The sequence below is a fragment of the Bufo bufo genome, chromosome 8, assembly GCF_905171765.1.
Source record: "Bufo bufo chromosome 8, aBufBuf1.1, whole genome shotgun sequence".
Taxonomy (NCBI): Eukaryota; Metazoa; Chordata; class Amphibia; order Anura; family Bufonidae; genus Bufo; species Bufo bufo.
In genome coordinates, this window is record NC_053396.1 from 197,929,040 (window position 1) to 198,001,128 (window position 72,089).

At 49.8% G+C, this 72,089-nt stretch overlaps 1 protein-coding gene across 1 annotated transcript; it reads right to left on the reverse strand.

The window, feature by feature from the left end:
• Window positions 1-18,962: 18,962 nt before the first annotated feature.
• Window positions 18,963-42,964, reverse strand: ABHD16A (abhydrolase domain containing 16A, phospholipase). Its single transcript, XM_040405046.1, has 20 exons — window positions 42,659-42,964; window positions 41,299-41,355; window positions 40,901-40,967; window positions 39,858-39,944; window positions 37,363-37,448; window positions 35,635-35,705; window positions 35,410-35,532; window positions 33,981-34,095; window positions 33,791-33,892; window positions 28,699-28,762; window positions 26,645-26,694; window positions 26,364-26,487; window positions 25,828-25,932; window positions 25,160-25,223; window positions 24,615-24,671; window positions 24,480-24,542; window positions 24,180-24,256; window positions 23,977-24,075; window positions 22,471-22,517; window positions 18,963-19,624 (listed from the first exon to the last, which is right to left on the reverse strand). Exons 1-20 carry the CDS (start codon window positions 42,821-42,823, stop codon window positions 19,541-19,543), a joined length of 1,707 nt encoding a protein of 568 aa, XP_040260980.1. The 5' UTR covers window positions 42,824-42,964; the 3' UTR covers window positions 18,963-19,540.
• Between the last annotated feature and the right edge of the window lie 29,125 nt (window positions 42,965-72,089).

Consider the following 72,089-nt stretch of genomic DNA (forward strand, 5'->3'; position numbering starts at 1 on the left):
CCTCTCTCAAAAGCTCAGACCTCAATGATGCAGGAGCCAGGTAAGGGGAGTGCCCTAAATAGGCTGGAGGCGGACCTCAGCCCCTCCCACAAATCCAGGCAATCTGCCTTAATACATATCATGTTTTAGTGTCTCCATAGTCTGAGAGCCATAGTTTTTTCAGTTTTTAGGCCATTGTCTCAGGTTGGGTATGATTTTTGCGGGATGAGATTATAGTAAGATCGGCACTATTTTGGGGGGCATATGACTTTTTGATCGCTTGCTATTACACTTTTTGTGATGTAAGGTAACAAAAAAATTGCTTTTTTGACACCGTTTTATTGAATTAACCTGCGGTTTGCAGCGATCGCCGATACCGGGGGGCAAGGGGGGTGTCACAGGACCCCCCTCGGCATTGACCCAGGGTGCCTGCTGATTGGAACTGGGTGCCTGCTGAAATCAATCACCACCCACTGCGCGGCGGTGATCGGAACTACACAGGACGTACCTGTACGCCGTGTGTCATTAGATACCAGGACATCAGGGCGTACAGGGACGCCCTGTGTCCCCAACAGGTTAAAATAAAGTGATTATTACGGGCTACAGCTAATGAAACCCCAAAAAGTCTGTATCTCCGAAAATTTGATTAATATGAAAAAGTTCAATCTCATAGACTCATGGAGGGAGATTTATCTATACTGGTGTAAAGTAGAAATGGCTTAGTTGCCCATAGCAACCAATCAGATTGCTCCTTTCATTTTTCAGCCGTGAACGGCTCCAGTGGAAAATGAAAGGAGGAATCTGATTGGTTGTTATGGGCAACTGAGCCAGTTTTCTTTTACATAGGTTTTGATAAATATTAGAGATGAGCGAATTTCATGTTATGAAATTCGTTCACGCTTCGTTTGGTGGTAAAAGCATAATTGCGTTATGGATTTCGTTACCACGGATCATAACTCAATTCTATGACGGAATGCCTTTAGAGGCATTCCGTTATTCATTCCGTCATAATAGAAGTCTATGAGCTGCATAACGGATCTGTCCTGTTTCCGTTATGCAGGAGAGGACTCCCCTGCATAATGGAAACGGGACGGATCCGTTATGCATGCCATAGACTTCTATTATGACGGAATGAATAACGGAAAGCCTCTAAAGGCATTCCGTCATAGAATTGAGTTATGATCCGTGGTAACAAAATCCATAACGCAATTATGCTTTTACCACCAAACGAAGCGTGAACGAATTTCAAAATATGAAATCCGCTCATCTCTAATAAATATCCTTCACAGTGTCGCACTGTAATTAGCTTCAAGCGGTGGCAGCCCGCACAGTGCTCCAAGAAAGGACACGCCCAACCGCTGCCCCGCATACTGCAGCGCTGCCTCCCATTGAACAAAAATAGGCAGAATTTTGGTGTGGTGCCTGTACCAAAATTACACTGGCAAATTCTGCCTCTTGACTGGGCCCTGAGGGGCCATCACACTTTTTTTTGACAGCTGAAGTTGGAGTGGACTCCCATAAAAAACAATGGACGGCGGTTTCAGCATTGCTGCCCATGGGCATAAAATGTAGCGTGAACGGCTTCTAAATGTGGAAAAGCTTTTATACATTTGTGGGGTCATTTATCAAACTGGTGTAAAGTGGAACTGGCTAAGTTGCCCATAGCAACCAATCAGATTCCACATTTCATTTTCCAAAGGAGCAGTCCAAAATGAAAGGTGGAATATGATTGGCTGCTATGGGCAACTAAGCCAGTTCCACTTTACACCAGTTTGATAAATGACCCCATTAGTGCATACATCAAACATGAAATAAAACTTATACAAACGTATGCAATTTTAGGCTAACGTTGCCACTAGAGTTGAGCGAACACCTGGATGTTCGGGTTCGAGAAGTTCGGCCGAACTTCCCGGAAATGTTCGGGTTCGGGATCCGAACCCGACCCGAACTTCGTCCCGAACCCGAACCCCATTGAAGTCAATGGGGACGCGAACTTTTGGGCACTAAAAAGGCTGTAAAACAGCCCAGGAAAGAGCTAGAGGGCTGCAAAAGGCAGCAACATGTAGGTAAATCCCCTGCAAACAAATGTGGATAGGGAAATGAATTAAAATAAAAATTAAAAAAATAAAAATGACCCAATATCAATTGGACAGAGGTCCCATAGCAGAGAATCTGGCTTCACATCAGCAGAGAATCAGTCTCTTCATGCCATAGCAAAGAATCTGGCTTCATGTCAGCAGAGAATCAGTCTCTTCATGCCATAGCAGAGAATCTGGCTTCATGTCACCCACCACTGGAAGAGGCCACTGTCACATATTTAGGCCCAGGCACCCAGACAGAGGAGAGCGGTCCCGTAACAGAGAATCTGGCCTTATGTCAGCGCAGAATCTGTCTTCATGCCATAGCAGAGAATCAGGCTTCACGTCACCCACCACTGGAACAGGCCACTGTCACACATTTAGGCCCAGGCACCCAGGCAGAGGAGAGAGGTCCCGTAACAGAGAATCTGGCTTTATGTCAGCACAGAATCTGTCTTCATGTCATAGCAGAGAATCAGGCTTCACGTCACCCACCACTGGAACAGGCCACTGTCACACATTTAGGCCCAGGCACCCAGGCAGAGGAGAGAGGTCCCGTAACAGAGAATCTGGCTTTATGTCCGCGCAGAATCTGTCTTCATGTCATAGCAGAGAATCAGGCTTCACGTCACCCACCACTGGAACAGGCCACTGTCACACATTTAGGCCCAGGCACCCAGGCAGAGGAGAGAGGTCCCGTAACAGAGAATCTGGCCTTTTGTCAGCGCAGAATCTGTCTTCATGTCATAGCTGTCGGTGGGTAATAATTCAATTAAGAATTATTAATTATGGTCATAAAAATTATTAATCATAAAAAAATTGAATTTATAAAATTTGTCATAAATTCTTAAAATCATGACCTGGTGAATTGTAGACAACCTAATTGATACAATTCACATCTGAGTCCGACTATTTCCTCAGATAAATAAGTTCTTTTTGACGTGAGATGACGTTAATGATAAAATGTAGTTCTACATTATACAATAATACATAGGTATTATAAAAATATGCAGATTTATTGGTGACAAGATTTAAACATATATAAGTAAATAAACACAAAGATACATGCAAATGAAAATATATAGCGTTAATATAAAGCATTACAAGCTTAACAATACATGTGAGTGGAAATAACTTGTCACATTATAACCAAGCTATTGTTAGGTTAGGATATCAAAATATGAACATAAGTTATATATATTACTTCTGTTCAGAGAAAACCTCATGATATCAAGATGGGCATGTCTAATCCTAGACATCAATATAGAATGCTAAATACATTCTGCCCCCCCTAACCAACTACACATCACATGGCTTCAAGATGGGCAAATCCATTCAAGGATATAACTTAGAAGAGATAACTTTATCCTTCCGCCCCATCCTGGACTATTTTCACATACGTAACTTTGGTAAGACTATTAAGACAAATAACTGGGATCTAGGATCTTAAATGGGAAGGATTTGACGTCTTTCCCGTGGGAATCCATCACTTAGCTTGGCGAAGAATGTTCTATCAATATATATATATATATATATATATATATATATATATAAAAGCAATCATTTAATGCTTTGCTAGATTATGAGTCTAGATTCTTCTGCAGGTAGAATGAAGCCTCACAATATCCTAAGACTACATCTCAATATGGAGATGATCAATTTATTTAATCATTTATTTATTCGCCAATCTAGATGGTATAATTTCACCCACACTATCAAATTAGTCTTAATAAAATGAAATATCATTTTCTGTGTCTCTTACCAAGTCCTAGTAGGAATCTCACTTCTGTTCCTAGGAAAGCTGGGTGGTCCATCATAGTGCATCTCACCATGACTTTCATCTTGATAGACCTCAACTTCTCTCCTTTCCTCTCTCCTTTCTTTCTCTTCTCACTTCACCTCCTGTGTATGGCTTATGATAACAAACTTATCAGTTAGACACACCTTCCTGGTTTAGAACTTTCCAATCATTGTCGGATGGGTGTGACCATTGATAAAATGTGACATCATAACCCTACCCAGAATGCATTTTTGCTACTGTTGTAATGTCACCTACTGATACCTAGGTGGCACTGCTGTATAAGCTATCTGCATCATAATATAAAGGGTTAACTTATGTAGGTCTAAATATACTTTTTGACCTTAGAAGCTTTAATTCAAAGCTATAGGGATTAATTCTGACACTTGTAGCAATTAGAGACAGACCTCTAGGCGTCTCTCTGAAGGTTTCTCACATTTAATTTATGGATCGTAAATGGCTTGTTTTCTCACAGAGATATCAGTACCTCCTCTGTCATACCAAAGATGTGATTAATTGTTACAAAACACACATCTTCACAGACATTTTTTTTTTAGAGACAGATACTCCTAATGAGAAATATACACAATATACTGGATACATGTTGTCTTCGTAACATATAACAATATAATATAAACAAATATATATATATGTCCTACTGATTGTCTTATGCTAAGGACTAAGGCTCATTAAATGAATACATGAATATTATATATTTTGCTTCATTAATAAATGCCTAATTGTATAGGTAATTATCACCAGCTGCAAAGAGCTCATCTTTATCTCCCGTCATAAATTTAAGTAAGAAAACAAGGCGGATTCTTCTCAGACTGGTACATTCATGGGAAGGATAACACTGAAGAGTATAAACCTTTGTGTGACCTTAATTTGGCCTACTCAAGACATACAAAATTGCAACTATAGTCGAGCATGGCTCTTAAAGGCAATGAACATCCATTTTGACAATAATGAATTGGATATGAATGCATTTACCTATGAAAAGGCCCAACATAGCAGAGAATCAGGCATCACGTCACCCACCACTGGAAAAGGCCACTGTCACACATTTAGGCCCAAGCACCCAGGCAGAGGAGAGAGGTCCCGTAACAGAGAATCTGGCCTTATGTCAGCACAGAATCTGTCTTCATGTCATAGCAGAGAATCAGGCTTCACGTCACCCACCACTGGAACAGGCCACTGTCACACATTTAGGCCCAGGCACCCAGGCAGAGGAGAGAAGTCCCGTAACAGAGAATCTGGCCTTTTGTCAGCGCAGAATCTGTCTTCATGTCATAGCAGAGAATCAGGCTTCACGTCACCCACCACTGGAACAGGCCACTGTCACACATTTAGGCCCAGGCACCCAGGCAGAGGAGAGAGGTCCCGTAACAGAGAATCTGGCCTTATGTCAGCACAGAATCTGTCTTCATGTCATAGCAGAGAATCAGGCTTCACGTCACCCACCACTGGAACAGGCCACTGTCACACATTTAGGCCCAGGCACCCAGGCAGAGGAGAGAGGTCCCGTAACAGAGAATCTGGCCTTATGTCAGCACAGAATCTGTCTTCATGTCATAGCAGAGAATCAGGCTTCACGTCACCCACCACTGGAACAGGCCACTGTCCCACATTTAGGCCCAGGCACACTGGCAGAGGAGAGAGGTCCCGTAACAGAGAATCTGTCTTCATGTCATAGCAGAGAATCAGGCTTCACGTCACCCACCACTGGAACAGGCCACTGTCACACATTTAGGCCCAGGCACCCAGGCAGAGGAGAGAGGTCCCGTAACAGAGAATCTGGCCTTATGTCAGCGCAGAATCTGTCTTAATGTCATAGCAGAGAATCAGGCTTCACGTCACCCACCACTGGAACAGGCCACTGTCACACATTTAGGACCAGGCACCCAGGCAGAGGAGAGAGGTCCCGTAACAGAGAATCTGGCCTTATGTCAGCACAGAATCTGTCTTCATGTCATAGCAGAGAATCAGGCATCACGTCACCCACCACTGGAACAGGCCACTGTCACACATTTAGGCCCAGGCACCCAGGCAGAGGAGAGAGGTCCCGTAACAGAGAATCTGGCCTTATGTCAGCACAGAATCTGTCTTAATGTCATAGCAGAGAATCAGGCTTCACGTCACCCACCACTGGAACAGGCCACTGTCACACATTTAGGCCCAGGCACCCAGGCAGAGGAGAGAGGTCCCGTAACAGAGAATCTGGCCTTATGTCAGCACAGAATCTGTCTTCATGTCATAGCAGAGAATCAGGCTTCACGTCACCCACCACTGGAACAGGCCACTGTCACACATTTAGGCCCAGGCACCCAGGCAGAGGAGAGAGGTCCCGTAACAGAGAATCTGGCCTTATGTCAGCACAGAATCTGTCTTCATGTCATAGCAGAGAATCAGGCTTTACGTCACCCACCACTGGAACAGGCCACTGTCACACATTTAGGCCCAGGCACCCAGGCAGAGGAGAGAGGTCCCGTAACAGAGAATCTGGCCTTATGTCAGCGCAGAATCTGTCTTCATGTCATAGCAGAGAATCAGGCTTCACGTCACCCACCACTGGAACAGGCCACTGTCACATATTTAGGCCCAGGCACCCAGGCAGAGGAGAGAGGTCCCGTAACAGAGAATCTGGCCTTATGTCAGCGCAGAATCAGTCTTCATGTCATAGCAGAGAATCAGGCTTCACGTCACCCACCACTGGAACAGGCCACTGTCACACATTTAGGCCCCGGCACCCAGACAGAGGAGAGGTTCATTCAACTTTGGGTTGCCCCGCAATATAATGGTAAAATTAAATTAAAAATAGTATTGAATGAGGAAGTGCCCTGGAGTAGAATAATATATTGTTAAGGGGAGGTAGTTAATATCTAATCTGCACAAGGGATGGACAGGTCCTGTGGGATCCATGCCTGGTTCATTTTTATGAACGTCAGCTTGTCCACATTGGCTGTAGACAGGCGGCTGCGTTTGTCTGTAATGACGCCCCCTGCCGTGCTGAATACACGTTCAGACAAAACGCTGGCCGCCGGGCAGGCCAGCACCTCCAAGGCATAAAAGGCTCTGGCCACGTGGACAATTTGGAGACCCAGAAGTTGAATGGGGCCGAACCATCAGTCAGTACATGGAGGGGTGTGCACAGGTACTGTTCCACCATGTTAGTGAAATGTTGCCTCCTGCTAACACGTTCCGTATCAGGTGGTGGTGCAGTTAGCTGTGGCGTGTTGACAAAACTTTTCCACATCTCTGCCATGCTAACCCTGCCCTCAGAGGAGCTGGGCGTGACACAGCTGCGTTGGCGACCTCTTGCTCCTCCTCTGCCTTCGCCTTGGGCTTCCACTGGTTCCCCTGTGACATTTGGGAATGCTCTCAGTAGCGCGTCTACCAACGTGCGCTTGTACTCGCGCATCTTCCTATCACGGTCCAGTGTAGGAAGTAAGGTGGGCACATGGTCTTTGTACCGGGGATCCAGCAGGGTGGCAACCCAGTAGTCCGCACACGTTAAAATGTGGGCAACTCTGCTGTTGTTGCGCAGGCACTGCAGCATGTAGTCGCTCATGTGTGCCAGGCTGCCCAGAGGTAAGGACAAGCTGTCCTCTGTGGGAGGCGTATCGTCATTGTCCTGTGTTTCCCCCCCAGCCACGCACCAGTGATGGGCCCAAGCTGCTTTGGGTGCCACCCCGCTGTGAACATGCTTCATCCTCATCCTCCTCCACCTCCTCCTCATCCTCGTCCTCCTCGTCCTCCAGTAGTGGGCCCTGTCTGGCCACATTTGTACCTGGCCTCTGGTGTTGCAAAAAACTTCCCTCTGAGTCACTTCGAAGAGACTGGCCTGAAAGTGCTAAAAATGACCCCTCTTCCTCCTCTTCCTCCTGGGCCACCTCCTCTTCCATCATCGCCCTAAGTGTTTTCTCAAGGAGACATAGAAGTGGTATTGTAACGCTGATAACGGCGTCATCGCCACTGGCCATGTTGGTGGAGTACTCGAAACAACGCAACAGGGCACACAGGTCTCGCATGGAGGCCCAGTCATTGGTGGTGAAGTGTGTCTGATCCACAGTGCGACTGACCCGTGCGTGCTGCAGCTGAAACTCCACTATGGCCTGCTGCTGCTCGCACAGTCTGTCCAGCATATGCAAGGTGGAGTTCCACCTGGTGGGTACGTCGCATATGAGGCGGTGAGCGGGAAGGCCGAAGTTACGCTGTAGCGCAGACAGGCGAGCAGCGGCAGGGTGTGAACGCCGGAAGCGCGAACAGACGGCCCGCACTTTATGCAGCAGCTCTGACATGTCGGGGTAGTTGCGAATGAACTTCTGCACCACCAAATTCAGCACATGCGCCAGGCAAGGGATGTGCGTCAAACCGGCTAGTCCCAGAGCTGCAACGAGATTTCGCCCATTATCGCACACCACCAGGCCGGGCTTGAGGCTCACCGGCAGCAACCACTCGTCGGTCTGTTGTTCTATACCCCCCCACAACTCCTGTGCGGTGTGGGGCCTGTCCCCCAAACATATGAGTTTCAGAATGGCCTGCTGACATTTACCCCGGGCTGTGCTGAAGTTGGTGGTGAAGGTGTGTGGCTGACTGGATGAGCAGGTGGAAGAAGAGGAGGAGGAAGCTGAGTAGGAGGAGGAGGAGACAGGAGGCAAAGAATGTTGCCCTGCGATCCTTGGCGGCGGAAGGACGTGCGCCAAACAGCTCTCCGCCTGGGGCCCAGCCGCCACTACATTTACCCAGTGTGCAGTTGGGGAGATATAGCGTCCCTGGCCGTGCTTACTGGTCCACGTATCTGTGGTTAGGTGGACCTTGCCACAGATGGCGTTGCGCAGTGCACACTTGATTTTATCGGACACTTGTTTGTGCAGGGAAGGCACGGCTCTCTTGGAGAAGTAGTGGCGGCTGGGAACAACATACTGTGGGACAGCAAGTGACATGAGCTGTTTGAAGCTGTGTGTGTCCACCAGCCTAAATTACAGCATTTTATAGGCCAGTAGTTTAGAAATGCTGGCATTCAGGGCCAGGGATCGAGGGTGGCTAGGTGGGAATTTACGCTTTCTCTCAAATGTTTGTGAGATGGAGAGCTGAACGCTGCCTTGTGACATGGTTGAGATGCTTGGTGACGCAGGTGGTGGTGTTGGTGGTACATCCCATGTTTGCTGGGCGGCAGGTGCCAACGTTCCTCCAGAGGCAGAGGAAGAGGCCGAGGCGGCGGCAGCAGCAGCAGAAGAGGCCGAGGCGGCGGCAGCAGCAGAAGAGGCCGAGGCGGCAGCAGCAGAAGAGGTAGCAGGGGGAGCCTGAGTGACTTCCTTGTTTTTAAGGTGTTTACTCCACTGCAGTTCATGCTTTGCATGCAGGTGCCTGGTCATGCAGGTTGTGCTAAGGTTCAGAACGTTAATGCCTCACTTCAGGCTCTGATGGCACAGCGTGCAAACCACTCGGGTCTTGTCGTCAGCACATTGTTTGAAGAAGTGCCATGCCAGGGAACTCCTTGAAGCTGCCTTTGGGGTGGTCGGTCCCAGATGGCGGCGGTCAGTAGCAGGCGGAGTCTCTTGGCGGCGGGTGTTCTGATTTTTCCCACTGCTCCCTCTTTTGCTACGCTGTTGGCTCGGTCTCACCACTGCCTCTTCCTCCGAACTGTGAAAGTCAGTGGCACGACCTTCATTCCATGTGGGGTCTAGGACCTCATCGTCCCCTGCATCGTCTTCCACTCAGTCTTGATCCCTGACCTCCTGTTCAGTCTGCACACTGCAGAAAGACGCAGCAGTTGGCACCTGTGTTTCGTCATCATCAGAGACGTGCTGAGGTGGTATTCCCATGTCCTCATCATCAGGAAAAATAAGTGGTTGTGCGTTATTTCATTCTAGCTCTTCCACCCCTGGGGAAGGGCTAGGTGGATGCCCTTGGGAAACCCTGGCAGCAGAGTCTTCAAACAGCATAAGAGACTGCTGCATAACTTGAGGCTCAGACAGTTTCCCTGATATGCATGGGGGTGATGTGACAGACCGATGGGCTTGGTTTTCATGCGCCATCTGTGCGCTTTCTGCAGAAGACTGGGTGGGAGATAATGTGAACGTGCTGGATGCACTGTACCTAATGCCTGTACCTGCTCAGGCCTTACCATCCTTAGAACGGCATTGGGCCCCACCAAATATCGATGTAAATTCTGCTGGCTACTGGGACCTGAGGTAGTTGGTTCACTAGGACGTGTGGCTGTGGCAGAACGGCCACGTCCTCTCCCAGCACCAGAGGGTCCACTAACACCACCACGACCATGTCCACGTCCGCGTCCCTTATTAGATGTTTTCCTCATTGTTCCCGTTCACCACAATTTTGAGAATGGCAAATTTGGGAATAGTTTTTCAACCCAAAACAAAAAATGTGCTTTTACGGTCACTACAAATAACTTGACCAGCTAAAACAGTACAGATTTGGTTGAATAGAAATGTGAGGCCTGTTTTTTTTTTGCGCTGTGTGACAGGTATAGGTTTAATCACAGAATCAGACTTCTATCAGCACGCTAGCGTGTGTCTTAGGTTTTTCTGAATGACACTATCAGCACCTTCAATGTAAGATATCCTTTTTGGGATAGATTTCAAGTAGGCCTCAAATACCAGAAACTAGTTATTTTGAGAATGTCAAATTTGGGAATGGTTTTTCAACCCAGAAAAAAAAATGTGCTTTTACGGTCACTACAAATAACTTGACCAGCTAAAACAGTACAGATTTGGTTGAATAGAAATGTCAGGTCTATTTTTTAGGCGCTGGGTGACAGGCTCAACTTGCCCCTGATGTAGTATATGGCCAAAAAATAACCAGACTGTTGCTGGTTAAATGCACTTGTGTGACACAGGCTCAGCCTGCAGCTGATGTAGTATATGGCCAAAAAATAATCAGACTGTTGATGGTTAAATGCACTTCGGTGACACAGGCTCAGCCTGCAGCTGATGTAGTATATGGCCAAAAAATAACCACACTATCGATGGTTAAATACACTTGGTGACAGCTTGTGCTGGCGCACCACAAGTCACAAAATGGCCGCCGATCACCCCAGAAAAAAAGTGATCTAAAAACGCTCTGGGCAGCCTCAAAAAAGTGAGCAAGTCAATATTAGCACTTCAATGATCCACAGCTGCAGATCGATCACAGAATGAAGTCTTTTGGAGGAGTTAATCTGCCTAATCTCCCCCTAACGTCGCAGCTGCAACCTCTCCCTATGCTTGAATCAGCAGAGTGACATGCGGCGCTACGTGACCCAAGCTTAGGGTCCATTCACACGTCCGTTTTTTCTTTCCTGATCTGTTCCGTTTTTTGCTGAACAGATCTGGACCCATTCATTTTCAATGGGTCCTGGAAAAAAACGGACAGCTCAATGTCTGATTTTTTTCAGGACCCATTGAAAATGAATGGGTCCAGATCTGGTCCAGATCTGTTCAGCAAAAAACGGAACAGATCAGGAAAGAAAAAACGGACGTGTGAATGGACCCTAATATAGAGGCTGGGTCACATGCTGCACTAGCCAATCACAGCCATGCCAATAGTAGGCAAGGCTGTGATGGCCTCTTGGGGCAAGTAGTATGACGCTTGTTGATTGGCTGCTTTGCAGCCTTTCAAAAAGCGCCAAGAAAGCGCCGAACACCGAACCCGGACTTTTACGAAAATGTTCGGGTCCGTGTCATGGACACCCCAAAATTCGGTACGAACCCGAACTATACAGTTCGGGTTCGCTCATCCCTAGTTGCCACATTTTTAGTGCATACATTTTCCAGATGGGCACACGTTTAGATTAACATTTACATTAGTGTTTTGTTTTTTTAATTAAAAATGTATCTGCTTTCCAGGTCCTGATCTAAAGGCGGTCAGAGGAGTTTCAGAGGGAACACCCACTAAAAGTAAAAAAATAAAAAATAAAAATAAATAAAAATAAAGATATATATATATATTTTTTACACATTGTCATAGATAAAAAACAGTCACCAATAAGATCTTCCAGATGTATAACGTCTGAAGACATTTTTATGTTTTTCCCCTTTATGGTTGAGTTTTACTTCTTGTGTGCTCCATCACCCCCTTGTGGTATGCTGTGGAAATGCACTTCATACTGACTATACCTCAAAAAGCCCAAGCATTGTCAGACAAAGGTAGGGTGCACTGAGGGCCGCCTGTCATATTTGCAGATGGCAGTCCAGCTTAGGATGGGTTCACATACAGTGCTTTTTTTTTGGTGCGTTTTTGTGCTTTTTATTTTTGTTAGGCAAAAAATCCAGCTCCAGATGTTGCAGGGAAGCCTATGGGAAATATTAAACGCAGGACAAAGAGGCTTTTTTTTGTAGTGGCATTTTTTTTTCACCCTTCTGGGTCAACAAATCCAATTCCCAGCACGCTCTGGATCTGGCACTTTTCTCCCCTAGACCTCCATCGTATTTTCTGCAGCCTTCATAAATCGCATTTGCGTTTTTTGCATGTTATTTTTTACTGTTTTTTCCCCATACAGGCTTCCAACAGGCTTTAGCATGAAACTGGCCGGGAAACTCCACTCTGCTATATCTGTTTCTCTCTGACTCTGCTGGCTGTATAACTCAGCTTCTTCTGTAAGCTGCACTTCGCTTTGTAGTCTGACTCTAGGTTATGCCAGGGAACTTTCCTCCTGGCTCCTGTGGCTTCAAGCTTTGGCCTCCATGGCCAGCAGAGCTTAGGGTGCTCTGGCTGGCGTGGGCACGTCCAGCAGAGACATACCCCTGCACAAACTTCCCCTAGCTGGGGGTAAGCTATTCTGGAACTAACTGATCCCCACCTTTCCTGCAGGAAGTAGGACTCTCCCACCTCTGTCCAGAGGGCACGGGGGTTAGAATGGAATGAAAGGTTCCATTCTATCTAATTATAGAACTGCTGTGTTTGCTGCCAGCTGCTGGCGAACCAGGCTCATTACATGAACAGTTACATAACATTAGAAATGCACAGTGTGGAGGACCTGGAATAAATGCATAAGATGACATGAGGTTAGACCAATAAAGACAATAGCAAGGTGCAGAAGCGGTAACACTACTCTGGGGTGTTATACAGGTGCGTTTGAATACTTTTAGGCTGGACTGAAACCGTTTTAATTTTGTGGCGTTTTCTGCTCTTTTGCATTTTTTTGTGTGATTTTTGTGCATTTTGTTGTTGCAGATGTGAGCTGACAATCAATGGGAAATAGGAAATGCAGAACCCAAGAGCCCCTTTTTCTTTCAAAACGCAGCATGTTGAAGCCACAACTTTTTATTCCCAGACCTTTTCCATCCCCTTCTTTATAGGGAAATAAACTCCAGGAGAAGAAAAAAAAAAAAAAGCCATCCACATTTGTTTTGAAAAAGAAAAATGAAAAAAAAAAAAAGACATCTTTCAGACCAACATGCATGGGGTTCACAAACTTTTGCCACTGGGGGGCCGCCGACTGAGGATTAAAAAAAATAAAAATAAATAAATTCATGTGGCGAGTGGGCCGTGGCGCTGCGATAGGGGGCGGTCGGAGCCGGAGGCAGAGAGGGAGTGGTCCCGCAGTCTGGGCGGCAGTTCTTCTGACTAGTCCTGGCCGGAAGTGGAGGAGGCCGACTCGGAGCCTGCCGTACAGCGAAGCTGCTGGAGTGTGGGCAGCTGGCTTGGCACGCAGACGTACGGCACGGTTCGGTTCAAGTGGCTGAGCTGAGGTGAGGGCTGGCTCTGGTCTGGCTGGGGAGTGGGGACTGTCACTGTAGCGGTGTGTGTGTCCGACCGAAGCGTCAGTGGAGAACTGGAGTTATATCATCTGTGAGGTACAGCCGGGTCTCAGCAGCATCTTCCCTATTCACACACATATACCTGCTCAAGCCTGGCAGCTGCATTATTTAATAGTGTGGTGTGGTGTGGTAAGGGTTAATGGCATTGGCAAAGACACAGCCACCTAGTCCGGTATTTGATACCCATTCCTCTGGAGATCTGTGCTTGATGTCCCTCTCCCTTAGAAATCGTGCTGATACAGAGGACATTTAGATTCATACATTTCCTACACTGGCACAAATGCGTTGCCGGTGACCAACCGTCTGTGCTCAGTCCTACGCGTAACCGTCGCAAGTGCGTGAGGAGCTGCGGATGTGGCGGCGAGGTCCGAGAGGTATGTGGGGGTGGGAGATCCGGGAGCATAATTTTTTTTTGCTATGGGGCCCAGTCATTTCTAGTTACGCCCCTGAGAGGAGCTATTGGGCCTCCCCAGTCACCAGCTGGTATGGCTACCTCTACACCCCCCTGTCTAGCTAGTGGTACCAATGGGCAACTGCTTCCTATTTACCCATGAAACTGGGTTTAGGAGTAGAAAGTCTGAGAAACTGTGGCATAAACCCATACTTACCAACTCTCCTGAAACATCAAAGCCTACCAGGAATCAGCCCCAACCTTGTGTAGATGGTGCAATGTCACATCGCCCCAGTGAGGGGGCGCCACCATGTCAAGTAAAGGGGGATGACCTGCCTTCAATGGGGTGGGACTTTGTAAATTGGGCGTATCTAGACGAATACAAAAAGCTGCACAATACAACCTGGAGGAACCTGTAGACCAGAAGGGACCAGATGTGATCAGGGACTCCTTTATTCTTGATATTCACATTTCTATGACCTCATCTTATCACAGCCTTCTTCTCGCCATCACCAGTAGGCGTTCTCTTGGTCTGTAGGTTGCTCCAAGCTTCTGGGGCATCATGGGGCACCATTTAATCGGAGGCTGCTGGGGAAGCATCTTCTTCATGCACCAGGGCAGCAGGGTCACAGGGCACAGGGTCATATTCTAGGGTGTCATCAATATTTTCAGGGCCCAGGCGATAATGGCGGCTCTTATCTACGGAGACCTAGACCAATGATAAATAACATTAAGGTTACACGCCATGTCACCCCTAATGCAAAATCTGCAACAGCCCCCTCCCCCCTATCACGTGTCATGTATGATACCGGCGTCCTATGTGGCAGAGGGACCAGGGTCTGGATTCGACTGCGACCTCTGCACCCCCAATAGCTACGCCCTGTGACCAGTACAGAACGGACTCTAGAGGAGACCCTCACCTCATTGTCAGAGTTCTCTGCCTCCTCGATTTCACAGTCTGGAATTTCCATCTGGGGGAAAAAAAAAAAAACAAATCAAGAGAAGAACTGAAGAAAATCTACAAGCAGCGATCTCCAACCTGAAGCTCTGTCGTGTACTACAACTCCCAGCACGCTCAGGCTCACTAGACGAAGGTTGGAGATCATTGCAATAAAGATCTAAACTGCCCCAATTGCAATACATTGGATTTAAGGGGTTGTCCAATCCCCAAAATAATTTTACTGATGGCCCCAGAAGTGGTCATCCTAAAGATAAAAAGTCACCCTCTGCAGCCGTTCACGTGCCGCTAGGGGACTCGCCACTGCTGAGGCCAGTGAATGGCTGTGGCAAAGCACATGATGACTGATAGGATGTCGCATGCAATCCCCTGCAGACGGGGGGGGACTTTTGGCTCTGAAAGGGAATAATGCAAACGGTGGAGAAGGTTCATCAGAGGTTTTCATCAGCGAGGGTCCTGGTGAAGAGAAGGTGGCGCTATTGCATTAGTGTCTGTGGCAAATACCCATTCAGAGCACAGTGGTCAAAAGTGGTACTGCAAGAGGCATGCCAATTTATAAATATTTATGCCCTGAAACAGACAAAAAATGAATAAATACTGCAGCAGTTTTTAGACCAGGTGCACACCATTAATTGGCCAAATCTTACAGCACCATTGGGGGGTGGGTGGGATCTAAGACCAGCATAAAAAGCCCATCTTAGTAAATGACCCCCATTGTGTGTTATTGCAGCTCATCCCTACAATGGAGATGAGCTGTAATACAACACATAACCTGCGAACAGATGTGGCGCTGCTTCTGAAGCAAACTGCCATATTTTTGTTAATTATGTACAACCCCTTTAAGCAAGTTTTACATTGGAGGAAGCCTTTCTCAGAACAGACAACCCTTTTTTACTTGAATGGCAAAGAGTTCCCCTTTAAATCATTCATAACCTATGGAGCAGCTGACCAGCGCTTGCACAGAAACAAGTCCAACTTCACCGCGGTCAGGTGCCTCCATAACCCTGTCTTCCTGCCCAGGAGCTCACACTGGAGATGATTGGTGCAGTAGTACTTCACCACGGTCAGGAGCTCACACTGGAGATGATTGGTGCAGTAGTACTTCACCACGGTCAGGAGCTCACACTGGAGATGATTGGTGCAGTAGTACTTCACCACGGTCAGGAGCTCACACTGGAGATGATTGGTGCAGTAGTACTTCACCAGCTCTGCGGGACTCACCTTCCAGGTTAGCGGTCTCACTGTTGCATCCTGCAGGTGGAAGGACGGGATTTCTAGCCTGGGGATCGTTCACCTAATGAGCTCAGTAAATGAGTAGATTTAGAGATCACGCCCAGTTTGTATGTTCCCAGCAGGATCGCCACATGGGAACGCCGTGTGTAAGATTCACGTGCGGCTACTTCCGGGCACGTTTTGTGGCTTTTTAAAATGTTTTTGTAGAAACTTTCATAAAAAATATCAGAATCAATGGAAGACCTCGTGCACCGATCCACATTCCAGAACCTGGTCCTCATTGTACCTCGAAAGGACCGGCGGGTCTTGTTCTCAAGGGTCCTGAGAGGGACATAACATGGCGTTCTCCAACGCACTCTGTAATATAGTACTAAACACTAGTTCATGGCGTCTTCGAGACCGAAATCGGAGCGTGCTTTTCTTGTGCAGTTTTTCTTCACTGAGGATTTGACTTCGGGGGGTCATTTATCAAAGACTGGCTTAGGCCTCATGCACACGACCGTTGTTTTGGTCCGCATCCGAGGCGCGGTTTTTGTGGCTTGGACGCGGACCATTCACTTCATTGTGTGCTGTCCGCATCCATTGCTCTGTTCTGTGGTCCGCAAAAAATATATAACCTGTCCTATTCTTGTCCGTTTTGCGGAAGAGAATAGGCAGTTATATCAATGGCTGTCCGTGCCGTTCCGCAAATTGCAGAACACACACGGATGCCATCCGTGTTTTGCTGATCCGCAATTTGCGGACCGCAAAACACACAACGGTCGTGTGCATGAGGTCTTGCAATGCAAGGATGATATAAAAATATATAAAATATTGTCATATGGGCATAAAAAAAAGTCTCCAAAAGGGGTTTGTACCTTATTTTTTTTACACCAAACTTTGTGTGTTTTCCGTTTAGATTTGCGCGTAGTAAATCCGCAGTGTATTGCCTCATTCACACAGTCAGTGTTTTCCATCAGTGATTGTGAGCCAAAACCAGAAGTGGAGCCTCCACAGAGATCAGGTATAAGGGCTCACGCACACGACCGAAGCCCTCTTTGCAGTCCGCAAATTGCGAATCCGAAAAACACAGATACCGGCCATGTTACGCATTTTGTGGATCGGTACATCCTGCCCTCTATAGAACTGCCCTATGCTTGTCCACAAAACAGACAAGAATAGGACATGTTCTATTTTTCTTTGCAGGGCGACGGAACAGACATACAGATGCAGACAGCGGTCGGCCATCCGCATCTTTTGTGGTCCACAAAAATTGCTGATCGGATGAGGCCCAAAAATAAGTTTCTGTGCATGAGCCCTAAGGGAAAGATCTGCACCTGTTCTGTGTTTAGAGCCGCACCTGGTTTTGGCTCCAAATCACTGAACGAACACGGACCGTGTGAATGAGACATAATATAGCACCAGCTGTTCACATGTGGCGGAGCGGACCTGCACACTCGGTGGATTACACGCGGAGACACCGCAGCGTAGTACAATACCAGCAAAGGTTACGGGATAGATTTATCAAACTGGTATAAAGGAAAACTCAGGATAGGTCATAGAGATCAGACTGGTGGTGGTCTGACTCCCGGCACCCCAGCCAATCAGCTGTTTGAAGAGAACGCAGAGCTTATGTGAGCGCTGCGTTCTCTTCACCGTTTGCCCACTCGCTGTAGACATTGCAGAGGAGAACAGCGCAATTAAAGCTCCACTGTCCCATTCACTTTAAAGGGACGGAGAGTAACTACAACTGCTCCTTCCCATTCAAGTGAACAGGACGGAGGAGCTGTGACTTCACCGTTCTCCGCTGCAATGTCTACCGCGAGCAGGTCAACAGGAGCGCTGCAGTCTCATCAAACGGTAAATCGGCGTGGGTGACAGTTGTCAGTCTCCCTCTGATCCAATATTGATGACCTACCCTGCGGATAGGTCATCAACATTGAAAACCGGACAACCCCTTTAAAATTTCCCCATAGACATCCATTAACACCTTGAGCTGGCTAAAAAGATGCTATAAAACCTGCCCAAAAACAATGCGGCACATCAGCCTCAAAGGGTATCTATTGTTTCTTAAACCCTTTGACATATCATAGTGGCATCTTAGAAGTTTTGATTGGCTTGGATCCAGTTGCCTCCTCCATGGATCTCCAAAATAAAGGGGAGGCGGCGCCCCATCAGCATCGATTGACTTTCCTCCGAACATCTGGGGCAGGGACCAGCAACCTCCGTCACTCCAGCCGTTCTGAAACTGCAATTCCCAGAATGCTTCATTCACTTCTATAGGAATTTCAAGAGCAGCTGAGCAAGTGTGCATGCTGGGAGCTGTAGTTTCACCGCAGATGGAGTGACAAAGGTTGCTGACCTCCGATCTGGTGTTTGGATACTTGCTAGGGATCTATACGCTGCATGCTTGGCTCTTCGAGCAGACCAGAGCCAAAAGGTCAAAGTCATCAGCTGAGTGGTTCTGGCCATCGGTGGGATCTCATCACCAGGAGACTCACTGATTAAAACCTCTGTTTGATGAAACGGTTACCACTTAGAAAAGGCCAACACTGGTTTTCAGTGGTAGACATAGACTACGAGACAGGCACATGTTCAACAAAAGTAATGAGATCTCTTTGGTTCCTAGGATCTTATGTCCTCCTGGCTAAACCTAAAGAAACAAACTTCATCCAACCAAAGGACTTTGACCAATTTTGGCATCCAGAGGAAGACTTGACCAGAGGTCCACCATCCCCAGCTACATGAACGAGTGTCTAAAAACAGAGAGTAACACCACGTTATGGAGACATGCGCATGAAATTTATTGAGGTTGTAAGCCTAAATGGACGACGTCCAATGAGTAACGGTCCTCTACGGACAGTAATGGAATGTATGAGGTTCTAGAGGACACAACAGATCCAACAAGGATGATGCTAGAACATTCCTGATCATTTATCTACAGCCGTCAGCCATCGTGGTTACAGTACTGAGAGTCTCCAGGGCTGTTGCCAGTAATTCCACCTATACTCATCTCTGGCAACAAAGTGGCTCAGTGGTTAAATGCACAGAAATATTACAGGCCTATGCAGCACACAGGATCTAAAAGTGGCCACCGGTAGGACAACCAACCCCAGGAAGGTAGAGAAACAGTAGTGCAGGTCAGGGACAGACATTTTGTACAAGAACTGTTCACATTTTAATCATTCAATCTCATTCTCAATCCATTTATTTAAATTAAAAAAATAGTCCAGAGAGGTATGAGAGATGGTGGAAAGGCGGCGTCTCTCTCATCTGTGTTAGCTGCCGTCACAGGTAACGGGGATGGAGGAAAGTTACAGCAGGTGCATCTAACCAAAGGCAGCGGTGTCACGTCCAGGGTTATATACTCCAGGGCATCTGGAAGGCGCTGGCCGGGAGGGGGGTACAGTGCGTGGCTTCAAAGCTGCTTAGATACTTCTGTGCCTGTGGAGAGCGGAGGTGGTCACATAGAGCAGACAAGAATGAATGGATACAAGTTTTCAGGGTGGAGGGGGAAGGCAGGGGCGAGCTAAAAATCTAATACAACTACATTCCTTTGATCCAACACCTGATAATCCAGAAAGTTTTGATATTATGTGATGTTTGCAAATGCCAGAACCTCCTATGAGGATGATGATCCTACAATGCAGAAGATCTGATAATCCGGTACCTCCAACTGACTGATCAGTTTTCAGTAAATGGGTATTAACAGACATTTATGGCATATCCACAGGAATGTCTAATAGAGCCTGAGAGGTGGAACCTGCATCGAAGTGGACAATAGGGGCCCTGAACCTGCACGGTGAGGCGGCATCGAAGTGGACAATAGGGCCCCTGAACCTGCACGGTGAGGCAGCTGCCACACCCAGATGGAGCACTGATAGAAATATGGCAGCAGACAAGCATGTTCTCCTGCTTCAGTGACTTCCACAGAAATGAATAAAAGAAACCACAGCCACCTTTTCCCTCAGTCTCCACCTGGATGCAGCAGCCGCCATCTCACATGGTGGCCGAGTAAAGCCTTATTCTGGAGTCGGGTGTGGGCTTCTTATCCATCAGACATTTACAGTACATGCCTTAAAGAGGTGTTCCCGGACTTAGATATTCATGACTTAGCCTCAAGATAGGTCACCTATATCAGATCAGTGGGGGTCCAGCACCACCGTGATCATCCGTTTTGAGTAGCCTCCAGAAACCATACAGTGTATGGAGCTGGAAGCTGAGGGCTCTGTCCTCTGTGCAGTTACTGGCACCAACAACTAAGCCTCCATTTACTTAAATTGGAGCGGAGCTCCAGCACCCCGTCATAGAAGCTACACATGTACAGAGCCAGGGGCGGATTGGCCATAGACCTTACAGGGAAATTTCCCGGTGGGCTGATGCCCAGGGGGCCGCCTAAACCCTCCTAATGGCCGGCCAATGGAAGTTTTTGGGGATGCATTTTGTTCTACTGGCAGTATTTTGTGATGGACTGTGGTATTTGGATCGGTTGGGGTGGTATAATGTGCCACAATAGGGTATTGTTGGCCCTGCTTTCCATCAGTTTGAACCTGACTACAAAACTTTCAGTACTTTTTCCAGGGCCACTTTAAGTTTCCAATCCACCCCTGTACAAAGCCTTAGGCTTCTAGCTCTGCACACTAATATAGTTTCTGGTGCCTGCAGCCTCCCAAAACGTGGAATTGATGGGGGTGCTGGGCCCTCGCTGATCTGATACTGATGACCTTATCCTGAGGAGAAGTCCTCATTTTCGCTTCTAAATTGGGAATACCCCTTTAAGTACAGATGCTGAAACAAGTCAAAAGAACTTTAAGGATTTGTCCAGCTGTGTAACATTTCTTCATACTACACTGATGCATCTAAAAATAAAAAAATCAAGCAACTTTGCAAATAGTTTTCATTAAAAATAGCCTAACCTTTTCGGTACACAGCTCCTAAGCAAATTTACCCAAAAAAAAAAAAGGGAAGGATAGCATGATCGTCCACATGTATAACCCCACAACCTCTGCCAATCCTCCTATTTTATTACTTCTCAGTGCTGATCTATTCCACACTGCTGTACAGAGAATGTTAGATTCCCAGGACCCCTCTCTTCTTGCAAACCTACAGCCAACTGAAAGGGGTTTTCCAATATCTTTTTACTGATTACCTATCCTCTCTCTCCCAGGACCCCCGCCGATCGGCTGTTTTGAGAAGGCACCAGGCTCTCAGTAGCACTGTGTGACCTTCTTCAGTTTTGCCTAGTCCGTCTGACGTCACTTGGCCTAGACGCAGCTCGTCCCCATTGAAGTGAATGAGGCTGAGCTACAATACCAAGCACCGCCGCTGTGCTTGGTAAGCACGGAGAAGGACGCAGAGCTACTGTGTGCGCCGGTGACTTCTCAAACAGCTGATCAGCAGGGGTCCAGGGTGTCGGACCCCCACCGATCAGATACTGATGAAGGATAGTTCATGATTATAAAAGTCTCGGCAAACCCCTTTAAGAGGGGGGAAATAAATAAGAGTTAGGCCTCATTCATGTCTGAAGACATCCATGATAAGATGGTCAGTGGCTCATTCACGAAGATGGCATCCGTGCCAAATACAAATGGCATGTGTGTTGAGTGTCTGCATGGTTTTCACGGACCCATAGACTATAGTGTGAGTGAGGAATACATAATCATAAAAAAATAAAATAATAGGGCATGTTCCCGGGGTATCAGCACAGTCTCTGGAAAACCGCTGATGTCTTAGTGCAGACATTACAATCAATGAATATGTGTGCGATTAATGGAGACCACAGACAGCACATGTCTGTGATTGACCGACGTGTAAACGAGGCCTAACAAATACCTACAGGATAGGACTACACATAATTTGTTTGTAGTCTGTTACCATAGAGACATAGGTCAGCATGGTAGTTGTAAAGACAAAACATGTTATTTTCCATCATAATTGGACAAATTGGTGGCTGGCTCCAAAAGGTGGCACTGCGGGTATGACCGGCTGCAGGTCGGTGGTCATCTTAGGTGTAGACAAAGGTAAAAGTACAGCAAGCCTGGACTGCTCTACAAAACAAGTGACATAGTTCATCCGAGAAGTGTATTTTTCAGGGTGGGAATGTAACCATAGGGCCCACAAAGGAACTAAGCTCCAGGGCATGATGCAAGTGTTGAGTAATTCACGTAGTAATTCCCACAGGAATGTGGAGGAACAGAACTGTGTAAGGGACATGGAGGGAACGGCTTGTGCAAGAGCAAAGGAGCAGAACATGAGAACATGAAGGATACAACCCCCCCCTTCATACGTACAAGGTATAGCGCCAGCTGCTGCCGTCCTTCTATACTCATTTCCTCCCCTACAGGACACAAGGAGAGAAGCATTAATCTGTTGTACATGGTAAGGCTCGTAATGTGGCTGAAATACCTGGAGCTCCCGCTCTTCTACAGATTCAAGTTTGGTTTAGGAGAACCAGGTGTTGTAGGCCATCTACATGATGCTCTTCATCCCCTGCTCTGTACTACAGCTAATAGACACGACCTCCTCATCTTCCCACCCCTTATATAAACAAGATTGGACTGTATGGACTAAAAAACATAACTATGTGGTCATCAGGAGGAGATCTGACACTAGTTACGACAAGGCATTATCATGGGATAAATGCTGAACAGCTAGGTTTTACAGCTTCTCTTCTCCTCGATAACATATGGCACTCAACTTACAGATCTAGCTGTGGGAACAGCCCGGCAACTAACTAAAATATGACTGTAGGTTCACCGAGCATGAACAGAGCATCCCCAGCAAGGGTTAGGCCCCTTTCACACGGGCAAGTTTTCAGAGCGGGTGCAATGCGGGAGGTGAACGCATTGCACCCGCACTGAATCCGGACCTATTCACTTCTATGGGGCTGTGCACATGAGCGGTGGTTTTCACGCATCACTTGTGCGTTGCGTGAAAATCGCGGCATGCTCTATATTGTGCGTTTTTCACACAAAGCATGCCCCAAAGAAGTTAATGGGGCTGCGTGAAAATCGCAAACAAGTGCGGATGCGGTGCGATTTTCATGCATGGTTGCCAAGATGACAGTCTATTCACTGTATTATTTTCCCTTATAACAACACGGTTATAAGGGAAAATCATAGCATTCTTTAATACAGAATGCGTAGTAGATGGTCAATTGAGGGTTAAAAAAATAAATAAATTAACTCACCTCCTCCACTTGAACGCGTAGTTGCCGATCTCTTCTTACTTCTTTAATTATGAGCTGCCGGCTAAAGGACCTGTGGTGACGTCATATCACATGGTCAATCACATGGTCCATCACCGTGGTGATGGCCCATGTGATTAGCTCTGATGTCACCACAGGTCCTTTGACAGGTCCTGAAGAAAGAACATGAGACTGGCAGCTACGCAATCAATTAGAGGAGGGGAGTATTTTTAACCCTCAATTGACCTTGTACTAAGCATTCTGTATTCAGAATGCTATTATTTTCCCTTATAACCATGTTATAAGTGAAAATAATTACATCTATACAACACCGAACCCAAACCTGAACTTCAGTGGAGTAGTCCGGGTCTGGATACCACATTCAGTTTTTTATCACGCGCGTGCAAAACGCATTGCACCCGCGCGTGATAAAAACGGAACGCAATCGCAGTCAAAACTGACTGCAATTGCGTACCTACTCGCGCGGGTTTGCCGCAATGCACCTGGGACGCATCCAGACCTAATCTGGACACGCTCGTCTGCAAGGGGCCTCAGTCAATCTCTTGGGAATTCTCCCTCATTAGGCTTTCAGATGGAACCCGGTACTTACCTACACTCCACGGATACTGTCCCAAATTCTCTGCTTTATACGACGCTAGGACAGACAGACACCAGTCCTCCTCTACTCCGTAGTGACTTAGTACAGAAGCTGCACGAAGACAAGACAAATATCAAGTATAGAACGTAGAAGAACGCCATGTAGATGATCACACCGCCACACAGTGTAAAGGTGTGCAGGACGAAGCAGCTCACCTTCTTCTTCTGGAGTGGCGGCCGAGAGCCACATTCTCACTGCCCTCCTGCCCTCTTCTGTCATCACATTGGGGTAACTGCAGATACAAGCAGAGCAGTTCTTGAAGGATATAAAAGTTAAGAGAAACCTGAGTCGTCCACAAGGTGATATTTCTGCTGGACCATTAAAGGGGTTGTTCAGGACTGACTGATGACCCATCTTCAGGATAGATCATCAGTATCAGATCCGTCACCCTCCAGACGGTACGGTTCCTGTATTATAGAGGATTCCTCCAGATACATCTGCTAAGAAACACTCACCGATGCTGCAGTAGACTGAGGAGAAGATCATTTCCTCTGTTTGAGGCAATGTCTTCTGGGTTTCTGGAAACGAGAAATAACCAGTGAGCGTGGCCATGTTTCTGTGTGCTGACTGACGATGTCCTGTATACTTACGTGGTTGTAATGATTTCATCCTTTGATCTTCTGATCAGTAGTATAGGTCCCTGATACCTAGAAAGAACCAGAGAGAGAACAGAGAGGGTCATTTTCTGCCAGGTGGTGTGCAGAAACCTAGTACCCATGGAGGTTCCATGACGCCTTACTGGCAATCTAAAGTAGCTGATGGCAAGAAAAAAAAATTATTCTATTGTGTACGGGTGTGGGGTTGGGTGTCGCGCTCTTTGACAAAAACAAAAAACAACTAGATTGGTCATGAAGGGTTTAAAAAGGGGGGGCACAGGAATAGATAGACAGCCGCTTTCTTTCAAAAACAGCACAACTGCCCATGGGTTATATGTGGCATTGCAACTCCACCTCAATAAAGTGAGCCGGGAGAGCTGCAATACCACTGAGGTTTCCTTAAGAATCACTGGCTCCTTGGATTCTGAAGTCACAAAGAACACCTGGGTTGGTTGCCCATAAATCAATTATGTAAAGTGCATAGAGAACATTACCCTTAGACACCCAGAGAAGAGGTTAAGAAGATTCAGCCTGGTTACCTGCAGAGCTGCTCCGCGTTGTTAAGGTTTAGATACTTCCGAACAGTTCTGGTTACAAGTCCTCCTATGGAGAGAGAAAAAGAAGAAGAGGTCCAAATGTAAACAAAACTTCTTATACTTCTCTTTCTCAATACAGCTGCAATACTCAGGGACCAAACCTGGCCACGGACAATAAAGGACTACTGACGAAACCAACCAGTCAGGTCTATGAACTCATTTACACTCTAGGACAGAGGTGCACAACCTGTAGCTTGGGACCCCATGTGGCCCTGTGATGCCATATCAAATCAACCATGCGTGACTGCTGCAGTCAATCAGTGGTCTCTTTGGTGCACTGCCGAGATCAGCGATTGGCTGCAGGGGCCACATGCTGACGTCACGGCTGCAGCACAACAAACAGATCATGGTCGGGAGTAGAGAAGCAGCGGTTCTGGATCTGCCAGGTAAGTAATGATCACTTCTTTATTGCTGATAGATCACCTTTGTTGTTCGGTTTCCTTCTAAAACCAGACAACCCCTCTATCCCCCCCCCCCCCCAAAACAAGTGACAAAAATTTGGGCAAAATGGGCAGAGACTGGTAATGGATGAGAAGACGTTAACATAGTGTGAACATGAAGGAGGCAGAAAACACAGAAAAGAGAATCAGACATAATATATATTTCCTTACTCCAACTTTCTGGCATCACTTTCAGGGCCAGAGGAACAAGGTCATCGAAGGAGGCGTCAAGGATGACGGCGCTGAGGTCTGGATAGGACATGGCGGCCCATGTGGCTGCAAAGCAGAGAAAATCCATGAGTCCTCATTCCCCATTTACCCCGTGCTGCTCCTCTTCCTTACACCGCTGATTTCTCTCTGTTAGGGCTCATTCACACGGCCGCATGAACGGATCCGCACCCGTTCCACAATTTTGCGGAAGGTCTGCGGATCCATTCATTTCTATGGACCCCCTGTCCGCATCCCTTATTCTGTACCGTGGCTCCGCAGAAAAGATAGAACATGAATAGGCATTTTCTATTATGGTTGCGGCCATGTGCGGTCCGCAAATTACGGAACGCACATGGCTGGTATCAGTGTTTTGCGGACCCGCAAAGCACTACAGCAGTCTGAATGGGCCCTTATGACATCTCCTAACATTCTCTTTCGAAATATCCCAACCCGATGTATCCTGTCTGTCCTATGTGCTGGCGGCTCCTGTCTCACACCTGTGAAGCCCCCGATAGACCAGGCGTACACAATGATGTCTTGCAGCTTGAAGCCGAGGCGGTACACCGCGTACTGCACCACTGCATCCATGGCGTTGGCTTCGTTCTGAGGAAAAGGTACACCCTGCGAAGAGAAGCAGATCTAGAAGTTCGGCAGAGAGAACCTCTCCAAGGTAAAATGTTGGGGGGCTCATCCGGGACAGGAAAGAGGTTGGGTTATTAAGCTGAAGTACCCAGGTGACATTCAGCGACTACTCCTCTACCCCTGATCAGCCACTTACCGTACTGCCTGCAAATCCAGGGTGATTCCAGCCAAGGACAGAGTAACCAGCTTAAAAAAACAAAAACACATTAGTGCTTTAAAAACAACTAATTTGGTAAAAAATTATAAGCAGTGAACAGTACACACAACAAAAGATCTTTATGTAAAATAAGAAGATTTTTTTGTCTTATACAGCGACTGGTGGAGTCCAACTTCTGGGACCCCCAACCGATGCTGAGAATGAACAGGATGCAGTCATTTGTCCGGCACATCCGATATCTCTGCAGCCGGCCCTATTCACTGTGCAGCAGGAAAACAGAGGAGTCGCAGGGCTACACCAGAGCACTGGCCCCTTCATTCTCCAAATCCAATGATCAGACCCCCACTGATCATAAAGTGATAGCACAGCCTAGCGGTTCCCCTGTCCTATCTGGGACACTGATGGCATAGGATAGGATAGTCCATTAACGTCAGATAGGCGAGTGTTCCACCTTCAGAACTGGGCCCCTGAAGTGAAGGAGAGAACGCTGTGCATGCGTGGCTTGCGTTCCAATCGCCGCTATGGGACTTCTGAAAATAGCCAAGCGAGCGCGCTCTGGTGTTTTCTAAAGTCCCACGGAGAGCCAGCTGCACAAGCGGAGTCACCCCTACAGTCACTGCTATGGGAAAGCCACCACTCGTCAATCTGCAGAATTCCCATAATAGTACCGCCACCTAGGGAGGACTGTGATGAGGTCTGAAGAAGTAGGGCCGAGATGCTCTGCAGCAATGCGTGTTAAGTATCAAATGCTCTGTGTCGATAAATTAGTAATGTACGGTCGGACCCTGCAGTCGTGTTAGTGTTCTTCACATACAGCAGGATAACTCCCAGAGGGGGCGGCTCGCAGCTGGTGGCGCCATGATTGTGGAGAGGACAGGGAAAGACAAGTGCACAGGCTAGAGCAGGCCTGCGGCCCTCCAGCTAGTGCAAAACTACAACTCCCATCATTCCCAGACAGCCTACAGAAGGGCATGGTGGGAGTTGTAGTTTTATAACAGCTGGGAGGGCCGCAGGTTGAACATCTCTGGGCTAGAGAGAGTGCTGAGAGCAAGAAGAGGTCTCGGCTAAAAACAGCAAGACCCCCCCATTCAGCCTCTGCCTGGTCCATTCTTCTGATAACAGGGGGTCCTAGGTGTGGACCCTCACCTATCAGACATTTCTGACAGATTGGTGCAAGAAATGTCTAATTCTCATCTTTAAAAGGACCCAGAAACCTTTTTTTTTCTTTCGGGGAAATCCGCTGACAATTTAAAGGCCCGGGTCCACCTCAAAGATTAAATTGTCACCAGTCTATAACAAGCTTGAAGCCTCATGCACACGACCGGATCCATTTTTCAGTCTGCAAATACCGCATTTTACCGTATCGCACTATGCCCATTCTTGTCCGCAAAACATACAAGAGTAGTTTATGTTCTATCATTTTTGCAGAATGGACCTGTGGATGCGGAGAGCACGCGGTTTGCCGTCAGCATTTCTTTGCGGTCCGATTAAAGTGAATGGGTTCGCATCTAATTTGCAAAAAATAAGGATCGGATGCAGACCAAATATACGTGTGCATAATGTGCATGAAGCCTGAAGGTCACAGCGCAGTTATGTCTTACAGTTAGATACTTTCTGCCAGGCTCCAACTACATTCAATTCATGAGGTTTATTCTGCCAAGACATACTTAAAGGGGTTGTCTCCGGAACACCCAGTGTCACCTACCCACAGGACAGGGGATGTGTGTCTGATCACTGGGGGTCCAATCACAAGAATTGTGATTGGACAACGGTCGGGCATGTGCACCACTGCTCCATTCATAGTCTATAGGACTGCTGAAGATAGTGGAGTGCTGTACTTTGCCATCTCCGCCAGTCCCATAGAATTTGAATGAAACCGTAAGGCACATGCCTCAACCGCCTCTCTGTTCCAATGGACGACCGGCGTGCCCCATTCCCATGACTGGACCCCCAATCAGGCTCTTGTCACCTATCCTGGGCGCAAGTTGTCATTCCAGGACAACTATTTTAATAAGAACTCAGACGGCTCTAACCTTCAAGTGGCGTAGCAACGCAGCCGACCTCATAGAACCCAGCGTTCCCCTCACAGCAGATAACCTGTCCGGAAAAAGAGGGAGGTATGACAGCTTGCAGGAATGAGACAACGAGATTTTTGTATAACTTACCAGTAAAATCTCTTTCTCGCTCTTTCCTTGGGGGACACAGAAGACCTTGGGTATTGCTCATCTCATAGGAGGCGTGACACTAAGTGAAAGCTGTTAAGCCCCTCCTCCACAGCTATACCCTCAGCCTGGAGAGAGAGACTGCCAGTTGCGTGTCCAAGTAGTGAGAAAAGGCAAAGTCCAACAAGGAACCAACAAGCCAACTACCCAACGGGTAACACAAACTCGGAAACCGTGTAGAGAAAAACAATGAATGGGTGGGTGCTGTGTCCCCCAAGGAAAGAGCGAGAAAGAGATTTTACTGGTAAGTTATACAAAAATCTCGTTTTCTCGCCCAGTTTCCTTGGGGGACACAGAAGACCTTGGGACGTTCAAAAGCAGTCCAAAAGGGGAGGGACCACAGCTCCAAGGCGAAGGAATCAAGGAACCGCCGCCTGCAGACCCAGGCGGACCAAGGCAGCATACGCCGAAGCCAGAGTATGCACCCTGTAGAACTCTGTAAGGCGTGCAAGGAAGACCTGTGGCCGCCTTGCTCAAATGCATGGCCGAAGCCCAATGCCTCCGGCCCAGGAGGCACCGACCGCTCTGGTGAAATGAACGGTGACAGCAAAGGCAGAATCCTGCCCTCGGTGCGGTAACCTCAGCAATCCAATCTGATAAAGCGGAGGAAAACCACCCTGGAGTCCGTCAACTCCAAGCGCGGACCTCCAGGAAACCCAAGAGACCGAACGTCGACAAGAGTCGGAGATCTCCAAGTAAAACCGGCAAGGCCCAAACAACGTCCAAATCGGTAAAGTGTTGAAGCGAAAGGCAACACCACCTTAGGAAGGAAGGAACGGGATGTAGAAACAGCCCTGTCCTGGAAAAAGACAGAAGGTTCAGAACAAAAAGGGGCCATTCAGGCACCCGTCAGAGACACGACTGATACGGAAAACAACCGTACAGGACAGGCGGGGTAGAGAGAACTTCTGTAAGGGCTCCAAGGAAAAGATTGGAGCGCCGAGAGCTCAGTATGTAGTTCCCAGGGCGGTACCGAAGGACAGTACAGAGGAACCAAAGAGCCATTTCGAGTAAGAAGGTCTTGACAGGCCCAGAGGGCCGGGGAACGCTGGAAGAGGAAGAACAGCGCTGACACTTGACACCTCAAGTAAAGGAATCCCAGTCCCAGGTCCAGGCCGGACTGGAAAAAAGACAGAACCATGGGGAGAGAAAAAGTCAGAGTGGGGAATGCACAGCTTCCCACAGAACCCCAGACAAAAAAACCATAAGTCTTACGACAGATCCTGGACAAAATACAGCCAGGAGCGGACAGTAGCGAAACCGCTGGAGTCGCCTGGCAAGCGGGCGAAAACCCAATGTGATCAGGCGCAGACCAGTAACACGGGCAGAAGTCGACAAAACTGGTCCCGTCGGCCCCCGAGCAACGTTGTCCCGTATCCACCCGAGTGGGGGAGCAGAAGGACAGACGGAACGGAACCAAAGGGTTCGCCCAGCATCCGCCAGATGCCAGGACAAGACAGGCTAAAGTCCATGCTGATGTAGCCATGTTCTACAGTCCCGGTGTGGGAGATCAAAGGACAATCTGGACCGAAAGGTAGTCCCCCCAAGTTACCGAGAAGGTAAGTCTACAGCAGGACCATTGTCTTAGAATGGACCACGCAATCTGCACTCAGCGGGAGGACAGAACGCGGTAGACTTGGTAAATAGGCACAGCTAATACAGCCAGTGTGAACAAGGGAGACAGTACGAGGCCAAAAAGGAACACCGGAACCATCCACATGAACAACCATGCTCTCCCCAAAGGGGAGGACAGTGAAAGAACAGCCTCTGAAGTCTGGCGGGACAGAAGCCACATCGGAGTGATCTGTACCGAGCGGGAGCCAAACAGAGCCGGCGAGATAAGGTAGTCGAGACAGAGGCCGGCATAACACCCTCCTTTTTTTTTTATTAAAAACACAGCCTCTCTGAGGCTAAAGGGGGCCACCATATAGGGGCACAGATAGTCAGGAAAAAGGGGGGCCAGCCATACAGGCCCATTGGGATCCGGCCTGTACCCAAAGGGTTAACATGGATCCGGCCTGGAGGGCGGCACTGCGATCCCCTGGGGGCGGAGGGACCTCCCGGCGGGAAGAATTCGCGCCTGGAGAAGTTCCCGCCCCCTCCACCAGAGGCCAGAATTTTGCGGCCTAGTAGTCCGTGAAGCCGGGGTCTAAATTTGCGGCGCCCGGTATGTACCGCCGAGACCTGAGGCGGAGTGGCGCATCAAACCGGCCGGTCGGAATTGCGGCCCAGCAGGCCGCGAAGCCTGGGCCAAAATTTGCGGAGCCCCACCGACCGGCACCGACGGTCGGCCGGGGCCTGCTGGGCATAGAAGTCAAGCCCAAAGCCGGCCGCGGGAGCCCACCCGCCGGCCGGAAGAGTCAGGGGCCCGGAATGGCGGCTTGCTGGCCGCGGGAGCCCACCCCGCCGGCCGGAAGAGTCAGGGACCCGGAATTGCCGCTTCTGTAGCTGGCTGTGGAGACAGCCACTGGCTGCATGTCTATGGGAGCCAGGCAGGGGGGGGGGGGGGGCAGAAGGAGATTGCACCCCAGGGGCCAGCATAGATCCAGCAGGGGACTAGAGGCCCAGTATGGGGGTCAGGCACGCAGGAGACCAGGGTGGGGGGGTGGGGGACGTAGGGCTGGAGAAGCCTCTCTCTTACCACAGCCGTCTTCACCCTCGGTCCATTCCAGCAGGGTCGCCCCTTCAGCTACTGGCACCGTAGTGGCAGGACGCTGGAAGAGGGACTTGGCGTGCGGGCGACCCTTGCGCTGGCGGGATGTAGGGGAGCTGGGCTGCCCTGATCCACCTTGCCTTCTGTGGGGGAGGCAGCAGTGCGGGTGACCGGCACTGGCGCAGCTCAACCCCGGGAGAACAGAGAGGTCTAGTGCGTCTCTGTTGTCCCTGATGATCTGGAACAAAAAGAAAAAAGTAAAAATCTAAAATTTAAACAAGGAGAAAACAGCCCTGCAGAGCAGGGAGTGTCTTGCCTCCTTGGACACTAAGCAAAAACTGGCAGTCTCTCTCTCCAGGCTGAGGGTATAGCTGTGGAGGAGGGGCTTAACAGTCTTCACTTAGTGTCACGCCTCCTAGGGAGATGAGCTATACCCAAGGTCTTCTGTGTCCCCCAAGGAAACTGGGCGAGAAATGATGATTTATATATAATTGTGTATCCAGGACCTAACTCCAAAAACAGGGAAGCAGGGAAAACCTCTGAATGGTAAACGCCTAGAGGCATAGGCGGACGTAGGAGACCATACATGGGATCTTCTGTGCCATGAAGCTGCTGACTGCATTACGTGACCTGAAGCAACACTCACAGGTCACTCTGCACCGACATTAAAGGAGAGTCATGGACACTTCTGGGTGCCCTAATGGGAACGGGTCATCAGAAAACGACCTATTGTTTAAATCACATTTTTAAGTTAAACATATTTATTTATTTTTTGGTGATTTTTTTTTTTTTTTCCTCTTCTTGGTCACTAAATTAAAAACAAAGCACAAGATTCTGCAATTTTCACACTGTCCACTAGGTATAAAGGATATCAACACTTATCTACTCCCTCCTGACGTCTGCAGAGGCCACAAGGCATGCCTAAAAAACCTCTCCCATACAAGTCAATGGGGCCAGCTCATGTCCACTGTGTCCATTGCCCACGTAGCTGCTCTCAAAAGACAGGAAGTCTTCACATATTTTAGGCCAAGTGGCCAGTACGAAAACTGCAGGATTTTAAGAATACCGTATTTTCCGGCGTATAAGACGACTGGGCGCATAAGACGACCCCCAACTTTTCCATTTAAAATATAGGAGTTTGGGCTATACTCGCCGTATAAGACTACCCCTGCCTGACGATCTTCTCCAGTCCAGGGAACTGACCATGGCAGCCAGGGCTTCAGTAGCGTCCTGGCTGCCATGGTAACCGATCTTTTTCTTTTCACATTCCCAGTTTCCCACATAGGAACTACTAGGGGCTGGGAAAAGATGGTGGGTCCATTGCCATGGGGGAGATCTGAGGATGGCACTGTATTGGGGGAGGGTGATCTGTGGATGGCATGGTTATGGGGAGGGTGGGGATCTGTAGATGGCACTGTTATTGGGGGGGGGGGGGGGGAATCTGTGGATGACACTGCTATGGGGAGGGGGGGGGAATCTATGGATGACACTATATAGCATCTAATGCTATATGTGTCATCCACAGATCTCCCCCAATACACCGGCCCCTCCGCTCACAGCAGTATAATATCTAAAGACTATTCCTTAACCGGCAGTAACTTGAACTTTAAATCAGCGCTGTGATCTTTATTACCTTACAATGAAGCTCCGGTAACAGGCAGAGCGGGCAGCGGCGTAACGTCACCAAGCAAGCAGTCCCATCACCATGGGAACGCTTGGGGGTTAGAATATACCATCGGACGTGAGTTTTCACGATCTTACACTGGGAGTTAGAATATATAACTGGATCTGAGTTCATGCCTTATACCCGGCGTATAAGACGACCCCCGACTCTTGAAAATAATTTCTAGTGTTAGAAAGTAGTCTTATACGCTGGAAAATGCTGTAATTAAAAACAATTCAAAATTCCCCCCCAAAAAAATAGAATAAAAAAATAATAATTCTTAAAAATATGGTTAACATGAAAACATGATTTAAACAATAGGTCATTTTCCGAGGACACACTCCCTTCACGAGTCAATCAAATGGAGGGGGGGTCACTGCTCCATTCAAAGTTCCAGGGCCACATTTTCAAGTCCTCGGAGTCGGCAGCTGCCAGATGCTACAAATCTGACTAAAGTCTTTTTTTGAGGGATAATCCCTCAGCAATGCACCACTGCAAGTGTAAACTCCTCTGCTAACCCTCTGATAGCCTGCTATGCATAAAGAGAGCAGAGGTGGTCATTGCTCTCCGCCAGATGCCATACTTACCAGCTTTGACCCGCTGCGCTCACTGGAGCCTCTACGGTCCACAAACACGGTGTCGATTTCATTTCCGTCGCATGCCAGCAGCTTGGCTCGTTTCCCATTATACTAAGAGAGAGAATCATGGGGACGGGCGTCAGTAAGAGAAGGACGACGTCACAGGGGCAGGAACGAGCAGATAAAGCTTCGTGCTCACCTCTTCCACAAGACGGGCCTGTCCCTGTAATAACATAGGCATGAGCGCCTTCTGTAAGAGGTACACCGAGCCTGGGTACAGCATCCGCCGGCCAAACGAGTGCGCTACAACGTAACTGTGGAAGAGAAGATCTGGCTGAATTAGGTCCAGTCATCATGGATTATCGAGGAACAAACCATAAATTGTTGGGGTTTTTTTGTGTTAAAGATGGAAAAATAAATTCGACCTCTGGGACCCCGACCAATAAAGGAGCTGCAGTAATGGTGTGGCGCTACGTTCACTTCTAACTGCACCCTGGCTGTGCGGTGAACGGCGGCTGGTTTTATTCACTTGAATTGGGCCACGTTGCGGTTCCCTGTACAGCTGGGTGGCCTGGGCGTCACTGTGCAGGAGGGGGGGGGTAACCATGAAGGAGAGAGAGCACTATACCAGAGCAGCATCCCAGTCAGTCATTCTCAAGATCGTAGGGTCCCAGAGGTATGACCCCCAACAATATTAAAGCACTATCGCTTTATAAGATGGAACCAACCCTTTAAATGGAAATCTGTCAGCAGTTTTGCTATGCTAAACTGCTGACAGCACTAGGCCAGGGGTGTACAAACATAATTTCTACGGAAATGTTCTCACCAGGAATAGTGTGAATATGATCTTTTATTCTGCCAGGTTCTGCTCCTGCAAGTGTCCAGGAGGTGGAGCTTCACTGTGAAGTGCTCTCTGTATTGGAGCTGCTCAGCCCTGCCCCCCCTTGCTCGGAGTGACAGCTGTAGCATCCAACCAGGAGAACACTACAGCTGTGACCCAGAGCAGAGAGGAGGGGCCGAGAAGCAGCTCCACCTCCTGGACACTTGCAGGAGCAGAATAAAAGATCATATTCACACTATTCCTGATTAGAAAAGCTCCATAGAAGTTATGTTTGTCCTGCTCTCCTCAGTCCCCGCCTAGGACTGTCAGAAGTGTAGCATGATCAGAACTCCTGAAAGACTCCCTTTAAAGGAACCGTCAAGCGATCTATAAAACACCAGGTATAAGACGTCATTTACACCACAACAGGAAGAGACATCGGTGGTCAAGAGTAGTGATGAGCGGCAGGGGCAATATTCGAATTTGCGATATTTCGCGAATATTTGGGCAAATATTCTCCATATATTCGAGAATTCATGATCGCCAGGCATTATTTTCGATTGCGAAAATGCGCCTAAAAAATTGACATGAAATGGTATATTAAAAAAAAATATTGAATATTTGCGATTACAAATATATTTTGAGATATTCTAAATATTCGCGAATTCTCGAAGTGCCGATATTCGCGATTAAAATTCGCAATTCGAATATTCGTGATCAACACTAGTCAAGAGACATTCATCCAGGGGAACTGGACTAGGAGCCGTGGTTCGAGTCACTGCACTACTCCGCGTGCGCCGTACACTACCTGGTTATCTGACAAGGCAGCTTCTGAACCCTCTGGAAGAAACTGTCAGCGGCGCCTCGTGTCCTGGGTTCGGCCTTGAGTAGAGGAACACCTCCTGGTAGCCCCAGCTTCTGGTGATCTTTACTGAGACCAGACAGAAAAGAGTTAAATGACGTAACCTCCGTTGTTACTGACGAGAATCACTAACTCATTCCATATAATCTGCTACTAGTCCGAGAGACAGACCTGCTGGTTTCATCCCACCGGAAGTCCACCGGCCAACTGCGGAAGTCAAAGTTGAAATTGGACAACATTTTCTGTGGATTCAAGCAAAGAGATGGACGGTCACTCAGCTTTCCACGGCCCCGGAATGGTAAACCTGCTGCCCAGGGATGATGGTCCCTCCTGCACTGCAGCCTCTCTTAGCGCCTTCTCCAGACCCAACACTATAAGACCTCTTGCACACGGCCGTTCCGGGCATTGCGGTCCTCAATGCATGGGCAACATGGATTCAGACCCATTCAACTTGAATGGGTCCGTGATCAGTCCGAACCGGCAAAAAAATAGAACATGTTCTATTTTTTGCAGTACGAAGGCACAGACAAAAAACGCCACGAAAGCACTCCGTAGTACTTCCATGGGGTTCTGTGCCTCCGTTCCGCACTGCAGCTCCAGATCCATTCAAGTGAACGGGTCCGAACCCTTGATGCGGTGAGAACACGGCCGGTGCCCGCATATTGCGGACCCACTGTGTGCATGAGGCCTAAAGCCGAACACCGCATTCATTTTAACAGGCAGTCGACAAGTTTTACAGAGTCCCCTCACAATGAGACTGCCGAGATAAGCAGCACCAGGCAGCCACTTTTCTTCCTGTATTAAGTGGAAGTCAGGGGCCATAACAGCTAAAGAAGATCTCATACATCATTAAAAGGAGCGGACAAGCCCTTCCACAGCCCATGTTACTCACCCCTTCCTCTAGTGCTGTCCTCTGCGGCGCTGGCCCGGTTCTCCTGCTGACGCACACACGTCACCACTGCAACCAGTCACAGCCCTCAGCATTGGAGTCCATTTACACGACCGTATGGCCACCATGCCCGTGGAACTCCGTATCACGGCGCAGACCTATTGACTTGAATAGGCCCGCAATCCGCAAAAGAAAGGACACGTCCCATCTTCTCTGGAGTGGAGGCACAGACTGTGTTTCCAGGTCCGTGCCTCCACTCAAGATAGGACAGTTCTTATCTTTTGCCGTATCTTGCGGATCGCATACCCATTCAAGTCAATGGGTCTGCACCGCAGCACAGAGTTCACATGGCCGGGGCCCGTTTTATGCGGTCCACAACATGGCCACAGTGGCCATACGATTGTGTGAATGGACCCTTAGTCTGCAGTCTGATACTAGCATGTCCCTGCTGCAGCGGGAGGACCGGATCAGCACCACAGAGAACAAGCCCTTTAAAGGGGTTGTCCAGGTTCAGAGCTGAACCTGGACATACCCATAATTTCACCCAGGCAGCCCCCCTGATGTTAGCATCTCATGCCCTGCGCAATCCAGCTTTTTTATTTTTTATTTACAATAACACTGCTGGGTGGAGGCTTCCGCCCAGCAGTGTGTTTGGTGACGTCATCGGCACTGATGGGCGGGCTTTAGTGCTGCCCTAGCCGTTTTACAGGCTAGGGCAGCACTACAGCCCACCCATCAGTGCCGGTGATGTCACCGGGCTCTCTGCTGGGTGGAAGCCCAGCAGCCCCATGGAGAGCCCGGTACATCCCCGGAACTCCAGAAAATGCCTTTGCCCTGCGTGATTGAGCGCAAAGCAGAGCATCAGAACATGAACTGCTCCGATGCTCAAGTCAGGGGGGCTGCCTGGGTGAAAATGGGGATATGTCCGGGTTCAGCTCTGAACCCAGACAACCCCTTTAACTAATGATAGCTCCTCCCCCCCAAAGCTACACGCGTCGGGCTACCATTACCTTGTTCTCTGGACAATCATCCATCTTGGTTCTCTGTAAAATGCTGATAAACTGAATATACTGAGGATTGCTCCATCTGCCTATACCTAGAAAGAGGAACAGTCATCACTAATCCATTACCGATCCTCTAAATCCTGTCTATAAAATTGTAATTAGAACTTAAACAAAGAAACAAAACCGATCATTCTTCACTTCACAGGATGGATCATCGATATCAGATCAGTGGTGGTCCGATTCCTGGCCCCTCTAACCGATCAGCTGTTTGAAGGGGCAGCGGTGCTCCGGTGAGAGCTGCGGTCTCCTCACAGCGCCGTACACTTGATAGTGGCAGCGCTTGGTATTGCAGCCCAGGCTCATTCACTTGAATGGAACCCAGCTGCACACAGGTCATGTGACTGATGTACCTGTCCTAGGAAGAGCTGATCGGTGGGGGGTGCTGGGAGTCGGACCCCCCCCAATCAGATACTGATGACCCATCCTGAGGATTAACAATACTGAACTCCCAGGAAACCCCTTTAATATACAGTACGCTGCCTAGTAAATAGCGCCATATAGGGCCCACATAAGACTATCACATGGTTCCCATAGAACACTTCCGTTAAAGAGGTTGTGACAAGTTTTAACCTTATCACCTATCCACAGGATAGGTGATAAGAGTCTGACTGCTGAGACCCCCACAGGGGTGTGGAAATGGTATCGCCCGGGACATGCAGTTCCGGGCACCGGGCAGGTAGTTTGTTCAGTAGCTTAGCCCGGCTGAGTAGCAGGGCTGAGATGGCTTTGTTTACCGGAGCAGTGGATCGGCGACGAGCTGGGGGCATGGAGCGGCGGTGACCGAGCAGTGGGCGTAGAGCAGTGACGCAGCCGCGGTGACAGAGCGGGGGAGGGGGGGCGCCTGGTGTGGTGACAGCGTGGGGAAGAAGAAATGACAGAGCTGGAGGAGTGGAGCAATGAGAGGTTCTGTCACGTCTCCGGCTCGGGGGGAGGAGCAGTGACGGAGCCAGCGTCCCTCAGAGGACCCCCTTTCTGCAGGTGTCAAACTGGGAAGGTGAGGGGGGTCCACACCACATCAGCAGCTAATTTGCCTAAACCACCTAGAGGTGCGGGTAGTAATGTGCTAAGAGCAGGAGTGGGCACTAAACTAATTGCTGCGATCACATTAAGGCCTCGTTCACACCAGGCAGTGCGTTCCGGCCCGATTCTGTCGCATTGCGGACGGCTAACTGTATTGTGGGGCAGGAGGGGGCGTAGTGGTCTGTTGAAGTGATTGGCACCATAACCATGCCCAACGGCTGCACAGGATGGCAAGGCACATTATGCAAGCAGCACTGTGACCGGACCTCAGGCATAATCGTGCCTTTGCGATCCTGTGCGGCTGCGGCTACGGCGCCATTCACTGCAATGGATCGTCACGCCCCCTCCTGCCCCACAACACAGCGAGCCGGCCGCCATGTAGTGCATTCTGGACAGAATCATCTGGTGTGAACGAGGACTAAACTTAGAGTCATTTCACACCACAAAGACTGGAGCGCACAAGGAAGCGTGGCGGTGCGCGGAAATATGGTTTTCATTTTAAATAATTTTTTTGCATCAGGACAAGTAGATCGAGCCCCCGCTTTAGTCCTTCGACAAGTAGTTTTTTTTAATTTTTATTTCCCCACCCCTGCCCCAGCGATCCGGAGAACGGGGGTGAAGCGTTCCACATATGAATGGGGTGGCAGTAAAGCCTTTGTGCATTCACCTGTGTGGGCGGAGATAGCGGAGGGCTGTACTCACCCATCTCCAATAGTCTCGTAGAGGATTGACCGCCACTCCGGTCATATGTAGGACACAGGACCCCTGCTTTTGTGATTGGTGAGGGTCTCAGCAGTTGATTTGCCTCCCTCCCCCACCCCCCACCGATCAGACTTGTATCCTCTATCCTGTCGTAAGGGGACACGTTTATAATTTGGCACTACTCCTTTAAAGAGCATCTGTCAGCAGGATCAACCCTATTAAACTTTGCTTAAGGGCCCATTCACACGTCCGCAAAATGGGTGCGGAACGGGTGCAGACCCATTTATTTTCAATGGGGCTGGAATGTGCAGTCCGCATCCGTGCTTCCGTTTCCGCACAAAAATAGAACATGTCCTATTCTTGTCCGCAATTGCGGACAAGAATAGGCATTTTCTATTATAGTGCGGGCGATGCGTGCATTCCGCAATTTGCGGACCGCACATTGCCAGTGTCCATGGTTTGCGGATCCGCAGAACACTTACGGACGTGTGAATGGACCCTACAACCGCATTGGTAGAGGAGCTCCAGCCGGCCCTCTGGTCTGCCACATCCCTAACTTACAATCTACACAATTGAGGTAACATTTTACTTGGCAGAATCAACCCTACCAAGTAAGAGAAAAAAAAACATTTCATGTGTTTTTTTTTTTCCCCCTTTATTTTTTGCCGTGCATCAACCCCTCAGTATATGGTACAGTCTATTGCAGAGAAGGGTCTCACCTCTTAAACACGCTATTCCCGCCAGCAGGAACATAAGTGTTAAGCCGTACTGTGTTAGAGGTATCAGCCGGGTCCCAGTCATATACCCTGCGGGTGAGAAAAGTCAGCCATGATACATCAGAGACCAGGGATCAGCAACCTCCGGCGCTCCAGCTGTTCAGAAACTACAACTCCCAGAGTGCTCCATTCATCTCTATGGGAGTTAGAAGAGCAGCCGAGCATGTTTGCATGCTGGGAGTTGTAGTTTCACAGGAGCCGGAGAGATGAAGGTTGCCGATTCCTGCCATAGACAATACGATTCATGATATCACAGTGATATATGGTCTGCCCTGGAGAACAGCTGATCAGACTGCGAGGCTCTGTGCATAGGGAATAGTAAGGGCATATTCAGACAGTGCAGGTCAGTTGGGGGCAGTCTGCCCTGGGGGGGGGGGGGGGGAGCAATGAGCGCTTTCACCAATACAGATGGAAGCGCTCATTGATAGGGCGCAGGGAGCTGCAGTCCTGTCCCTCACCGCTCAGCTCCTCCCCTCCACCATTCAGCCTGTAGGCACAGATCGCACTGCTGGCCCGTGTGGGAGGAGCCTGCAGCCTGGGAATCTACATATGCTCCTCCCACACAGGGCTGCAGAGTGATCTGTGCCTGCAGGTGAGAGCTGGATCTGAGCATCAGGAACGGGACAAGGTGAGTAGTTACTGGTTTTTTGTTTTAGTTACAATGAGGGGGAGCTTTACTCCCATGAGGGGGGCTTTACTCGCTCAGGCACGCCACTGGTGCAGGTAAAACCGTATCGAGGGGAAACAAATGCCTACGGTTTTCACAGCTCTCAGTGCGAATAGAAAACAGTGAAAAAAGCTGGTACTGCGATTGTGATGGACTATCTGATCGGCGGGATCTGACACCCTACACCCCCCGTCGATCGTATGTTCTGCAGTAGCTCCAGGGACTCTGTGTAGTGGGTGGGTCACACCCTGACAAATCACACAGGTGGTGGTGGTGGGGGGGGGAGGGGTCTGTGATGTCACATCATAAGGTGACTTACCTTTTCTGTACATATAGAAGGCAGCGAGGGGGGAGCAGTAGTACGAGATGGTCCACAGCACAGAGACCTGGTAGAGAGAGGGAAAGGGTTAACAAGTCTCCATTCATGTTGTGCCTGGGTGACCATTAGGCAAGGGGAGCCCCAGTATGGACCCAGAACATCCCCCCCCCCCCGGAGTCCATGAGAAGTAAACTGTGGCGCATATTGTACGCTTGCACAGAAGAGAGTGCCTCCAGGCCCCTGGTCTAGTATGCCGCCATATGTAGAAGCCCTTCTTATTAGTGAGACCCCCTGCAGAGTGCGAATGTGGAAAAATGGGCAAAAAAGAAAGGAAAAAATAAAATCCTCCCCTGAGGGTTGGTGGTCGGTCTGCGGACACACACCGCCACGTGACTTACACATGCCAGGATGCTGTCTGTGTGTTTCTCCAAAGCCTTTGGTTGATAGAAGGATTCCTGAAAAGAGAGAAACGTCCTGGTGTCCATTAGATCTGCACCGGGGGGGCGAGACCCCCAAGAGCATCGAAAGGAGCGTGACCTCTGTGAGGGGCTGGAGGCAACATGGCCGCCGCCACCAGAGGTAGGTGACCACGGGTCTCCCATGCTGGAGATTCTACCCTACTGAGGTAGGTGCCCCGATAGACCTCACAAGCCTCCCGATCACAGGAGTCTCAGCAGCGGGGACCCCCCACAACCAGCAATGTGAAGAGGGGGGGCCCGCCGTCTGCCTGAGAGGGATACACTGTAAGACCCCTGGCTTGGCCCTTGGGGGGGGGGGGGGGGGGGGGGGGCTCTTTAGTAATTGCACCATGTAGTATAATTACTGCATACGTCTGTAGATTAAAGGGGTACGCACCGCACCCCACCGCTCTCCATTCACCTCTAAGGCCGTTCCAGAAATTGCCGGCTATTTTTGGCACTCCCATAGAAGTGAATGGAGGGGGCCCCATTCTAGAGGTAAGTGCCTCTCACCTCTGGGACCCGCACCTTTCTGACACCCTTTTAAGGGGGCTGCGCCACATTATCCCTTTCCCACAGGACAGGGGATAACTATTTGATCGCTGGGGGTCCAACCCCGACAGTGGGGGTCCCGTCCCCCGATCTGATGCTCCATTCATTGCCACAGAGATAGTGCAGCACTCGGTTATCTCCAGCAGTGCCATAGAGAAAGACCGGAGCATCAGATCGGGGGACGGGACCCCCACTGTCGGGGGCGGCTATAGCATTCATTACTATTGGACCGGCACCGACAGACACAATCATGAGGCGGATCCGACACCAGTCTTAATGTCCTGCTGCTTACCAATTTCAAGCTCTCTGCTTGCTGTCAGTGAATGGAAACATTCCAGATCCATGTGTTCACTCAACAGTCCGGACTACAGGCGGATACCTCTAAGCCCCACGGGTCAGCAACCTCCAGCTGGGGGGAAACTACAACTCCCAGCGTGCACGCTTGCTCAGACCTCCAGTAGAAGTGAATGGAACACGCTGGGGGTTGTAGTTTCACAGCAGCTGGAAGGCCACAGTTTCCGCCATGTTGACAGGAAGAGGAGAACTGCATGAGCTTTCAGCCACTGCATGTAAAGAACAGCGTTCCCATTCACTGACAAGAAGCAGAGTTTTTACAGAGTAAGAGAAATCTCCACCAGTCCCGCCAGCAGCAGCTCATGTGGAGAGGTGGGCAGGGCAGCCATGTGGGGGCAGGCCCCTCCTCACCCCGTGTGACACCCCCAGAACTAGTAGCAGGCGTCCTCCTTACCCAGGAGCTCTCGGCGTCTCCTTCCTGCATGGGCCGGCCTCTCCCGATCGCCGCCCGGCCGTGTACCCGGTACACCCGATAGAGGCGAGGGCCCCGGATGCAGAGGTAAAGCAGCCCGAAGCCCCTGATCCACCTCCGCATGAGCCCCTCACCCCCGGCCGCCATGTTCCCTCTCACAGGCCGGGACCGTTAGGGTAAGGTAAAGGCTAAATACTATACTCCGTGAGGACCTCCTGACGTCACACTGTCACGTGACATCCCTGGGTCACGTGGGTCGGCAGCCGGTGCGCTCTGCTAGTACAGGCACAGGAGGCACTGAGAGGGGAGGTGGACGTGACTGCTGGGGAGAGAGTGTGACTGCTGGGGAGAGAGTGTGACTGCTGGGGAGAGAGTGTGACTGCAGGGGAGAGAGTGTGACTGCTGGGGAGAGGTGGATGTGACTGCTGGGGAGAGAGTGTGACTGCTGGGGAGAGAGTGTGACTGCTGGGGAGAGAGTGTGACTGCTGGGGAGAGGTGGATGTGACTGCTGGGGAGAGAGTGTAACTGCTGGGGAGAGAGTGTGACTGCTGGGGAGAGGTGGATGTGACTGCTGGGGAGAGAGTGTGACTGCTGGGGAGAGGTGGATGTGACTGCTGGGGAGAGGTGGATGTGACTGCTGGGGAGAGAGGTGGATGTGACTGCTGGGGAGAGGTGGATGTGACTGCTGGGGAGAGGTGGATGTGACTGCTGGGGAGAGAGGTGGATGTGACTGCTGGGGAGAGAGGTGGATGTGACTGCTGGGGAGAGAGGTGGATGTGACTGCAGGGGAGAGGTGGATGTGACTGCTGGAGACAGTGGAGAGGTGGACGTGACTGCTGGAGAGAGGTGGACGGGACTGCTGGGGAGAGGTGGATGTGACTGCTGGGGAGAGGTGGATGTGACTGCTGGGGAGAGGTGGATGTGACTGCTGGGGAGAGGTGGATGTGACTGCTGGGGAGAGGTGGACGTGACTGCTGGGGAGAGGTGGACGTGACTGCTGGGGAGAGGTGGACGTGACTGCTGGGGAGAGGTGGACGTGACTGCTGGGGAGAGGTGGACGTGACTGCTGGGGAGAGGTGGACGTGACTGCTGGGGAGAGGCTGCTGTCTCAGATTAAATGGGGGGGGAGCTGCTGTCTTCGATTATACTGGGGGGGGGGGGGAAGCTGCTGTCTTCGATTATACTGGGGGGGGGGGGAGCTGCTGTCTGAGATTATATACTGGGGGGGGGGGGCTGCTGTCTGAGATTATATACTGGGGGGGGGGGGGGCTGCTCTGTGAATGTACTCTTACCCATAGTAAACTATGGATGCACAGAAATCCAGCATTTATTTATATTCTCGGCACACAATCCTAATCCCATACAACCCTAGTTCTCAGGTCTCCCCTCTCTGATATCTTCTGTACATGTAGAGGAGAAATCTGCCGGTTTTCTTGTCTTCAATAAAAACTAATAGTTTTAACCAAATTTTTATTTTTTAATTGACTTGTTTTTCTTTCACTCTCCGCTGGCGTTCTTCTCTCCGCTCGGAGCTTGTAGCTGTGGATAGAGATGGGCACGGACCTCCACACTGACCAGCATCTACTGCTACAAGGGGCCTCCCTGCGTCGTACAGTGCTTTAACCCCTTCCCGACCGCCCAGTGTAAATCTACGTCGGCAGTTTGGTATTTAGAGATGGCGCCCGCTCGTGAGCACCATGTCCCCGGGGGGGGGGCTGGTGTTTTAAACGACAGGCATCCAAGACTAATGTATGCAATTGACAATAACCTTGATTTCACACATTTAACCCCTCAGATACTGTCACGGAATCTGGGAGCTGAAAAACAATGAGCATTGGCTCCCCCTGGCGAGGATCAGGGGAGCCGGATTGTGTGTGCAGCAACCTCAGTCCTCCCCAATGATCCAAGGCTGCCACAGCTATGTTCCTATGAAGACCCTGCATTGGAGTCCATGAGAGACCCCGTCTAATGATCGCTGGTTCAGGTTACCTGGAGGAACTATTAAAAAGTGTAACAAAAAATAAATAAACGGCATGGGTATCAACGCATGTGAAACCGCCTGTACTAATAAAATATAAAAACATGGCGTAATGGGGGGAAAAAAACGTCAAAATCGCTGATTTGTCACTATTTTGTCATTTCACCTCCCCAACTATTTTTTTAAAAATAAAAAGCAATCAAAAAATAATATGGTATCAGTAAAAACAGCTCCGTACATATAAAAAGGAAAAAAATTATGGGGGGTTGCAGAATATGGCGATGTAAAAATAAAATAAAAATTCCAAAAAAAAATCAAGAAAAACGATATAAATCACTGTAATTGTACTGACCCGGAGAATAAAGGGAACAGGTCAGTTTTATCTCATAGGGAACCCTGTAAAAACAAAACCCATAAACTATGGTGGAATTGACTTTTGTTTTCCAATTCCACCCCATGTGGAATTTATTTTTCTGCTTCCCGCTACATCATATGCAATATAAAATTACTAGAAAGTACAACATGGCTATGTGAAAATAAAACAAAAAAACGATTTAAGGCTGGCAGTAAAAAAATAAACTAAAATGGCCCTGTCCTGAATGGGTTAAAGGGGTTATCCAAGACAAAAACAGACCTCGTACATCTGGCGTACCCGCACTGGCGATTATACTCACCTGGTCCCCGCTGCTGAGTTCGGCCTGTGTGGCTCCCGGAACGGCACTTCTTCATCGGCATCAACATGTGTCATCGCCAATCACAGGCTTCGGCGGGGACCTCTTCCCCTTATGTCATGTGTGACGTCACACAGACCGAATCCAGCTGCGGGGACCAGGTGAGTATTAAAGGATAACCCCTTTAATCATGTTTGGTTGCAGCATTGAATGGGTTTCCTGGTGGGATCAGCGATACCCAGAACGGTGCCATTTTGTGGGGAAGAAAAAAAAGAGACCAGACAGCGTCATATATGTGCTAATCTGCCAGCAAAGTATTAAAAAAAAACATACACTGCTCACAAAAAGTTAGGGATATTTGGCTTTCGGGTGAAATTTATGGAAAATGTAAATGTTCCGGCTCCAGTGATATTATATAATGAAAGTCAGGCATTTAAGTAGAAGCAGCAATGGTGATTTCCTCATCTCAAACAACTTATTGAAACTAAAGCCAACACCAGTGCTGGGTATACCGCCACAAAATGTCAGTGTCTCCAGAACTTGTCATGTGGCCTTAAACATCAATTACAGCTTGACAACGACGTCTCCTGCTGTTCACAAGTCGACTTATTGTCTGCTGAGGCATGGCATCCCACTCTTCTTGAAGGGCGGCCCTCAGGTCATTGAGGTTCTGGGGTACGAGCCTCTACACGGTCCCCCAGTCTCCAGTAGTCGTTCCCTAATGATGCGACCTCGATGAGCTGGCGCATTGTCCTCCATGAATATGACATTAGGCCTGTGTTGTTCCTGCAGAGGCACAATGACTGGATTAATGATGTTCTTCAAGTAGTATGGGCCATTCACAAAGTGTAGAAAGGTTCTGTATTGACTAGACACCTGTCCACACTGTAACACCACCACCAAAGGCTCGTCTGGTGACAACAGACAACAGTGGCTGATGCATAGTGCTCACCTTGACGTCTCCGACATCGTTGGCGGCCATCATTTCTGCTCAGCGTGAATCCACTTTAATCGGTGAACGGCGCTGAGGCCCACTGGTCCCTCGTCCATTGTAGATGCTCCCTGGCCCGTGCAAGACAGGGCAGTGCTCACAATAAAGTGGTCATCAGTATGGGATGTGGCCAAAAGAAGGGCGCTTCTCTGCCTTCCTGTGACTCTTCCAGTCTCTCTGATACAACCTGCTGATGACACTAAGCTCAGTGGCCACTTCCGTCTGAGAACCTCCTGCTTGAAGCCTCGGAATGGCGAGGTACTGCTGATCAATTGTTAGGTGTCGTCTTGGTCTCATGATGGTAAAATGTGAACAGCATGATGAGGAGGACTGTTTAAATACCAATTCTTATTGGACCAGGAAATTTATTGCGTAATTATTGGATCAAACACCTGTTATGAATTTCTTCCGTTAAGCTCCTGTTGTGCAAAAAGTTCAGAAAAATTGAACAGTAGGACATTTGCATTCAAAGGTCACATTAAGTTCACCTGTAAGGCCTCATGCACACGACCGATCCGCAAACCGCCCACTGTAGAAATGCTTATTCTTGTCCGCAAAACGGACAAGAATAGGACATGCTATATTTTTTTTGCCGGGCCACGGAACGGTGCAACGGATGCAAACAGCACACGGAGTGCTGTCCGCATCTTTTGCAGCCCCATTGAAGTGAATGGGTCCGCACCCGAGCCGCAAAAAATGCGGATCACAAAAACGGTCGTGTGCATGAGGCCTAAAGGTTAGAGGGCATTTTAGGTTCATCCTGAAATTTCACCCACAAGCCAAGTGAGTGGTGTTGATAGTGTGAGCAATTTAGTGTGTGAATACAAGCGAATATTTATTTAAATAATAGCTGGATAGATTTAGGGATAGTAAAAAAATATATAGTGCGTTCAGGGAGGGAGTCATTTACACTGACAATTAAGGGTACTTACACATTAGCGGCAGGGGACTCCGGCGGGTGAACAGCCTGTCTGCTCCGTCCTGCCGCTTGTTCACGTGTGCCCCCGGACTGCCGCTCCGTCCCCATTGACTATAATTGGGGCGGAGTTCCGGCGGCACGGCAAGAGGCAGCTGGACTAAAATAATTTCTTGCATCGCAGGCTGCAATTTGGCGTGTAGTTGAAAACAGAGTCGTATTTGATTAGGATATGTTTGGCAACAGAAAATGTAAGAGGACGGATAATGGAGGAAAAACCACATCATCCACCAGTAAGGCTACTTTCACACTAGCGGCAGGACGGATCCGACAGGCTGTTCAACCTGTCGGATCCGTCTTGCCGCTCCGTCCCCGGTTACTATAATGGGGACGGGGGCGGAGCTCCGGCGCAGCACGGCGAGAGGCCGCCGGATTAAAAAGTCGGATATCCACATCCTGTACTTAATTTTATGTATGGATTGTCATTTGTAAATTGTGTTAATAAATTATACTTATATTTCATGCGGCCTGGCAATCTTTATTGGCATGTAGGCAGTGGTGTGTCTTGGTTTTGTGCTGCCCTAGGCGAGACTAAACTCGGGCACCCCCCCTAATATAAATTTGACCCACCCCTTCCTGTCAAGGCCAAACCCCTTTCTCTCTAAACCCCACCCCTTCCTATGTGCCATCCACAGATCCCCCCCCCTAAACAGTGCCATCCACAGATCCCCCTCCCCTAAACAGTGCCATCCACAGATCCCCCTCCCCTAAATAGTGCCATCCACAGATCCCCCTCCCCTAAATAGTGCCATCCACAGATCCCCCTCCCCTAAACAGTGCCATCCACAGATCCCCCTCCCCTAAACAGTGCCATCCACAGATCCCCCTCCCTTAAACATTGCCATCCACAGATCCTCCTCCCTTAAACATTGCCATCCACAGATCCCCCTCGCCTAAACAGTGCCATCCACAGATCTCCCCCTAAACAGTGCCATCCACAGATCCCCCTCCACTAAACAGTGCCATCCACAGATCTCCCCCTAAACAGTGCCATCCACAGATCCCCCCTCCCCTAAACAGTGCCATCCACAGATCCCCCCTAAACAGTGCCATCCACAGATCCCCCTCCCCTAAACAGTGCCATCCACAGATCCCCCTCCACTAAACAGTGCCATCCACAGATCCCCCCTAAACAGTGCCATCCACAGATCCCCCTCCACTAAACAGTGCCATCCACAGATCTCCCCCTAAACAGTGCCATCCACAGATCCCCCTCCACTAAACAGTGCCATCCACAGATCTCCCCCTAAACAGTGCCATCAACAGATCCCCCCCCCCTAAACAGTGCCATCCACAGATCCCCCTCCCTTAAACAGTGCCATCCACAGATCCCCCTCCCCTAAACAGTGCCATCCACAGATCCCCCCTCCCCTAAACAGTGCCATCCACAGATCCCCCCTAAACAGTGCCATCCACAGATCCCCCTCCCCTAAATAGTGCCATCCACAGATCCCCCTCCCCTAAATAGTGCCATCCACAGATCCCCCTCCCCTAAACAGTGCCATCCACAGATCCCCCTCCCCTAAACAGTGCCATCCACAGATCTCCCCCTAAACAGTGCCATCCACAGATCCCCCTCCCTTAAACAGTGCCATCCACAGATCCCCCTCCCCTAAACAGTGCCATCCACAGATCCCCCTCCACTAAACAGTGCCATCCACAGATCCCCCCTAAACAGTGCCATCCACAGATCCCCCTCCACTAAACAGTGCCATCCACAGATCTCCCCCTAAACAGTGCCATCCACAGACCCCCCCCCCTAAACAGTGCCATCCACAGATCCCCCTCCCTTAAACAGTGCCATCCACAGTTCCCCCTCCCCTAAACAGTGCCATCCACAGATCCCCCTCCCCTAAACAGTGCCATCCACAGATCCCCCTCCCCTAAACAGTGACATCCACAGATCCCCCTCCCCTAAACAGTGCTATCCACAGATCCCCCTCCCCTAAACAGTGACATCCACAGATCCCCCTCCCCTAAATAGTGCCATCCACAGATCCCCCTCCCCTAAACAGTGCCATCCACAGATCCCCCTCCCCTAAACAGTGCCATCCACAGATCCCCCTCCCTTAAACATTGCCATCCACAGATCCCCCTCCCCTAAACAGTGCCATCCACAGATCCCCCTCCCCTAAACAGTGCCATCCACAGATCCCCCTCCCTTAAACATTGCCATCCACAGATCCTCCTCCCTTAAACATTGCCATCCACAGATCCCCCTCCCCTAAACAGTGCCATCCACAGATCTCCCCCTAAACAGTGCCATCCACAGATCCCCCTCCACTAAACAGTGCCATCCACAGATCTCCCCCTAAACAGTGCCATCCACAGATCCCCCCTCCCCTAAACAGTGCCATCCACAGATCCCCCCTAAACAGTGCCATCCACAGATCCCCCTCCCCTAAACAGTGCCATCCACAGATCCCCCTCCACTAAACAGTGCCATCCACAGATCCCCCCTAAACAGTGCCATCCACAGATCCCCCTCCACTAAACAGTGCCATCCACAGATCTCCCCCTAAACAGTGACATCCACAGATCCCCCCCCCCCCCTAAACAGTGCCATCCACAGATCCCCCTCCCTTAAACAGTGACATCCACAGATCCCCCTCCCCTAAACAGTGCCATCCACAGATCCCCCTCCCCTAAACAGTGCCATCCACAGATCCCCCTCCCCTAAACAGTGACATCCACAGATCCCCCTCCCCTAAACAGTGCTATCCACAGATCCCCCTCCCCTAAACAGTGACATCCACAGATCCCCCTCCCCTAAATAGTGCCATCCACAGATCCCCCTCCCCTAAACAGTGCCATCCACAGATCCCCCTCCCCTAAACAGTGCCATCCACAGATCCCCCTCCACTAAACAGTGCCATCCACAGATCCCCCCTAAACAGTGCCATCCACAGATCCCCCTCCACTAAACAGTGCCATCCACAGATCTCCCCCTAAACAGTGACATCCACAGATCCCCCCCCCTAAACAGTGCCATCCACAGATCCCCCTCCCTTAAACAGTGACATCCACAGATCCCCCTCCCCTAAACAGTGCCATCCACAGATCCCCCTCCCCTAAACAGTGCCACCCACAGATCCCCCTCCCCTAAACAGTGACATCCACAGATCCCCCTCCCCTAAACAGTGCTATCCACAGATCCCCCTCCCCTAAACAGTGACATCCACAGATCCCCCTCCCCTAAATAGTGCCATCCACAGATCCCCCTCCCCTAAACAGTGCCATCCACAGATCCCCCTCCCCTAAACAGTGCCATCCACAGATCCCCCTCCCTTAAACATTGCCATCCACAGATCCCCCTCCCCTAAACAGTGCCATCCACAGATCTCCCCCTAAACAGTGCCATCCACAGATCCCCCTCCACTAAACAGTGCCATCCACAGATCTCCCCCTAAACAGTGCCATCCACAGATCCCCCCTCCCCTAAACAGTGCCATCCACAGATCCCCCCTAAACAGTGCCATCCACAGATCCCCCTCCCCTAAACAGTGCCATCCACAGATCCCCCTCCACTAAACAGTGCCATCCACAGATCCCCCCTAAACAGTGCCATCCACAGATCCCCCTCCACTAAACAGTGCCATCCACAGATCTCCCCCTAAACAGTGCCATCCACAGATCCCCCCTCCCCTAAACAGTGCCATCCACAGATCCCCCCTCCCCTAAACAGTGCCATCCACAGATCCTCCTCCACTAAACAGTGCCATCCACAGATCTCCCTCCACTAAACAGTGCCATCCACAGATCTCCCTCCACTAAACAGTGCCATCCACAGATCTCCCCCTAAACAGTGCCATCCACAGATCCCCCTCCCTTAAACAGTGCCATCCACAGATCCCCCTCCCCTAAACAGTGCCATCCACAGATCTCCCCCTAAACAGTGCCATCCACAGATCCCCCTCCCTTAAACAGTGCCATCCACAGATCCCCCTCCCCTAAACAGTGCCATCCACAGATCCCCCTCCCCTAAACAGTGCCATCCACAGATCCCCCTCCACTAAACAGTGCCATCCACAGATCCCCCCCTAAACAGTGCCATCCACAGATCCCCCCTCCCCTAAACAGTGCCATCCACAGATCCCCCTCCTCTAAACAGTGCCATCCACAGATCCCCCTCCCCTAAACAGTGCCATCCACAGATCCCCCTCCCCTCAACAGTGCCATCCACAGATCCCCCTCCACTAAACAGTGCCATCCACAGATCTCCCCCTAAACAGTGACATCCACAGATCCCCCCCTTCCCTAAACAGTGACATCCACAGATCCCCCTCCCCTAAACAGTGACATCCACAGATCCCCCTCCCCTAAACAGTGACATCCACAGATCCCCCTCCCCTAAACAGTGACATCCACAGATCCCCCTCCCCTAAACAGTGCCATCCACAGATCCCCCTCCCCTAAACAGTGCCATCCACAGATCCCCCTCCCCTAAACAGTGACATCCACAGATCCCCCTCCCCTAAACAGTGCCATCCACAGATCCCCCTCCCCTAAACAGTGACATCCACAGATCCCCCTCCCCTAAACAGTGACATCCACAGATCCCCCTCCCCTAAACAGTGCCATCCACAGATCCCCCTCCCCTAAACAGTGCCATCCACAGATCCCCCTCCCCTAAACAGTGCCATCCACAGATCCCCCTCCCCTAAACTGTGCCATCCACAGATCTGCCCCTAAACAGTGCCATCCACAGATCCCCCTCCCCGACGCTCACAGGAGTACATTTATAAACTAATCAGTAACTTTAACTTTAATCATTGCTGATCTCTTTACTTGGATACCTTACTCTCTCTTAGCTCCGGTAACAGCAGGCAGTGCGGGCGGGCGGCGCTCACTCACTGACGTCACGCGCCTGCTCCTCCCACCAAGCGATCAAAAAGTAATATTTTGCCGATATACCGATAACGTATTGGGAACACAGAACGCGCTGCTCTCAGCGCTCTCCGCGTTCCCTCAGCAGCACAGGGGAGAAGGAAGCAGTGTCTCCCTCCCCCTGTGCTGCTGCTGCCGCCAATGAGAGGAGAGAGGACAAGAGGAGGGGCGGGGCTGTGGCCACCGCTCCACCAATGAAGATAAGTCTCTCAATCATTCATATACAGGAGGCGGGAGCTGGCTGCAGAATCACATAGCCGGCTCCCGACCTCTATGAGCGGTACTAGCTGAGGTCCGTGGTAGTTAACCCCTTAGGTGCCGCGGTTCGCAGCTACCACTCATAGAGGGAGCCAGCTATGTGATTCTGCAGCCAGCTCCCGCCTCCTGTATATGAATGATTGAGAGACTTATCTTCATTGGTGGCGCAGTGCGGCCCCCCCCCCCCCAAGCCCCCCAGTATTAATCATTGGTGGCGCAGTGCGCCCCCCATCCCAATAGTAAAAACATTGGTGGCGCAGTGCGCCCCCCCCAAGCCCCCCAGTATTAATCATTGGTGGCGCAGTGCCCCCCCCCACCCAGTTTTAATCATTGGTGGCAGTGGCCACAGGATCCCCTGCTCCTCCGATCGGAGCCCCAGCTGTGTAATCCTGGGGCTCCGATCGGTTACCATGGCAGCCAGGACGCTACTGAAGCCCTGGCTGCCATGTTCAGCTCCATGCTGCTGTGTGCACAGAGCAGCATGGACAGTGTGAGCTCCTATTCACCCTGATAGAGATCTATCAGGGTGAATGGGACATGGGTTCTAGTCCCTAAGGGGGTTAAAAGTTAGTAAAAAAAAAACCACAAAAATATTAAGTATAAATGAAAAAGATTTACAAAAAAAAATTAATAATAATACACGTTAACAATAAACATATTAATTTTCAGCAGATTTGTGTAGGAAATTTTTTTTTTCTCAAAAATGAAAATTACCAGAATATCGGTATAAATTATCGGCTATCGGCCTGAAAGTTCACAAATTATCGGTATCGGCCCTAAAAAATCAATATCGGTCGATCCCTAATATAGAGCAACCAAAAATAATATGTACCCTAAACTAGTACCAACAAAACTGCCTGTGACATGGCAACTTAAAATTATCCCAGTGAAATCTGCCCTCCAAAAACCATATGGCGTTCCTTTCCTTCTGTGCCCTGCCGTGTCCCCGTACAGCAGTTTACGACCATATATGGGGTGTTTCTGTAAACTACAGAATCAGGGAAATAAATATTGAGTTTTGTTTGGCTGTTAACCCTTGCTTTGTTACTGGAAAAAATAGATTAAAATGGAAAATCTGCCAAAAAGTGAAATTCTGAAATTTCATATCCATTCTGCTTTAAATTTTGTGAAACACCTAAAGGGTTACCAAATTTTGTAAAATCAGTTTTGAATACCTTGAGGGGTGTAGTTTCTAAAATTGGGTCATTTTTGGGTGGTTTCTATTATATAAGCCTCACAAAGTGACTTCAGACCTGAACTGGTCCCTAAAAAATGGGTTTTGGAAAGTTTCAGAAAAATTTCAAGATTTGCTTCTAAACTTCTAAGCCTTGTAACGTCCCACAAATAGAAAATGTCATTCCCAAAATGATCCAAACATGAAGTAGACATATGAGGAATGTAAAGTAATAACTATTTTAGGAGGTATCACTATCTGTTTTAAAAGCAGAGAAATTTAAATTTAGAAAATTGCAAATCTTTCAAAATTTTTGCTAAATTTTGTATTTTTTTTATAAATAAAAATGAAATATTTTGACTCTAATTTACCGCTGTCATGAAGTACAATATGTGACGAGAAAACAATCTCAGAATGGCCTGGATAGGTAAAAGCGTTTTAAAGTTATCACCACATAAAGTGACACATGTCAGATTTGCAAAAAATGGCCTGGTCCATAAGGTGAAAAATGGCAGGGTCCTGAAGGGGTTAAGGTGTACCAATATGCCGTAGACTTTTCCACGCCATTCATCGGCGCAGGGCGCTCTGAGCGGCATGGAAGTGCATCAATGCTGCCTGCGCCTGCAATAAGGAGCTTTGTTATTGGTTAGTTTGGGCGATACAGTGTCCTGCAGCAGAGAAAGCTGGTGGGAGCTTTAAGGAGGAGGGGCTAGTGTAAGGAGGAGGGGCTAGTGTAAGGAGGAGGGGCGATCTCCCGGCATCTTTATAGTAAGGAGAGCCTGGCGCTCTTCCCACGGACCCTGGCAAATATGTCGGCGGTGGAGCTGAAGACTACATCCCAGACATTAAGATGGACGCGCAGAACAAGTTGACAGCAGTGTGTAATCTATCGATGTGTGTGATCATCACACACGGCACCACATGCACCTCACACGCGGCACCACGTGCACCTCACACGCGGCACCACGTGCACCTCACACGCGGCACCACGTGCACCTCACACGCGGCACCACCTGTACCTCACACACTGCACCACGTGCACCTCACACAGGGCACCACGTGCACCTCACACGCGGCACCACGTGCACCTCACACGCGGCACCACCTGTACCTCACACGCGGCACCACCTGTACCTCACACACTGCACCACGTGCACCTCACACAGGGCACCACGTGCACCACGCACTGATGTGTGTGTGTGATGCATGTAGTGAATGCAGGCTATTAAAGTCAAGTGGTAAAGTACTGTACAGGGAGGATCCGCCATACTGGACCGGACTTTATCACTTACCTCATGTTATTTAGACCAGTACTGGTTTCCTGCACGCTCACCTCTTAGGCCCTGTTCACGCCACCGCTAATTATTTCTGTTCTGCTCCGTTAGATGAGCAGAACAACAAAAATAACGGAAGTTCTGGATGGGGCAGGTAAGGGTGGGTTTTTGTCAACATACACAAAAAACATATACATTATCGGACGCCTCAGACAGATGCCATACTGTGGCATCCGTCACCATGGAGTTCCATTGTAAAAAAGTAAAGTATCGTTTTTTTCGCAGGACGGGAAAGTACCACTGTTGCAGTTTGCAGTTTTCCATCCTGAAAAAAAAACGTATAGGCTAACGCAGTGATGCCAAACCTACGGCCCGCGGGCCGCATTTGGCCCGCGGGCCGTAGGTTTGGCATCACTGCGTTAGCCTATACGTTTTTTTTTTCAGGATGGAAAACTGCAAACTGCAACAGTGGTACTTTCCCGTCCTGCGAAAAAAACGATACTTTACTTTTTTACAATGGAACTCCATGGTGACGGATGCCACAGTATGGCATCTGTCTGAGGCGTCCGATAATGTATATGCGTCCGATAATGGCGTCCGATAATGTATATGCGGCCCACGCAGTGACCGGACTTTATCAGCGCAGGGAGCGCTGCGAACGGCACAGGCAGAAAAGCGATGCTGCCTGTGCCTGCAATCATCCTGCCCCAGCGCCGCCTCCTAGCTAATTTATTCACTGCACTTGCCTCTGTGAAATTGAAGAGAAGCGCCGTAATCTCGCACAGGCGCACTGGCAGAGGCATTGAAGTGCGCATGCACCGTCTTCCTGGCCCTTGTGAGATTACGGCGCTTCTCTTCAATTTCACAGAGGCATGGGAAGTGCAGTGAATAAATTAGCTAGGAAGCGGCTCTCGTGGGGGGGGGGGGGATATCTGTGGATGACACTGAGGGGGGGGGGTATATCTGTGGATGACACTGAGGGGGGTTATCTGTGGATGACACTGAGGGGGGTTATCTGTGGATGACACTGAGGGGGGTTATCTGGATGACACCGAGGGGGGGGGATCTGTGGATGACACCGAGGGGGGGGGATCTGTGGATGACACCGAGGGGGGGGGATCTGTGGATGACACCGAGGAGGGGGGGATCTGTGGATGACACCGAGGGGGGGGATCTATGGATGACACCGAGGGGGGGATCTGTGGATGACATTGAGTGGGGATCTGTGGATGACGCTGAGGGGGGATCTGTGGATGACACAGAGGGGGGGGATATGTGGATGACACCAAGGGGGGGATCTGTGGATGACACCGAGGGGGGAAATCTGTGGATGACACCGTGGGGGGGAATCTGTAGATGACATTGAGTGGGGATCTGTGGATGACGCTGAGGAGGGATCTGTGGATTACACTGAGGGGGATCTAGGGAGGGGTGTGGGGATGTTGGGGTGGGAGCTCTGGAATGGATGGGAGGTCTGATAGGTATGTGGGGGTGGGAGATCCGGGAGGGGGGGGCCATAATTTTTTTTGCTCTGGGGCCCAGTCATTTCTATCTACGCCCCTGATTGGTAAGATTGGGCGGGCACTGGAGCGATACAGCGCCCTGCTGTAGGAGAAGGCGGCGGGAGATGAAAGGAGGAGGGGCCAGCTCCTGGTGGTGTCGGGCACACGGTGCAAGCATGGCTGTGGAGGATCTGACTGAAGCCTAAAGACCAGACATCAAGGTAGACCTGCAGAAGAAGGTGACAGCGCAGTATGTGATGTATACATGTGTGTAGTGTATGTAGTGCAGTGTGTGATCATCACATACTGCACTACATACATTACACACATGTATACATCACATGCCCCCTCACAGTAATTATGCCAAGATATGTGCCCTCTTCACAGACGTAAGGCTCACACATGCCCCCTCACAGTAGTTATGCCCAGATATGTGCCCCCTCACAGTAGTTATGCCCAGATATGTGCCCTCTTCACAGTAGTTATGCCCTGATATGTGCCCTCCTCACAGTAATTATGCCCTGATATGTGCCCCCTCACAGTAGTTATGCCCTGATATGTGCCCCCTCTCAATAGTTATGCCCAGATATGTGCCCCCTCACAGTAGTTATGCCAGATATGTGCCCTCCTCACAGTAGTTATGCCCTGATATGTGCCCCCTCTCAATAGTTATGCCCAGATATGTGCCCCCTCACAGTAGTTATGCCAGATATGTGCCCTCCTCACAGTAGTTATGCCCTGATATGTGCCCCCTCACAGTAGTTATGCCCTGATATGTGCCCCCTCTCAATAGTTATGCCCAGATATGTGCCCCCTCTCAATAGTTATGCCCAGATATGTGCCCTCTTCACAGTAGTTATGCCCTGATATGTGCCCTCCTCACAGTAGTTATGCCCTGATATGTGCCCCCTCACAGTAGTTATGCCCTGATATGTGCCCCCTCTCAATAGTTATGCCCAGATATGTGCCCCCTCACAGTAGTTATGCCAGATATGTGCCCTCCTCACAGTAGTTATGCCCTGATATGTGCCCTCCTCACAGTAGTTATGCCCTGATATGTGCCCCCTCACAGTAGTTATGCCCTGATATGTGCCCCCTCACAGTAGTTATGCCCTGATATGTGCCCCCTCACAGTAGTTATGCCCTGATATGTGCCCCCTCACAGTAGTTATGCCCTGATATGTGCCCCCTCACAGTAGTTATGCCCTGATATGTTCCCTCCTCACAGTAGTTATGCCCTGATATGTGCCCCCTCACAGTAGTTATGCCCTGATATGTGCCCCCTCTCAATAGTTATGCCCAGATATGTGCCCCCTCTCAATAGTTATGCCCAGATATGTGCCCTCTTCACAGTAGTTATGCCCTGATATGTGCCCTCCTCACAGTAGTTATGCCCTGATATGTGCCCCCTCACAGTAGTTATGCCCTGATATGTGCCCCCTCTCAATAGTTATGCCCAGATATGTGCCCCCTCACAGTAGTTATGCCAGATATGTGCCCTCCTCAAGGTAGTTATGCCCTGATATGTGCCCTCCTCACAGTAGTTATGCCCTGATATGTGCCCCCTCACAGTAGTTATGCCAGATATGTGCCCCCTCACAGTAGTTATGCCCTGATATGTGCCCTCTTCACAGTAGTAATGCTCACACGTGCCCCCTCACAGCGTTTGCATTTCTTTCTGGCAAAGCTACCTGGTTCCGGCCCACAAAATTTATACCAAGTCTAGTGCGGCCCTCAGACGAAAAATGGTTGGGCACCACTGGGCTAACGTATATATATTTTTTTACACTATGGTACGGTACTCTATGGTGATGGATCCCGCAGTATGGCATCTGTCTAAGGCACCTGGTAACATATATGCATTTTTTGGGCCCGCAGCAAATATCTGCAACTGGCAATGATGCCGATCGTGGACATTGCAGCCTTTAGATGCTGGTATCAAGTGTGATCACGGCATCTAAAGGGTGAAAAACAGAAGCGTGTGCTTTCAGGTTAAGACCGGTATCCCCCTGCGGCAATCAGAGATGCAGGTCATTCATTCTAATAGGCTGGGTCTTTCTGAAGAGACCTAGCGTATTACAGCTGCAGTTCCTATGTTTGCCAGCAGGTGACAGGCCAACATAGGAGATCAGCAATCCATGATAAAAAAAACTAAACAAAGTAGTGGACATTTTAACCTCCTAGAGGGGCTACAGATTTTGTTTTTTTAAAGTAAAATTTAAATCCACCACTTTTCCTTAGAATAAAAAATACATAAATAATAAAAAAAAATATATATAAACATCATGGGCATCACCACATCCAAAAATGCCTGTACTATTAAAATATAAAAATATTTTTCTAATATGGCGTAACAGAAAAAAAGTATCAAAATGGCAGATTCACCTTTTTTCATCGCTTCTTACCCCCCAAAAAAACTAATAAAATGTTATAGTGAAAGTCACACACACTTCAAAATGGTAAGAATAAAAATGGTGATCAGTGATGGCCAGCTCGCATTGTTCGCCCGTGAACACATGTGAGCTGCCATCTTTTCTCACAAGTCCGGCGAGGCACAGGTAAGGGCTGTGCGCGAGCCGGTCTTAAATCAAATGCGGTCAGCGGGAGCAGGCAGTTCCGAGAACAGCTCGATAAAGGCCCCCGGCGGCTGTTCTCGGAACTGCCTGCTCCCGCTGACCGCATTTGATTTCAGACCGGCTCCCGGTACAGGTAAGGGCTTACCTGTGCCTCGCTGGACTTGTGAGAAAAGATGGCAGCTCGCATGTGTTCGCGGGCGAACTGGCCATCACTGATGGTGATGTCCCAATATTTTATTTTATTTTTAAATTTATTTAGTGTTTAAACATATAAAACCTATACATACATATGTGGTATCGTTCTAATCGTACTGACCCAGAGAATGAAGGGCATAGGTCAGTTTTGCCGCAAAGGCAACGCTGCAGGGACAAAACCCATAAAACTGAGGAAGAATTGCATTTATTTCCAATTCCACCCCATTTGGAATCTTTTCCTGCTTCCCACCACATTGTAGGCCATATTAAATGGTGGCATTGTACAACTTGTCCTGCAAAAAACAAGCCCTCATATGGATATGTGAACGGAAAAGTAAAAAAGTTATGTCTCCAGGAAGACGGAAGAAAAATGAAAACGTAAAAACGAAAAAGCCTCTGGTTTTCTAAGGGTTAAGGATTCAGTAAAGATGTATACATATTTTTTTTAATTTTTTGTGATGTTTGTCGATTCAGTGTTCACACCATCCTGCCTGGCCCTGTCAATCAGCGTCATGAGGGCATGGCCAGAGGAGGGAGAATGGAGCCTCTAGGATTAGGGGCGATTCTCCCCCCCCCCCCCCCCCCATTGCTCCCAAGTGGCTTATTTGCATAAAATAAGAGTTCATTTTTCACCAAAACTGAGGCACACAGAATTTTTATGCTGATCCCATTTTCCAATGAAGAAAATGTATGCGTAGTATCATTACGGAAATGAGTGTGAAAGTGCTACTTGGAGGTTCCTTTTACCTCTTGCATCTGAGGGAAAGCACAGAATAGCACTTGGAAACTCCTTTTCATATTAATAAGGGTTCATTCACACGACCGGCCATTTGTGCTGAATGGGTCCCCAATCCACAAGTTGCGGAATTGAGGCATGGAAGCACTACGGAGCGCTTCCGTGGGTTTTCTGTCTGTGCGTCTGCACTGCAAAAACTTGTTCTTCTCAAGCCACACAGGCGTTGCCTGTGTATTGGGGACAGCAATTTGCGGTCCCCAGTGCACGGAACGGGCGGCACATATGTGCATGACCCTAAAACGTCAGAATTTCTCAATATGGGACCTTCTGACCAGATAAAAAAAGGTCCTGTTTGAAACAGTGTGACGTGCCCTACAATGCTGTTCAGTTTACTAGTGTTACTCCTGCTGACAGACTCCCCTTAAAGGGAACCTGTCACCGGGATTTTGGGTATAGAGCTGAGGACATGGGTTGCTAGATGGCCGCTAGCACATCCGCAATACCCAGTCCCCATAGCTCTGTGTGCTTTTATTGTGTAAAAAACACGATTTGATCCATATGCAAATTAACCTAAGATGAGTCCTGTCCCTGAGATGAGTCCTGTCGCTGAGATGAGTCCTGTCGCTGAGATGAGTCCTGTCGCTGAGGTGAGTCCTGTCGCTGAGGTGAGTCCTGTCGCTGAGGTGAGTCCTGTCGCTGAGGTGAGTCCTGTCGCTGAGGTGAGTCCTGTCCCTGAGGTGAGTCCTGTCGCTGAGGTGAGTCCTGTCCCTGAGATGAGTCCTGTCCCTGAGATGAGTCCTGTCGCTGAGATGAGTCCTGTCGCTGAGATGAGTCCTGTCGCTGAGGTGAGTCCTGTCGCTGAGGTGAGTCCTGTCGCTGAGGTGAGTCCTGTCGCTGAGGTGAGTCCTGTCCCTGAGGTGAGTCCTGTCCCTGAGATGGGTCCTGTCCCTGAGATGAGTCCTGTCCCTGAGATGAGTCCTGTCCCTGAGGTGAGTCCTGTGACTCCTGTCCCTGAGATGAGTCCTATCCCTGAGATGAGTCCTGTCCCTGAGATGAGTCCAGTCCCTGAGATGAGTCCAGTCCCTGAGATGAGTCCAGTCCCTGAGATGAGTCCTGTCCCTGAGGTGAGTCCTGTCCCTGAGGTGAGTCCTGTCCCTGAGATGAGTCCTGTCGCTGAGATGAGTCCTGTCGCTGAGGTGAGTCCTGTCGCTGAGGTGAGTCCTGTCGCTGAGGTGAGTCCTGTCGCTGAGGTGAGTCCTGTCGCTGAGGTGAGTCCTGTCCCTGAGGTGAGTCCTGTCCCTGAGATGAGTCCTGTCCCTGAGATGAGTCCTGTCCCTGAGATGAGTCCTGTCGCTGAGATGAGTCCTGTCGCTGAGATGAGTCCTGTCGCTGAGGTGAGTCCTGTCGCTGAGGTGAGTCCTGTCGCTGAGGTGAGTCCTGTCCCTGAGGTGAGTCCTGTCCCTGAGGTGAGTCCTGTCCCTGAGATGGGTCCTGTCCCTGAGATGAGTCCTGTCCCTGAGATGAGTCCTGTCCCTGAGGTGAGTCCTGTGACTCCTGTCCCTGAGATGAGTCCTATCCCTGAGATGAGTCCTGTCCCTGAGGTGAGTCCTGTCCCTGAGATGACTCCAGTCCCTGAGATGAGTCCAGTCCCTGAGAGGAGTCCAGTCCCTGAGATGAGTCCAGTCCCTGAGATGAGTCCTGTCGCTGAGGTGAGTCCTGTCGCTGAGGTGAGTCCTGTCCCTGAGGTGAGTCCTGTCCCTGAGGTGAGTCCTGTCCCTGAGATGGGTCCTGTCCCTGAGATGAGTCCTGTCCCTGAGATGAGTCCTGTCCCTGAGGTGAGTCCTGTGACTCCTGTCCCTGAGATGAGTCCTATCCCTGAGATGAGTCCTATCCCTGAGGTGAGTCCTGTCCCTGAGATGAGTCCTGTCCCTGAGATGAGTCCAGTCCCTGAGATGAGTCCAGTCCCTGAGATGAGTCCAGTTCCTGAGATGAGTCCTGTCCCTGAGGTGAGTCCTGTCCCTGAGGTGAGTCCTGTCCCTGAGATGAGTCCTGTCGCTGAGATGAGTCCTGTCGCTGAGATGAGTCCTGTCGCTGAGGTGAGTCCTGTCGCTGAGGTGAGTCCTGTCGCTGAGGTGAGTCCTGTCGCTGAGGTGAGTCCTGTCGCTGAGGTGAGTCCTGTCCCTGAGGTGAGTCCTGTCCCTGAGATGAGTCCTGTCCCTGAGATGAGTCCTGTCGCTGAGATGAGTCCTGTCGCTGAGATGAGTCCTGTCGCTGAGGTGAGTCCTGTCGCTGAGGTGAGTCCTGTCGCTGAGGTGAGTCCTGTCGCTGAGGTGAGTCCTGTCCCTGAGGTGAGTCCTGTCCCTGAGGTGAGTCCTGTCCCTGAGATGGGTCCTGTCCCTGAGATGAGTCCTGTCCCTGAGGTGAGTCCTGTGACTCCTGTCCCTGAGGTGAGTCCTGTGACTCCTGTCCCTGAGATGAGTCCTATCCCTGAGATGAGTCCTGTCCCTGAGGTGAGTCCTGTCCCTGAGATGACTCCAGTCCCTGAGATGAGTCCAGTCCCTGAGATGAGTCCAGTCCCTGAGATGAGTCCAGTCCCTGAGATGAGTCCTGTCCCTGAGGTGAGTCCTGTCCCTGAGGTGAGTCCTGTCCCTGAGGTGAGTCCTGTCCCTGAGGTGAGTCCCGTCCCTGAGGTGAGTCCCGTCCCTGAGGTGAGTCCCGTCCCTGAGGTGAGTCCCGTCCCTGAGGTGAGTCCCGTCCCTGAGATGAGTCCGGTCCATGAGATGAGTCCGGTCCCTGAGATGAGTCCTGTCCCTGAGGTGAGTCCTGTCCCTGAGGTGAGTCCTGTCCCTGAGGTGAGTCCTGTCCCTGAGATGAGTCCAGTCCCTGAGATGAGTCCAGTCCCTGAGATGAGTCCAGTCCCTGAGATGAGTCCAGTCCCTGAGATGAGTCCTGTCCCTGAGGTGAGTCCTGTCCCTGAGGTGAGTCCTGTCCCTGAGATGAGTCCTGTCGCTGAGGTGAGTCCTGTCGCTGAGGTGAGTCCTGTCGCTGAGGTGAGTCCTGTCGCTGAGGTGAGTCCTGTCCCTGAGGTGAGTCCTGTCCCTGAGATGAGTCCTGTCCCTGAGATGAGTCCTGTCCCTGAGATGAGTCCTGTCGCTGAGATGAGTCCTGTCGCTGAGATGAGTCCTGTCGCTGAGGTGAGTCCTGTCGCTGAGGTGAGTCCTGTCGCTGAGGTGAGTCCTGTCGCTGAGGTGAGTCCTGTCCCTGAGGTGAGTCCTGTCCCTGAGGTGAGTCCTGTCCCTGAGATAGGTCCTGTCCCTGAGATGAGTCCTGTCCCTGAGATGAGTCCTGTCCCTGAGGTGAGTCCTGTGACTCCTGTCCCTGAGATGAGTCCTATCCCTGAGATGAGTCCTGTCCCTGAGGTGAGTCCTGTCCCTGAGATGAGTCCTGTCCCTGAGATGAGTCCAGTCCCTGAGATGAGTCCAGTCCCTGAGATGAGTCCAGTCCCTGAGGTGAGTCCTGTGACTCCTGTCCCTGAGATGAGTCCTATCCCTGAGATGAGTCCTGTCCCTGAGGTGAGTCCTGTCCCTGAGATGAGTCCTGTCCCTGAGATGAGTCCAGTCCCTGAGATGAGTCCAGTCCCTGAGATGAGTCCAGTCCCTGAGATGAGTCCAGTCCCTGAGATGAGTCCTGTCCCTGAGGTGAGTCCTGTCCCTGAGGTGAGTCCTGTCCCTGAGGTGAGTCCCGTCCCTGAGGTGAGTCCCGTCCCTGAGGTGAGTCCCGTCCCTGAGGTGAGTCCCGTCCCTGAGGTGAGTCCCGTCCCTGAGATGAGTCCGGTCCATGAGATGAGTCCGGTCCCTGAGATGAGTCCCGTCCCTGAGAGGAGTCCCGTCCCTGAGGTGAGTCCCGTCCCTGAGGTGAGTCCCGTCCCTGAGATGAGTCCCGTCCCTGAGATGAGTCCAGTCCCTGAGATGAGTCCGGTCCATGAGATGAGTCCGGTCCCTGAGAGGAGTCCTGTCCCTGAGGTGAGTCCTGTCCCTGAGGTGAGTCCTGTCCCTGAGGTGAGTCCCGTCCCTGAGGTGAGTCCCGTCCCTGAGGTGAGTCCCGTCCCTGAGGTGAGTCCCGTCCCTGAGATGAGTCCGGTCCATGAGATGAGTCCGGTCCCTGAGATGAGTCCCGTCCCTGAGAGGAGTCCCGTCCCTGAGGTGAGTCCCGTCCCTGAGGTGAGTCCTGTCCCTGAGGTGAGTCCCGTCCCTGAGATGAGTCCCGTCCCTGAGGCGAGTCCCGTCCCTGAGGCGAGTCCCGTCCCTGAGGCGAGTCCCGTCCCTGAGGCGAGTCCCGTCCCTGAGGCGAGTCCCGTCCCTGAGGCGAGTCCCGTCCCTGAGGCGAGTCCCGTCCCTGAGATGAGTCCAGTCCCTGAGATGAGTCCAGTCCCTGAGATGAGTCCTGTCCCTGAGGTGAGTCCCGTCCCTGAGGTGAGTCCTGTCCTGAGGTGAGTCCTGTCCCTGAGGTGAGTCCTGTCCCTGAGATGAGTCCTGTCCCTGAGATGAGTCCTGTCCCTGAGATGAGTCAAGGACAGGACTCATCTCAGGTTAATAGATACAGTACATAATAGAGGGGAAAGGTCTTTTTGAGAATATAGGAAATTTCTAATTTGTTTTTTAATGTTAAGGAGTTATCTGATATCAAAAATATCCCCGCCAATGCCCGGGCCCCTTGTATGGATTAGGGTACTTTCACACTTGCGGCAGAGGATTTGCGGCAGGCAGTTCCGTCGCAATCTGGACGCAAACTGATGGCATTTGTCAGATGAATCCGGATGCGGATCCATCTGACAAAGGCATTGAAATACCAGATCTGTCTCTCCGGTGTCATCCGGAAAAACGGATCCGGTATTATATTTTTTTGCATTTTTAAAGGTCTGCACATGCCAGATTTGTTTTGCCGGAACACTTAATGCCGGATCCGGCACTAATACACTTCAATGTAAATTAATGCGGGATCCGGCATTCCGGCAAGTGTTCAGTATTTTTAGCCGGAGAGAAATCTGCAGCATGCTGCGGTATTTTCTACGTCCAAAAAAACGTAAGAGGGACTGAACTGATGCATCCTGAACGAAATGCTCCCCATTCAGAATGCATTAGGATAAAACTGATAATTTTTTTTCCGGTATTGAGCTCCTGTAACGGAACTCAATACCGGAAAACAAAAACGCTAGTGTGAAAGTACCCATATACATACGTGTCCAGGGCACCCGCGTCGCTTCGGATCCATGCATGGCCACCGCTGCATCTCCCCGTCACTCAGATCAAAATATCCGGCAACGGGGAGAGCAGGCAATAGCAGGCCGTGGCTGGGATGAGCCCCCGTGGGTCTGGTCTCCGTTGCGACCTGCTATTGGCTGCTCCCCCGTCACCAGATGCCCCAGTCACTGGATGGTTTGATCCGAACGATGGGGAGATGCAGTAGCGGCCATGCAGGGATCCGGAGCGACGTGGGTGCCACTGATCAGGTAAGTATAATCTATACAAGAGGCCCAGGCATTGGCGGGGATAGTTTCGATATCGGATAACCCCTTTAACTTCTAGGAAAGTACAGAGATCACATGACCAGATGTTTCTGCAAAGCACTTTACCATGAATATCACAGGATTGGACATTTCTGCAGATACAAGTCACATGATAGTTTTTTTTTTTATTGTTTATTGTAAAGATTCTTCAGAAATAAAAATAAACATAAAAGAGGCTTATTCTACAATAGTCACCTATATATCTTTATTGTATACTATAACACGATTCATGGACAAAAACAGTTTCTCCTGTAAATCCCACAGCTGGTACATAACAAGTGGTTAACTGATGTAGCCTCAAGAATCTCTCGTCTACTACTATTGCCCCCTGTCAACCAGGAATGGTACTGCCTTTCTGTTTCTGAGTATACAACAACAATCTACCTTGCACAAATCTCTTCTCCATCCCTCAGTTTCAACCTCACGAGCTACTTTTATCCATATATCAACCACTTCTTCACATCCATGATCCTTTATCCAACCACAATGTGTCCTTCTGAATCTTTCCCAGAATTCTAGGTTAAGATTCCCATACTTCATCCCTGCCTTTTTTAACACTCTGTCCACATTCTTCAGACCCTCCTTACCTCCTCTTTCCTTCACCAATGTTTTGACTGTCTTATAACCTTCGGATATACTAAAATTATTCCCCATTGCTCTTCAACAGTGCCAGAACAACTATATAAAGTAACAACATTCAGACGTCTGTTTCCCCTCAGTTTCCTCAGAGCTTCCCCACTATATCCCTTAGTGTACTCTGTTACTGAGATTTATTATACAAATCAAATGTCTACAAACCAGACATTGGAGTCCAGGGACTTTGATTTCCCTTTCTATAATGTTCTGCCATTTTCTAAACACAGTAAAGAACAAACAAAACGTATACCATGACTCCTAAAGCCAGACCAGGCGTGGCCTGACCGGCATGGAGTGAGGACGCAGGTTGCTTCAGCTCCGGTGTTATCCTGAGATTATCCTGACCATCCGTTCTGGTGGATCCTGTTTTTTTTGTCTAAAAGACCCTCTGAGACTCCTAGTACCTGACCTCCCTAAAGACCGTCTGGTTCTCTGCCTGCGGCCGCCGCCGGATTGTATCTTTGTGCGGGGCCTACACGCCGGACATCATTCCGGTCTGCTGACCTGTCGGGGAGAGAGTCGGAGGTGATCTCCTGTTATACTTACCTACACCGGAGGTTGAGCGGGGCCTGGAGGTTCGGGTCGGGGTGTCTCCTTGCAATATCTCCAGACCGGACGGCTGGCTTGTGATTCCTGCACGTGCGATTAGTGTAGGCGCCATCTTGGCCGCAACACTGTAGGCTGCCGCGCTCCTCTTTCTGTGGCCCGTGCTCCAGGTAAAGACTCCTCTCTTCTCCTACACTACGACAAGAGGCATTCCTGGTGTGGTGTGACGCTGTGTTGGGGACATTGTGACTCCGTTTCCCTCTGTATAGAGAGGCCTGGCACATGTAATAGGCCACAAGCGGTATCGCTGGGGCTCCCTTATTTAACCTCAAAGAGGGGTGATTGCTGGAGGTTTTATGGGCCGTAAAACGGGCACCTCAGGGCCATCTATCCCGCCTAAGTTGATGCTGGTCAATATGAGCCAAACGGATGACCAGGAAGTTGGGGCCTCTTCTGTGCGTCCAGAGGTGGATCTTGCAAAAGTTATGGCGGCCATTACTAATCGCCAAACGGCGCTCACGGTCAAAATTGACCACGTCCAGGCCGACCTCACTCTCCTCAGGCATGATATTGACAAGATTCGGGAGAGAACGACTGAGGTGGAGAGGAAGCTGGGAGAGGTGGAAGATAGCGTTCAGCGTGACGACTCGGCGGTCCGTGCTCTGCAAAATCATGTTAAAACCCTGATGGCAGAAGTGGAGGACGCCGGAAATCGTAATAGGAGAAATAACATTCGCATCATGGGATTACCGGAGAGGGCAGAGGGCCCTTCCCCTGAGGAATTTACGGAGCGCCTTATCAAGCAAGTCCTGAACCCCATTAACCTTTCAGTGACTTTTGCAGTGGAGCGGGTGTAGTGTACGGGGACTGTAATGCCCGTCACTACAGAAGGGTCACTTGTGTGCTGTCGTCCCCCTTATTTATGGGGAAGTTGGTATAAGTCATCTTTATAAAATGTAATGCTATGTATTTCCCTGTTACTGTGAAACTTGCATGTACAGGCCTGCTAGGGGTGTCATTCTAGCTCTTAGTCACTAGAGGGAGCTAGGGAGCCCTAGTTTATATAAGGCCCAGTCAGGGTAAGGAAAGTCAGTCTAGTCTAAAGTCAGTCTACAGCAGTTGGAGTTTAGACTATGTCAGAGTCAAGTCCAGGCCGGAAGCCTGCGGACCAGGAGAGGGTATTGCAGTCCCTGTAACCGGGTTCCAGATCCAAGGAGAAGGTTCCCCTCCTGAATTTATATATGCAGAAGCAGGAAGACCACTGTTAAACAGCCTGGGAGTTCTGAAGTTTCTAGAGCCTGAGGAAACAGAGAGAGAGACAGAGGCAAGTCAAGAAAAGCAAGAGGTACTCAAGACAACAGAGGAGGTACTTGATAGAGATAAAACCAAGGATATACGCCAGAGCTAGGGCATTGGACCTTGGAGAAGAGTTTCTATGTTCCAGGATCAGTCAGGAATAGAGTGCAAGCTGCCTGTACTGCAAGTCCTGTGTTTAACACTCTAAAGTCACCTTGCTATATATATATATATATTGCCTGCATCAACTGTATTGAAAATCAACTGTCTTCAAAGGAACTGCGCTTCCGTCCATGTCCCTAAATGATGACTACTAAAGTTTGAATTCTGTTTTAACATCACGTGGTTCCTCAGTTATTCCTGCTATCAGCAAACGGCGTGCCACCGTTTAATTGGCACTGGCGTCACGAACATTACTTATCATCACCTGCCCTTGCAGAGAGTCAGCCGTCTCAGGTTAGTGTCTATTGCACTACAACACCCAGGAACATTTCTAAACCTAACTTGAGTACGCTGCACCTCTCTTTTGGCGTCACGAACAGGATACGCACGCTTTCTAGTGCAAGAAGCGTGAACTTTGTGCCTTATACAGTTGCCCTGTGACCAAAGTGACAAATTGACTGTTTTATTAAAGTGGACTTTGTGGACTGAAAAACATACCCAAAGTGTGCCTAAAACCTCTAAAAAGCGCTGTGCAGTGTTGCGCTATCAAGAGGAAAGAAATCGCCACATCGGAGTGTGGTTTTATGGACTTTTCATCATCCTGCTTGCTGTCAGTGAATAGACGGCGCTTTTACCAAAGATGGCCGCTGAGGCTACTGAAATAGCTGCTGCGTCATCTTCATCCCGAAAAGGCGGGAAAAATTGGCGCCTTTTTGAGGAAATAGCGGGAAGGAGTTCAAGGTCAGGCGCCACTGCTTATCTGGACATTTGCATGTCGGCTAGCATGGACTCCGCCTTCCATATACTGGAATACCTGGGGGGCGGCCTCCCAGTGCAATGGGAGGAGCTGGCTGATCTTATTGGCGCCACCCTATCGCTCTCCAGAGAAGGATAGAGCAATTGGAGAGTGAGCACAGCTTTGCTGCAACGTCCGCGCCTGAAATACCAAAGATGACTGATATTGGTGTAGAGCCAGAGGAGGCTCCACCGGCCTACTCTCCGGGACCAGAGAAACCCGCCTGCCCGCCACGGGAGAAAGAACCAGAGCCCTGCTATGGCTCCTGGAGAGACTTCTTTCAGCCCTCTTTCAAGTGGTCTTCACTAATGGCAGAGATCCGGGAGGCCGCTATAAAGCGGAATACAAAGACTAAAATCTATTATGAGGAATTGACCAAGACTATCCATGAACGACACACCGACACCCAACCCCGCCTGGAAAGGAGAAAGGGGTTGGTGGTGTCCTTTGACAAAACCCGTGGCTACGGGTTCATCCAAGATTATCTAACTGGCAGAGACTTATATGTTAACCGAAGATCTGTCAAGAGAGACTACCTCCCTTCCTATCAGCACAGCCTCCGCGAGGGAGAGGAAGTGGAGTTCACCCCTGCCGAGAGCCTGAGAGGCCCTTATGCAACTGCTGTGACCCGTCCCAAGCGAGAACCTGAGGACTGGGAGGCAGAAGAAGACTACTCTCTCTGCGAGCGAGAACCTGAACGCTCTCCAGAGCCGGCCCATCACGCCTTCCAAGAGCGGGGCTCCTTCATTGGACCTAACGTCTTCTGGCAGCCAACCGTGTTGGAAAAATGGGTGAGCCCCTATCCTTCCCCCGAGCTGCCTCGCCGGGAGAAAACCATCCAGGACATAGAGAACTTCAAAAGACTTAGCGATACCTTCGAGAATATCCGGAGGGGTCGGAGACCCGATGCGCCACCAGAACCTGCAGAGGCTGCGTCAGAGGCATCGTTGACTGTACCTGCGCCGGCGGCGCCAGCAGATGACAGCGACTCCGACACAGAGAGCATCGGTGACCAGATTGTCCGGCTGGAGGAAAAGTTGCGAGAGCTGCGCAAGATTGCCACCGCCAGGATCCGGACGCCGCCTAAGAAGGATGAGGTAAGGGTGCCTGTCACCACCCGTAGACCACCTTCTGTCACCACCGCTCCGTTGCGGCCCCAAAGAGGACCCGCTATTGCTGTGAACTGCTGCACAGAGCCCACCGGACCGCTTGCGGCGGCGGTACCCAATGCAGCACCACCCACAATCAGTATGCCGGGACCGGTACGGTCCACCCGAGGGTTTACCCCTAGGCCCATGGGGCCAATACCTATTAGGGGCCCCTTTACCTTGCAGCTGCCCCCTGACACCGTTATGTGGGCACATCCTCCTGTAGAGGACTACTACAGGCCGTATTTGCCAGCAGAGCCAAGTGATTATGACATGCCACTGTGAATCATCCTGCTAGGCCTTTGATTTATTTCACCAAAGAATGATGTTGTTAACCCTTCCAGGACAGGAGTCCTATGTTTTCTGGTTCTTTGTTGCTGCTGCCAGTTCATCCACGGCTCTGTGGTAGGTGTTAACCACTGAAGTATTAAAGTCAACGAAGCCAAGTTTGTTTCCAGGACCTCCTGCCTGCTTTTGCTACCCCACGCCAAGTTGTGCCTGTTCCTTAGTTGCACCTTTTACCCTTAACCCCCTTTTCAGGTTGATCAGGGGTATTACAGCACTTGTTTTATATTGTGCAACTTGATACTAAGGAACCGTGCCCGGAGACAGACTCAAAAGAACCTGAGCCTCTGAGATTCTTACTCTTTTTAAAGGAAATGTGCCCAGAGATGGACTCCACCGCACGAGAGCCTCTGTGATTTAATAGGAAAATAACCTGGGTACGGACTCATGTTTGTTCTTTGAGCCTCCAAGAACTTTTATACTGTTTTATCTATTTTGCTGTTCTATTATGGACTTATTCATTGTCATGGACTATCCTGGTTATAATGTTACGCTGTGCCAGGTCAGCGCCCCAGTTCCATTCACTATCCTGAGAAGAAGAGAACGACGCCCCTTGTCACCACCCTTCACCTTTGCCAATTGGACCTGATATGAATGTAAATGCAGATGAATTACATATATGTATGCCTGCATGTCTCTTTTTCTGTTTCAGGTAGAGATTCCAGTTGGGCGAGCCCTGATGGAGTACGAGGTCGTACTCAGCTTAAAGCAGTGGGGTATGTAGTGTACGGGGACTGTAATGCCCGTCACTACAGAAGGGTCACTTGTGTGCTGTCGTCCCCCTTATTTATGGGGAAGTTGGTATAAGTCATCTTTATAAAATGTAATGCTATGTATTTCCCTGTTACTGTGAAACTTGCATGTACAGGCCTGCTAGGGGTGTCATTCCAGCTCTTAGTCACTAGAGGGAGCTAGGGAGCCCTAGTTTATATAAGGCCCAGTCAGGGTAAGGAAAGTCAGTCTAGTCTAAAGTCAGTCTACAGCAGTTGGAGTTTAGACTATGTCAGAGTCAAGTCCAGGCCGGAAGCCTGCGGACCAGGAGAGGGTATTGCAGTCCCTGTAACCGGGTTCCAGATCCAAGGAGAAGGTTCCCCTCCTGAATTTATATATGCAGAAGCAGGAAGACCACTGTTAAACAGCCTGGGAGTTCTGAAGTTTCTAGAGCCTGAGGAAACAGAGAGAGAGACAGAGGCAAGTCAAGAAAAGCAAGAGGTACTCAAGACAACAGAGGAGGTACTTGATAGAGATAAAACCAAGGATATACGCCAGAGCTAGGGCATTGGACCTTGGAGAAGAGTTTCTATGTTCCAGGATCAGTCAGGAATAGAGTGCAAGCTGCCTGTACTGCAAGTCCTGTGTTTAACACTCTAAAGTCACCTTGCTATATATATATATATTGCCTGCATCAACTGTATTGAAAATCAACTGTCTTCAAAGGAACTGCGCTTCCGTCCATGTCCCTAAATGATGACTACTAAAGTTTGAATTCTGTTTTAACATCACGTGGTTCCTCAGTTATTCCTGCTATCAGCAAACGGCGTGCCACCGTTTAATTGGCACTGGCGTCACGAACATTACTTATCATCACCTGCCCTTGCAGAGAGTCAGCCGTCTCAGGTTAGTGTCTATTGCACTACAACACCCAGGAACATTTCTAAACCTAACTTGAGTACGCTGCACCTGCACATAGGATCCCTACC

Bases quoted from the DNA above. Each gene is read 5' to 3' on its own strand.
- ABHD16A (XM_040405046.1), bottom strand. From the start codon at position 42,823: ATGGCGGCCGGGGGTGAGGGGCTCATGCGGAGGTGGATCAGGGGCTTC. The intron at 28,763-33,790 runs GTAAGTATGGCA...TTTTCCGGACAG, and splicing joins AGCGCAGCGGGTCAAAGCTG to GTTATCTGCTGTGAGGGGAA. The intron at 24,543-24,614 runs GTAAGTATACAG...TCTCGTTTCCAG, and splicing joins GATGAAATCATTACAACCAC to AAACCCAGAAGACATTGCCT.